Raw genomic sequence first — 69,771 nt, 5'->3', positions numbered from 1 at the left:
TACAGATAATTGGCCTTCAAATTTGATATAGTCCGTACTTGTTCTCTGGCTTGGGTGATATATATAGAGCGTAAATCGTCCGTGCATGATCAAAAGAAACATGACGGCAACATAACATTCCTGGCCGTTGGATTCAAATGAGATCTAATGGACAGGAAAAGGGGCATTTAATGTACCTTTTCGTACCCAGCTAGAACCCTAAGGGCGCAGTCCTCTCCCTCTCCATGTCCCTCTCTCTTCCACTCCCTCTCCTTCCCTACGCTAGAGCGAGAGATCGTTGCCGGCACCGCCTCTCCTTTCCTATGTCAGAGTTTTATCGTCATCGGCACCATCTCGCCGACCATCGCCGGAACTCTATCGTCATTAGCATCGTTTCACCGACCATCGCCAGAACTCTATCATCGTCGGCACCCCCCTCAAATAAGGTGTGTCATCTGCCTCTCTCTCTCTATCTGTCTCTGCAACCCTCAAATCAGGTGCTCCCTCTCTCTCGAGCATCAGGCGAGTAAGGCATTTATGTTTTCGACAGTCACAAACCGATTAGAACTTTCCATCCTTTGGTGTATCGCTTGAATGTCCTTAGGGTTACAAATCATTCATGGTTCTCTCGATGACATGCTTAATTGCTCTTTTTATGTTAAGCATTGTATCCTTCATATTTTTAAAAAAAATTGCAACTAGTTGTTATAAAATATACGCATCTTGATGTTGTACATGTCATTCAGTTATTCCTTACTTTAAGTCCTAGAGTCATTTTATTGTTTCTGTTGATTATTTTTTATCAGGCATTCTTTTTTTTACTAATTTCCTTCTCAGGGATGAAAGGGCCATTTTGCTTCAGTTTGTGGGTATTAGTCACTTTAGGACTTCACTAGTTAGGCATTTTTCTTCTTTTGTGTTGTATACACAAGTTATGCTACATTTCATGTTCAATGAGATTCTGTTCTTGTGCTTAGTGGAGTTTTGTTGTGAGTGCAAGGCATCTACATATATTGTAATGAAGTTTGATGTATAATGATGCCTTTGACCATGGGCATAGTTTCTTTCATGTGTCATTTCTTGGATTTAATCAGTAAATGTAGAACTGCTATTTGATTCAGCATTGGATATGATTTTCCTTTTGGAAGTGCCTAGGATATTTCTTTGGAGCTTAAAGCTTATTGGGAGTTGAGTTTTCATGTTTTATAAAACAATTATTGTGTGAATGCTGGTGTTCTTATCATATAAAAGTTGATGAGTCAGAGAAGTCACATTTCTTTAATATTGATTTTTTTATCAGTTTTGATCTATATTATCTATCAAGATAATCATGCGATAAATTGAAGTTTGGATAGCCCTTTATTTTCTGCACATGCTGTAAGTTTTGACTGTTCATTGAGTGACGCCCCTGTGAGGTTGTCTTTCTCTTTTGTTCATCTTTTGCTAAATTTTGTAGTTTATTTGTGTCCTTTGGCTATGTGAACATGGTGTCAATTTAGTTGTTTGCTTGTAGATTTTTTATTTGCCTATAGATTTTTTGTTGTTTGCTTAAAGATTTTTTTTTTGTTATAGATTTTTTGTTATTTGCTTGTTTATAAGGTTGAAGAAGGCTGAAGCTATGGACAAAAGTTGGTGTTTTATAAATCTTAATGTATCAAGGAAGCTGGACATGTTTGTTAACAATACAGAGAATGGTGACGATGTGGAGAATTGTGATAAAGTAGATATGTGTTTGGTTGTGGATGATGATGAAGAAGTTCTTACTGACTTAGATAAACATTATGATGTTGGTCTTACATCTATTGATGCCTATGTCACATGGGTGCGGGTGCGGGGATTCGGCACTTCCAAAAAACCCGGGTGCGGCAGGGGCAAAAATGTAAATATATATATATATATCATGTATAGTCTATATGTATGAATGTATGGTAGCTGTTAAGGTCCATGACATTTATTTCCAACTTACTTTTTACCATTTTTTTATCTTATATGGTTGTCCCCAAAGATGAAAGTGATGAGTTGTGGAGCCTGATTCATTGTTTTTGCCCTTGCAGGAAGGGGGTCTGGGGGCTCCCCCCGGCGCGGGCCACAATAAGAGCTTTCTCTCACCCACCACCCATTTTATCAATCTCAACAATTCTTTTTGTCTGGCATATACATTTTTCTTTCTGTTTTTTTCATTTCATTTAAAAATTTTATCTTATCAAAACTTCAAATTGGTAAAATTTTCTATTTTCTTTGAGAAATTTTCTTGCTTTCTGACGTGCCCTGAATTTCGTAAGATTTTGTCGTGCCCAAATTTTACCACGAACGACACTTTGTACGCCTTTGACATTGCGTGACACTCCATAGTTAATGGATTTGATAAAATGAAAACGCGCAGCGCACAACCGCGCACCATCCCATTCCCACCCACCGTTAGTCAAAAACCGGCCTTCTGCAAACAAAACCACGGGCCTGCCCGCACGCACCTCCCGTAGTTTCATTTATCCCCAACTATCCCGTACACCTCTCTTGTACTCCCATGGACACGACTTTGGACTTTGGGTATAAACTTGAATCGGTAACCCCATCCATTTAAAAGTTCCTGCATATGATATTTCAATAAAGATATCATTTAATCAAAGCTTTTGCATATCACACGCACGCTCTCTCAAATGCAAGAAGAGAGAGTAGAAAAGCATTTCCATGCGAGTGTTGGATCTATCCAAGTGATAAGCATATCCTGAATCCAGATCCAATCTCATGGAGTTCAAAAATAAATAAATGGTGACACCCCCACCACGTAATAGGTGCTGAACCACGTGGCTGGGTTTGGGGGAGTCATCCAAAAACGGGAATAACGCTAGTGGGGCGTGACTCGTGAGCTTGACGACGTGAAATGCAGGAAGTGGGGCCCACTGTGTCCTTTTCGGGAGCACAGGTGTCAACATTTTTTGAGTCCCAAGGTGAGTGTTGGGGGCATAGACCATCGTCACCGTCGGTTTCTACAATCCAATGGTCTGCGTCCCACTGTTTCTGCTGCGGTTTACATCCCGAGGGCGAAAGGGGTTCTGGAAGGCAGTGTCCGTTGGCTCCTTGTGCCTTTAAAAGGCGAGAGAGAGAGAGAGAGAGAGAGAGAGAGAGAGAGAGAGAGAGAGAGAGCTAGTCTTTTTAGAGAGAGAGAGAAGAGTCGATCGATCTGAGGGATGGTGAAGAGGAGCGTGAGCGATCTGAGGGGGGAGAGGGTGTTTGTGAGGGTCGATCTCAACGTCCCCCTCGATGAGAACCAAAAGATCACCGACGACACCAGGGTCAGGGCCTTCGTCCCCACCATCAAGTACCTCGTCGATCGTGGTGCCAAGGTCATCCTTGCCAGCCATCTGGTAACCAACTCTCTCTCTCTCGTGGTTTTTTATTGTAGCTCTGGTGTCGATTGGTTTGGTTGGTAGAGATTCTTGGTGTATTCCAAATGCCATTCCGAGGTGAGTAGCCTGATTCATTGTTTTAAACTCTGCAGCCTATTTCATAGGGCAAAATTTTAAAAAAAAAATCCAAAAAAATGGACAAAAATGACCCTGGGTGCGGTCAACGCACCCAGGGTCGGGTTGACCGCACCCGGTGCCGCACCTGCGTCGACGCGGGTGCGGCACCCTGCTAGCCGAATCCCTGTGACATAGATTGATGCAAATGAAGATAATGTTTTGAAAAATGAAATAAGTAAAGAATATGTGCCAAGTGTGCCATTGGAGTGTATACCTATCAAGGGTATAGAACTTGAGAGTGATGTGGATGCACATGATTTTTATCGTAGGTATGCTAGGATGAGTGGTTTTGATACTAAAATAAATACTTTGAAAAAAATAAGGAGAGTATTTGTTTGGAGACAATTTGCATGCACAAAGCAAGGCTATAAGAGACTAACATGAGAGTTAAAGAAGGAAAATGTTATCAAGAGATGTGGTTGTAAAACAATAATGATCATTCAATTATGTCCCAATAAAAAAAAATGGGTTCATAATATTTGATTGGGACACCGTCATGCATTGCATTCTCCATCCAAAAAAAATATGCACAAGTCAGCAAAAAGAATCAACACGCCTCAGAAAAATGTTATAAATACATGGTCCAAATCGGGTATGAAACCTTCTCAGATGGTGAATCTATTTAGCGTTGAAGCAGAAAGAATAAAAAATGTTTCTTTTACTGAGAAACAACTTATGGTGCATATTTGAAAAGAGAATAAAAAATATCATGGCAAAGATTGCCAAATTGCATTACAATATTTTATGAAAAGAAAGCAAGAAAATGCAGATTTTTACTATGCTATTCAGGTTGATGACAATGTAGATATCAGTAATTGTTTTGGGCTGATGCTAGATCACGTGAAGATTATTATTATTTTAGAGATGCAATTGTATTTGACACAACATATAAAACAAATAATTATCTGATGTGCATTACTGTAGACAAAAAATAGAAAGCTTTGTTTGGATTTTTCAAGAATGGTTGCACGCAATGGGTGGCCATCCTCCAATCTCGATTATCACTGATTCAGATTCAGCAATGTTTGCAACAATCATTGATTGTGCATGTGGCATATCATGCAAAAAGTTCCAGGATATGTGGAAAATTTGTATAAAAGTTATCTAGATTTTAAAATGCATTGGGATGCATGGTTTTACAATTCAAAAACAATTGAAGAATTTGATGCTAGATGGTATGAGATGATATCCTTGTATCCTGATATGCGAAATAGTAAGTAGATTATGGACCTTTGGGAAGACCGCACTGCATGGGCTTCAGCATATTGCAATGATACATTTACGGCATGAATGTCTACATCTCAACGCAGCGAGAGTATGAATAACTTGTTTAAGAAATGAGTTGATGTATATACTCCATTGCACCAGTTTGTAGAAAGGTATGATGTTGCACTGGACAAATGTCGTTATAAAGAAAAAAATTTGACTTTCGAATGATAGAAGAAAATTTACCTATTCAAACATGTAGCATAATGGAGTTTCAACTGCGAATAGTCTTCACTCCAATAATGTTTTCGAAATTAAAGGATGAATATTTAAAAGTTATCAATTGTTTTGCAAAGCTTGAAAGTGCAGTTGAACTTAAAACATATAAAGTAACACATGTGATAAAAGATGAGATAAAATTTCGTATTATTGAAAAAGAGTACATTGTTACATATGAGGAAAGCATGCAAGAATTAAGATGTCAATGTTGTTTATGGGAATCATCCGGCATTGTGTGTTGTCACATGTTTTCTGTTTTTTACATGGAACAAATTTGTAAACTACCTTTTAAGTACATCCTCAAAAGATGGACAAAGAATGCAAACATGGTGCCATACATCAATTTGGTTGTTCATCAGTATCGAACGAATCATCTATAATTATGAAAAAACATGTGCTTTTGTTGAAGGCAAACAAATATATTAGTGATGCAATGGAGTGTGAACAAGGTTATGACTACTTAGATATCTTGGACAATGCATCAAATGACTTGACACAAATTAAGATTCGGTCTCATGCTACTGATGAAAATGTTGGTGTTAATGATGACAATATTTGTAGCAAAGGTGAAAGCACGAAGGTGTTGCATTTCACTGAAGATTTAGTTGATAATGACATTGTTTTGAGAGATCGTGATCCAATGCGTTCTGAAGGATGTGGTAAAAGAATCCCATCAGGAATCCATCAAGGTAAGAATGCTAAGTTCGCCTGATCACAATTCACAAAGATGCAACTTCAGTATAAAATCAAGGTAATCATTTGTTAATTTAATTATTGTTATTTATTTGTTTATATGATGATTTGTTGCTATTATATGCGAATGCAAATTAATTTTGGTATATTTTTTATCTGTTATTATGATCATTGATATAGTTTGTACATTTTTTTGTAGAAACACTTCTACGGATGTCGTTGGCGGTAAACCACGACTATGTCATATTTGTAAGGATACAAGACATGATAAAAGGAATTGTCTATTATTTAAAAAATAAGTCATAGATTATATATTTTAAATAATTCTCAACTTTACTTACGAACTTAGGTTTTCTTTTTGTTTGAATGATTTTTTTTTATGTCAAATGCATCAGATGATGAAGGTGAACATGTATGAAGATGGGCATCCATATTGTACAATCGAAAAGTCATTACATGATAGTGAGGTGTGTGATAAACGCTAACATTTGTTATAATGATATGTTTATGCTTGAAGCATGTCCTTCATTGCATGATATATTTCTATAGAAGAGCAATCAGGTTCTTTTCTGTTGCAGTTGCAGGTAAGCTACTCTAAGCATGTAATGAGGTTTTTCTGAGGGTTGTAATGCAGGTTTATGTTCACAAAGTGAATTTGAATATTATATATTAAAAGTGTATATCATCTTTTCTTGTTTTATCTAAAGGGTTGTAATGCAGCTTGTTATTTTTCAACATTCTGCAAAATTCTATTGATGGGATAATGGATGTGATTTTGATGAGAAAGGAACAATTCAGCTGATGGGAAAAACGAATGCACATGAATAGTCTACTAAAAGAGTTCAGATTGCAGCAAAAAATCAGAAGCAAAATGCTGAAGCTCTTCATGAACAATCTACTTTGTTTCTTCTATAGTTAAAGAGGTTATCCTCCTGTCACTTTCAATATTATGGTATGTTGATTACGTTATGTGATTTTTGACGATCCTTGCTCTATTAGAAGAATAGGGGATCTTGTAGCAGTTTGGAGATGGAGTGAGCTCTTCTCTGGCTGAGGTATGTTGGAGATGGAGTGAGCATCTTTTGGTTGACCTGTAGCTGCCTGGGTGGCGACTTGTATAAGAACGTGGTCGGAGATGGAGTGAGCATCTTATGTACTATGATTCATGGTTTTATTTTGCTGGGGTTTGCTGAGTAAGGCTGCATTTGGTACTAGGGATAGAGTGGCATAGACCTTTTAGACTGGTCCGTTGTGGGCTTAGACTTTTTAGATTGGTCCACTGTGGGCATATTTTGCACTTATGTATTTATTTTATGTTATGTGACTGGTGCAACCTAGCTTATAGATTCTTTCTTTGAGTCTTGGTTAAATTTTCATATGTTCATACGGTTCTAATTTTCTTCCATTCTCTATCAAAACCCCAAAAACACACTAAATCATACAACTTCACCATGTGTTTAAAACAATACAAGAGATGATTTGCTTGAATTAAATACATAACATTATCATTACTCATTATTGTAATAAAAGTTAACATAATTGTTTATGTTTAAATTTTGTAATCTAGCAACTACTGCTTCATGAGATGTAGATGCACGATTGACCCCATGATGCTCCTTTATTTCATGCAGTTGTTGAAGTTCTTCATTTGCATGTACTAATTCTTTACGTGCCTCCTCTAATTTAGCCACCAAAAATTCCACCCTCCCTTCAAGGGCACATTGTTCGAATTACAACACCATTGAAAGAAGCCACAAAAGTGAGCAGTTCCCTGAAACATTTAAGAAGAAAGTTAAAATCATAATCTTGTTTAAATATTTAAAACTTATTATTTGTAATAAATACATACATATTTTGAACATCCCTAAAATAATTTTCTTGGGTTAGCCTTGCTTTTTGATACACAAATAGGCGCTAAAATTTCACAATGACAATAAGGACTTTGACGGGTTTTAATGCTTTCCATAAATGCTACATAAATAAAACACATGTTACAAAGCATTGAGCAAAGATACAAAAAATACATATACAGTGGAACAAAATGAGATCTAAAATACTTGAAAAGAAAAAGATTACAAGATATCACCTTCTTTTCCTTGACAACAGGAGCAGGGTCAGCACTACCATCACCAGTAGCAGCTTTGGTAGCAGGTGCGGTAAACAATTCAATAAAAAAGAACACAAATTAATAAAATTCCTACCAAGATTTTTTTTACCAAAACCTGTAACCATCATTTGACCAGGATAAGATCCCACAATTCTTAACTAATTTGACCAGCACAAATTCACCACCTCTTTTTTAGCAATTAAAAAATTGTAACCATCATTTCCCCATGGTACAAGGTTGTAATTTTTTTCATAGAGAGGATTGTGATTCATAATCTCTATGAACCACAAAATCCAGAAACACAAGCTTGTGGTTTTCACTCACTGATCTCTGTTGTATGAAAGACATTAAAAGATTCAATTTTCTTTCTCCATCATCAATAAAAGATCTGCAAGCTTCATCTTGTCATGTCTTTTGTACAACAAAAGCAGTTGGTTACATGGAAATGCAATCAAGGAGAATCTTTTGTCCCTCGTCGGATTAAACAAATGCTCTACCTTCTTGACATTGTGAATACCATAAACTTTTACATATAACCATCATATCCCTCATAAGTAGAAGCATGTCCAACATTTTTGTGAAGGCTCGAACTTCCAAAAGGAAAATCATATCCAATGCTGAATCAAATAATAGTTCTACATTTATTGATTAAATCCAAGAAATGACACATGAAATCAACTATGCCCAGGCATCATTATATAGCAAACTTCATTACAATATATGTAGATGCTTCACAGTCACAGCAAAACTCCACTAAGTGCAAGAACAAAATCCCATTCAACATGAACTGTAGCATAACTTGTGCATACAACAAGAAAGAAAAATGAGTCCTAAAGTGACTAATACCCACAAACTCAAGTAAAATGGCCCTTTCATCCCCCATAAGGAAATTGGTAAAAAAAGGAATGCCTGTAAACAATAGAATAGCTCTAAAACTTAAAGTAAGGAACAATTGAATGACATGTAAAACATCAAGATGCTTATAGTTTATAACAACTAGTTGATTTTTTTTTTAAATATGAAGGGTGCTGTCACGAGCCTACTTCTTCAATAGGCCAGTGCGGCGTGACGATCCTTCCTTACCACTGCAAGTCTTTCGATCGATCGCTTGCTGCTATAGACATTTTGATAACTGAGAGAGCAAGAGAATAGAGATGGAGAGAAATTACAATCACTTGAAAGTAATCACAACGAGGGTGAACAAAAGAAAGCTCTTCGCATTTGCATTCATTCACATTTTTGCCCGAGAGCTTATTACAGTTCAGATCTACGGGCCGACCCTTCAGGATAATTATCAACCTGAACCAAAGTACATGGGTGGCCCAGAGAAAGTTACAAGTGTCTCAACACTTTACATCAAGACTCAAAAAAAAAAAAAAACTCTAAACACAACTGTCCAAAGTAAGCCGCAGGAGAACAGATACAATGCTTAACATAAAAAGAGCAATTAAACATGTCATCAAGAGAAACAATGATTTTTAACCCTAAAGATATTCAAGCGATACACCAAATGATGAAAAGTTCTAATCAGTTTGTGACCTATGAAAAGTTGATAAACATCAACTGATTATCATGGTTGGGTACGAAAAGGGAGAGAGGGCTCAAGCACAGCCCTACTGAGCACCTGATTTGAGAGAGAGAGATGATGCACCTGATTGAGGGGGGTGCCAATGACGATAAAGCTCCAACATAGGGAAGGAGAGGCAGTGTCGACGATGATCTCCCGCTTTGGTGTAGGGAAGGAGAGGGAGTAAAAGAAAGAGGGACATGGAGAGGGAGAGGATTGTGCCCTTAGGGTTCTGGATGGGTACGAAAAGGAGCATTAAATGCTCCTTTTCCTGGATCTCATTTGGATCCAATGGCCAAGTACCGTCATGTTTTGTTTGATTGATCATGCGTAGATGACTTACTATATATATATATATATATATATATATATATATATATATATATATATATATATATATATATATATATATATATATATATATATATATATATATGGGTAGATGCAAAATGATACGTGCTAAATGATTTTTTCAAGGTTTCTTCATTTTATTTTTAACTTTAGACCTTACATATGCGATCTATGTACTTGATTTCATATGGACCAGCTCTTGAAGTGTTTGATTCCGACACATGGATGGTTTTTATAAGTTTCAAAAAATCATTGGAATTGACCGTTTAGTGCACACATGGATCTCTGGTTGTACAGGTTTTTAGCCGTTTAGCGCACCCTGTAGGACCTGTACAAGTAACGGTGAATTGACCGAATACAACCAGAGATCCAGGACATCTATTTTCATGGATACTCAGAATTCACGCATTGGAATGGCTCTGACGCTGAACCTATGCCACAGATTTTGACTCCTGTTCTGTATCCTTTTATATGTTGGTCATATTGGAAACTTCATAAAAATGGTTGTATCCCCAGCTGTATCCATGTGAGATAGTGCTGAACAGGCAAATACATGGTACTAGTAAACCAACTGAATGCAAGCAGCATCCCAGGGTAAAATTGTGCAATAGCTATGGGAAATCTGTACATGTAGCAATACGATGTTGAAGTTAAACCGAGACGATCGACGTAAGAGGGTAAAACATATGCATCTCTAGCTGTCGGGATCTTTAAGACATAAACATCTTCCACTGACACACTAATCCTGGTGGAAGGCAGATTACACTACTTTTTTATACACTAGTCAGAATATTAAGAAAAAAAGTGAATCCTTCAGGACTTACAGAATCTATTATCGTGAGAACCCCTCTTGGCTTCAGTCTGCGGCCTGCCCTTTTTCTCTTATCTACAAAAGCCGTGACTCTGCAATCCTTTGAGACTGAGAAGGTAAATAAACGAGGGGAAAAAAAAGGCGATGTGGGGTGTTCACTTGTGGACATGAACAGAAAGCAGCCCAGTGATGAAAGTGAAACCCATATATAATGCATGCTTGTGGCTTATAGCATGCACAGGTATATCCATGCTGGCGAAAATTTACAGGGCCAGATGTATGGATGTAAAAGAAAATTTACGAATCCATGCAGCCACCAAAGAGCAATAACGAGGTGTTAACACGGGGCCTCTCCGGCAAAAGCTTTTCTGATTTTGAGACTGGGTGTTCAGATCGCTCTTTCTCAGAAACCGGAACAGCAAGTGAGAGGGAAAGAGATGATGCAACACCATCTTCTGCATCGCCTATCCTTGGGTCTGAATGGCTGTCTTCACTGCTGCTTCTGTCAAGCACATGAACAAACAAAGGCAGTAGCCCTTTCTTTGATGATCGTGTTCCACCACCCAATGCAAGTTCAAGGTTTGGGATGTCTGGTCCAAGGGAATCATCATTATTACTTGTGAATCCTGACCAGGAGTTGGAGTTGCTTGCCTTACAATCTCGAGCGTGCCCAAAATCCACTGAAAAAAAGTTCCTTTCTGCAGTTTTGGATGACTCAGGCATCTCGTCATCACAAAAGCGATCTATTTTCATATCCTCATTTTCAGGAAAACTGGAGTTCAAATCATAAAGCTGGTAAGTGCCACGGGGAAACCGATCACTGGCATCCAGTATGTTGCCTGTTTTCAGTCGCTTGCTGTCCCGCTCATCATTTGCAGATGTGCAATCTGATCCCTCGTCCTTTGGTTCACTGACAGCTAGAAAGGTTTTGTCTGAAGAATGAGCATGTGGGCGTTTGCAGTGTGTCTTCAGATCCAAGGCACGGTCTTCTTTCTTAATAGGAATCATTCCAGGTATGACTTTGCCTAAATCAACCAAAATTGGATCTTCGTTTTTTCCTCTGTTGTCCTGCTCTTCACCGCATTCACCATATCTGCTTTTGGAAACAAGGCTTTGCTTTGCCTTTGTCAATTTCTCTTGATCCTGTCCATGGAAAATGACTTTGGCATCTTTTGAAGAATCAGAGGAAGCTTCTTGCCTGTCTGATACTGGAAAAGGCCTGCCACAATCGGTGGCATTCAGTGTCCCACTTGGTTGGGTGCAGGGTTGCTCCATAGCATTCCTGCTGCCAGATTCTCTGTGTGTTTCTTTCTACAAGTACAATGCCAAGAGATAAGCTACAACTGAAAGAAATCCAGAATAACACCTTCCTACTTGAAAAGTAATGCCAATAGCAGAAACATCTGCAGTCAAACATATGGTGATATCGTATACAAGCATGCATCTACCCAGTCACATGTACATCACTTGGAGGGAGAAGGCAACGTAACTTGCTTAAATATGTGCTGACCAGATGTACAAATTTCAAAGACATAAATGTGCATTGATATCTAATTGTAATTATATTGCTAAACAATTAGCTGCATTAAGGTAGCGGGTCAGGATAAATTACGAAAGGACAAACGACATGGGTAGTTTCCTACTCCTTGTACTATGTAGCCAACACTTTCGTATCCCATGGGCCTGCCTAACCCCAGGTTGCCAAGCAAAAAAAAGAAGGAAAAAAGAGCATACTTCAAGCCGGAAGTCTCAAGTCAAGTAAGCCCTAGGCTAGGGTTACTTCACGAGCCCTTTTTTTCAGGCTTGCTTCCTTGAAAAAGAAAAGAATGATCCTATTGCATTTTCAGACGTGTGTGTGTGAGTGCACGTTCCCATGTGACTCAGAATTTTTAAAGGCCTGAACAACTAAACTAAACAATTTGAAACAACATAGAATGGTGTGTGCATGAAACAGATGCAGGGAATCTTGCTATAAATTCTTTTGGGACCTTAGTGTGATTCTACTCCTGTATATCTCGAGTGTAACACAGACCAAAATACGTACATTTGTAAAGCTATTACCTTTTACATGACAACCATAAAAACAGATGCAATTAGTGTTTGTGGCTTTCATCCTATGGGTGCTTCAAGATATTTTGGGCAGATCGTGTATTTGATGACGAGGAGAAAACATATCAATGGATGGTGGCAACATCAGTGATGAGACTAGATATCCTAAGCAGATGCAAAATCAATTAATCAACATACCAAATAAGTAATGGCAATAACATACAGCAAAGGTGAATGTTTCACGTAAATCATGCAAAAAGTATGAATAACAGCCAATTGAAGTATCATATTGTGAAGAGTAAAATACATCATTTCTTGCATCAAATTGACAGTTATTTGCAAATTGTAGTTAAAATGGTTCCATAGGCAGAGGGATTACCAGAGAAATGCCAGTTTGTCTTTGGCTGCTGCTCTCGCGAGCCTTACATGATGAATTTGCAGATGTCTGGCAAGCCATCTGATGACTGCTTCTTAGAGGATGGATGTCAGGAACCATACTTGAAGACTGCTTGTCTGATGGAGGTTCATCCTCTGTGGCACACTGATTGGGTTTATAAGAGCTTGACAACCTATCCACTGATGATGGCAAGCTCGCAGAGGCACTAGGCTTAGTTGCTTCAGAATCTTCTAGTGTTCTGTCAGAGGAGGATAACTCCTTGTCCAAACGCACATGAGGCATTCTTGAGACAGCAGAAGTTTCAGCTATCACTGCTGAGGAAAAATCTTTGCATGAAGATTCTGTGTCTATGTCAACTTTAGAAAGCTTCCTTGTGAATCCTGTCACTGGGTCTGAGCAACCAATTTTCCATTCTCGGAATACACCCCAAAGAAAAAATAACCTGTTCCAGCCTGCAAAAATTCCCTATCGCCATTAACTGAGGAAAGCAAGCAACAATTTCAATAAACTTCACAAGGAACCCTAAAGCTAATTAAATTATATAAACAAAATATTACGCTGTGATTTGTCAGGCAGCTGATTGGATGTAAATATCAAAAGTTCAACTCCACCAAAATGAGCTTTTAGAGCCAAATCATTCCTCAGCATATTTTCCAACAACTTCTTGTAGTCCCTTTCATAACTGTGGCATGAAAAAGAGAAGGCAGATGTGTAAATAACAAAAAAGGGCAACAAAATTTACCCTATGGATGCCTCTTAGACCCCATATACCTATAAGCCAGTATGAAACATTTTGAACACATACAAACCTCTCAACATCCTTAGCGAAAAAGTAGAGAGCAATGTTGTCCTCTGTTGGATACTTGGCCTGAAACTGAACAGGCCATGAACTCAAACGAGATATTTCTTCCAGCTGCACTCTAGAAGGAAACCTCTTGGCCGCTTCAAGAACTTTTGGTGACGCACATGTCGACAAATGTGCTTGAATTCCATCACAATAGTCAGCAACCTTCCCACTTCTCAGCACCTCAAAACCACCTCTGCAGAAGAATACCCTCAGTTCAGTTGCACAACAATTCAAGAACCAGACAAAATCAACTAACGAACTACAAATTGGAACCTTCAAGGAAAAAGAAGGTATCATACTGCCATATATAAACATGTTCTGGAATTGCTGAGTTTGTTGCACCACTGGTAAAAGGCTGAAAAGACCTCTCTCTCAAGCATGGCTCTGGTTTGTTTTCATCTGAAGGATAGTGGATGTTGGTCAAATCACCATTGGAGGAGTCTGTCATATATAATGCATGCATAAAAATTTATTTTTTGCAAAACAGGAGAAGTTCTATTACCATCAACAGTGGATCGTGCTAGCAACTCTTGAACATCAACTGTCTTCTCCAATGATGAATCACTTCCAGAGCCCAGACTGATATGCACATTGATATCAGAAGCTACTCCTACAACTGTTGTTACTGAACTTTTAGGAGCCAGTTCACTATTCCAATCAGTCATAGGCAAGGCTACATCATTTGAATGAACAGTCAGCCTATCATTTTCACAGCTCCTAGTTTTCTGGGATAAAGCAGACTCCACAGCATGAATCCACTTGCTTCTTCCTGTCACTTCTCTAGAACCACTTACAGCTGATGTAGTGGCAGAAGAACGAGGACTAATGCCAGCATCATTACCTCTATTTGGGCAGACCTGTGCAATATGGCCAACTTCTTTACACTTGAAGCATCGGATCTTTCGACCATTAGCTGATAAATTCCTGGAGCGGGCAAAAGAGGAAGGTTCCTTGGACCTTGTTTCCAGGTTGCTAGATTCCCTCAGCTGCAGCAAGCCTCCTTGTAGTTTGTGAGCAGGATTTGAGTATAAATTTTCAGGCATAATAGTACTGACTGGATTATCTTCATTTGAGCCACCTTGGTTCAGATCCTGTTCCATCATTTTGTGTTCAGCAGAATCAACCGGAATGGAAGTGTCATCAAAAGATGACGAAGCTTGCATATGCACTTGATTACTCTCAATACCAGTTTCCAAATCTGTTCTTTTTCTATCACCGTTTCCGGCTGCAGAAGAGCAACAGAATAACTTTTGAGAGTGAAGGAATCAGCAACCACAGAACAAAAGTATGAAAAAAGAACAGAAAAATAATATTGCACTCTACCGGAATCCACTGCATTTTCCAATCCCATTGATGCATCAACAGCTATCACCTTCAAAAAATTTGATTTCTCATCAGGTTGCCCACTCTTTTTATCTGGCTGATTGCTTACTGGTGCCACATATTCGCCATGAAATGATAGTGGTCCCTTCCTACTAACATTTCCTGCAGTGCACAATACGACCAGAATTCAGCATAGACATTTAATTAATGTGGAAAAATAATATGTAAAACAGCAACAGCAACAAAAGGAGAACATAAAAAATTTACCAAAAGCCATTGCTTTTTCTGTATCTTTCTTAGGTGCTTCAATTGCATCAGTGGCAGCTTTTGTTTTGGCATCGGATTGCAAAGCCTTAGTGTCAGATTTTGGAAGAGAGAGACTCCCAGTACTGGCTGGCAGTGATGAACCACTTATGGGATGATCCAATTTAAAAGAATTCCTCCTTCCAATCAGATTGGATCCTTCATTGAATTGGCATCCAAAATCTGACACTAAGGCTTTCTTAGGTGCTTCAATTGCATCAGTGGCAGCTTTTGTTTTGGCATCGGATTGCAAAGCCTTAGTGTCAGATTTTGTAAGAGAGAGATTCCCAGTACTGGCTGGCAGTGATGAACCACTCATGGGATGATCCAATTTAAAAGAATTCCTCCTTCCAATCAGATTGGATCCTTCATTGAATTGCTTCAAATATTTTGAATCTTCAGCATGTGATAGATTCTGAGATTGCAATTTCGATCTCAAGTCATCCAGATGTAAGCTTGCTGTACTTGGGTTAGATTTGAATGATGCAGATTTGTTGATCATTCTGAGTGTTCCTTCTTTCTTACCATCACCAAAGGAAGAGTTTCTAGCCAACAGCTGCTTCTGGGGAACTTCATCCAGAACTTGTTTAACTTTTGGCTTTGGCTTTGTGCTCTGTGAATTAGTCATTTTAGATAAAGAAATCCCTGCATCTGATACCTTTGATAAGGTAGAGGCCTTAGAAGCCAAAGCAGAAGATGCACTGGGTGAACCATTTCCGCTGTCACTAACATGAGAAGATTTATGGAGTGAACTGTTAACTGGTGTAAACTTATTGTGAGGTGACTGCAATTTTGATTGCATCCTTGAGTTAGGGAAGGAACCAACCTCCTCAGATGAGGGGACTGTATGGATGGGCTTTACTTTGGCTGTGTCCAAGTTCTTAAAAGAAACCTCTCTTGAAAATAAAGGCTTCCTACCGGGGCTGGATAAACTTGATGATCCGATGCTTTTCGGAGAAGTTTGTTTTTTAACTGCAGAAATAACTTCTGAATCATCCAGCATCTTGAGATCCAACTTAGGTGAACCCTTGGAGATTGAACTGACTTTAGAGATTTTATTTTTCTCATTTAACCATGGCAGCTTTGAAACTGGCATTGCAGTTTCAAATTTATCAGATTTCTGGCTTTCAAGATTCTCTTTAGACTTGCATACTTCACAGAGCCATTCACCTTCTGGAACTTTATCCAGCATTACTTCCATGCAGTAACTGATTTAGAGAAAGAGGATTTAGTCAGTAAAACTAGAACAAACAAATATTGCAATAGACAAGAGCAACGATAAAACTCGAAAGGTCTTACGTATGCTCTGCACCATCATTACATCTGCTACAAACAGCAAGCATCTCTTCGCGACCAGCATCACCACAAATATCACAAACTTTTACCTGTTTTCATATCCAACTGAAAAGATCACTAGGTGGAGCCATCTTGAATGTCCTTTAATATATTTGCAAGAAAAATGATTGATATTCATGAGAGAAGCAAGCACTTCTGGGTCTATGGATTCTTCTAGGTCAAAATGACTGACAAATTTTGCGAGTAATGGAGGCACAAAGTGCATCAGTGGCATTGTAAAGGCTAGCCTATAAATTTGGGATGCACTTCTGCAACATGAAATGCTGCTATTCTTGTGCACAAATAAATAAATAATTAACACAAAAACCATGTCTCCATCCACCTAAATTAAAATAGGGCAAAGCAGGGTCAACACATGGAGCTTCACTCTGACCACCATATATTTAGCAAATGAATCTATCAACACACAACCAAGAGGGATATATCCAACAGTGCAAAGGTTTCGCTCAGGAAATGAAAAATACAACAGCATATTCAAATATTATGCAGCAGCTTATCATGTAGAAGACTTAGTGACAAGCTTACCACTGTATTGCATAATTTTATTTGTTACTGCATCTTAAGGTGTCAAACTTTGAACTTGTTCACTCTTAGAAAACCCTTGACAAGGATATTTCCTCATAAGCATAGATATACAATTTCAGTGAAGTATAAACTAGAAATGAAAAACTATGTGAAAATTGAATAAGAAAGGACCATAACAAAACCATAATTTTCACTGAAAACATCAGCTTGGAGAAAGGAGCATGACATCAGATATGGTTCAACCTTTTTTCAATGCAAACATGAAAACCTGAGCACCATTATGAACACAAGATCACGCTTGGATTGGTATCCTTTGCAAGCTCCATCTTCAGCAAACTTTTACAGATGTGGACAACAGATTGAAGCAGCAGCTGCTAAGGTTCATTTGGTCTGAGTGCTCCTATATTTCTTGCCTTCTTTTTGTTTAATTCGCAAGTCTCAATGTTACTAGTGTATGCATGCATGTATGAATGTGTGTGTGCTAACACTCAGAAAAGACAAGGTCAGTTGGTAGCATCTTCTGGGCTAACAAGCTTTGTTGTGTTTGATCAGTAACTGTTCACAAACAGTTTCAAAATGTTTGTAAGTGCTGAAATTTTTTATGACTCGTTTTGAACTTTAAATCAAAGAAGGGGTTGGCCAAGTGAAAATCATTCATATTTCAAAGATAAACACAAGCTGCCTTTTTGGATCTAATTTGCTTGAAATGTTACAGGCTAAAATGCTTCCTGTTTTGGTTTATCATCTCGAAAGGTTCATCACCTTTGTGAATTATAATAACCACCCCAAACCGTATTGACTACTCATTAATCAAAAGACAGCTTTTGTTAATAACAAAGAATAGTAAAAGTACATGCACGTTAAAATCCTATTGTAAGATGAGTTCAACTTTCAGTATGTGTGTTTCTTCTAAATATTCCTTTTATGGCACAAACTTTTACTAGGTGAAAGGTACCTCACATTCTCAACCTGCCTTTTTAATGAACTAAGACTTCTTCAATTCCACCACTGATTATCAAAGTTACACCTTAAGTACATTGCAACCTAACACCGCCCCTATATATGAAGGATATTCCTACTTCTCTGTACATAAGCTAGCTATACTTTTAGCACATCAGCGACATCTCACTTCTCCCTTTTTCATTTCCCTTCCTGGATACTTGTCACATTGCAAGCTCTTAAATTCTCAAGTCTGCTAATATGTACTGATTAAAATGCTTAGAAAATCTGCATATTCCACAAAGATCCGTATCGACTGAAAAAGGAACCTCTGCCATGAATTGAATATATTGTTGCTGGATTCAAAAGAGTAATCATGAATGCAATTTCAATGGTTTATCTTGATCTATTAACCATCAACCGGGTGTCGCCAGAATTCATCATCCCTAAACTGTTCTCAGAAGAATGGTACATATGTTTTCTATGACAAAGGTTATCTAGCAAGAGATTTTTGTGCAACAATGCCACATCAATCTTGATGCTAGATAGCCACCACCAAAGGAGAAAAATAGAAATACTACACCCACCTTATACATAGTGAGACTCAATTTTCCATAGTTCCAAATTTACCGTCCATAAGAGAAAGAGACGCATTATATTTCCTTCAATTTCAAAATTCTGCATTAAAATCTAGGAGGACTATATCTACAACTCAAAACCATGAAATATAAAAGAATATATAAAAAAACAAAATTAATAATTGAAAATCACTTGTTTTAGTCACTGTTGAATTAGTTTGTTATAATCATAAATTGGATACAGCAGAGTTTTCATTTTTTCCTCAAAAAGGGTGAAATAGGAATCAAGGTGAATTTCCCAATTGAGAGCTAGTTGTATTTTACTACTTGCAAATGGCAGATTAGTCTTAAGAGTTTAATGAATAGCTGCAGCATGTGAAAACCTCAAACAAGTTACTTATGTTATTGTACTGCTGCGCAAACACTTTGAGATGCCTATGAAGGATAATGCTAAATACACAGAAGTGGTAGGCTTCGATGATTACCAACTGAAATAAACATCCAAAGTTCCAAACAGCCTTACGTACCACACTGTGTGACACCCCTCAATGGCCTATGCTTTGCATTTTGACATGATTTAACACAAATGCAACACAAACAATGAGAAACTAGGAGGGAATCCATACAGCAAGAACAAACACTGAAGACACAACACAACCCAAACAAAATTATGAAGCAGAAAACACTGCAGAGAGACTTCACTTTAAATGAACAAAGAAATCCACATATCAAGCATCCATTTGATTGGTGACTTCATCTTCATAAATTTTCTTTTATCCCCCTTAAGTATCTAACAAACTAACTGGGATACATGCAGACAGAACATTCTTTAGCGTATACTTAAACACAATATGAATAATACCGTTATAACTTTGCTAGAATGAATATTGAAATTATGAGAAGATCATTCTGTCCCCAAACTAAAAATAACACTTGTGAAAGGGTGGATACTTACATCATCATCAGGTTCAGAATGTTCACTCTCAGATGAAGGTTGTGACGACTGCAGTTTTCCTTTCTTTTCAGATGCACTGGATGGGCTGGTGTGTTTTTCAAGCTGATCACAGACAGCTAAAGCTTTCTGTACAGGTTGGGATGATAAGGTAGCAATATCATTTCGATCAGAATCAGCAATAGAAATACCCATGGATTTTGGACCCTGTTCATGTTCAGCTTCAGCACATGGATAGATCCTTGCTGCTGCACCAAAGGATGGGTTCCTTCGAACAACACCAGCTGAAGGACTTCCGGGATGCAACAGGGTATTGGATGAATCCTTCATGGCTGGTTTTGCTGCATGAACACCATTGCTTATCACTGGCAATGTTAAATAAGATTCCACTTGTCCCATTGTGGAGTCAACAAGCTCCCCTTTGCAGTGAAATTTTGAGATTTCTTCCAATTCCATAAAGCCAGAAGAAATGGCTAAATTTGCATTCCTGGAGTAAGACGTAGAGTTTTTTCCAGCAGAAGTGTTTTCTGTACGTACTTCTTTTGAGGCAAGGGACTTTGAACCTACCTTTTCTACAGGGCACATACCCAAACTCTTATTTGGAAATGAATCAGACAAATTTCTATTTGCATCTTGCTTCCTGGGAACATCAATGACCTCGAGTGATTTAATGGATGGTACAACACCTGTGGAAATTATCAATGAATCGCCCCTTTTCTCCACAGATATGGGTTCCTCTTCGAAGTTGTTTATTCGACTGCATGTCTTTGAATCATCCTTATTATCACAAGAAGCGATCTTAGTCTCCTTAGTGGCAGAGGGGCGTGATATGTTATCGTGTCTATTTGGTACTTTCTCATGACATTCAGAAGAGGTAGTTCTAGTACATCTGTGAGATGTAACGTTAGACTGTGAAGAGTTGAACTCTGAAACAGTATTAGAAAGAGACCCATCTTTCCCAGTGGTTTCCCCACCTAGAACCTTTGAGAGTATTTTTGCATCCTTACTAGTATCAACAGAGTCAACACCTCCTAGCCTTTTCAAAGGCTTGTTAGTGCCTCGTGTATGAGAACTTCCACTGCAATCAAAGCTATTCCTTGTTTTCTCTATAGGATCTGGTTTAGTGGCAGAGTCAGTTTTTGGCGATAGCACATTAGACAATGAGTCAAGATTAAAACTGTTGTTGTCCAACCTACGTACACTAAGAACTCCATGAACTACCCCACTTTTTGAACAGACACCATCATGATTATCATCAACCTGTTCCTCAGCCATCAGGAGCTTATTTCCATCACAGAGATAAGAGCTTAAAGTATCACACACTCTTCCAGTTGCTTTACTATCTGCATTTTCAGACAAGGAGTCATGACTTGAACAAGCCAAGTTACTTGTCTCACTTGTTTGTGGTTGGTCATCACATGTGCTACTCTTAATAAACCGTGATTCAGCACTACCAAACGAACCTCGCTTGACCACTTTTCTCTGGCCACTTCCTTCCGACATCTCGTCCTCCACTTTTAACTCATCTGATGCAGTTTCACAAGGGCTATGTGTACGGGACAAACATGGAGCAACACGTGCTTCAGAAATTTCTGCTTCAGTTATCAAATGGCTGTCCCCATTTACAGAAACTTTAGACAATTTTTTGTCAACTGAAGATGCTTCCTGCAGATAATGAACCATCAAACACAACAAATACAAAATGACAGAACTTTAACACTGCTAAGCTTAAAACCACATGTCTATCAGTAGCAACTTTCAATGATGAAGTAGAAATGACTGCAATCCTGAGGAATCTTCAAGTGTCACTACTCACTACATGAAGAAAAGCTATTCAAGAAAGGTAAATGGAAAATGGTCCAGTACAAACAGAAAATCTAACTTATGTTTCTTTGTTGTGTAACGGTGTTGTTTCTTGATTTATTATTTGACAACGACAATTATGGTGTGTAAGCAGTATACAACATCAGCTAATTGGAGAAATAAAAATTACACCCACATATGCAAAGTGGTTGGGTGTTTGCCAAATCAGTTCCGAGGAAGACAAGCTATATCACAAAGAAGTATTTATGTCTGTGGTATGGAGTGCTCCTTCAATCTAAAGAATGAATTCTTTGTCATTATTTGGTGCAAGAAGCATGCCACATCAGTTAACCGAAGTTATAATAGCCATAACCTCAAACGAAGTGGTTGGGCATCTTCAATTTTCAAGGCAGTCTCCAAAAAACGAGAACTATACTGCAAATATGGTCTTTGATGTCCTGGGCTACCTTTTATCTGAGGCTTCCCAGCCATTCTCACACTCCAATTATAACTTTATATATGTCATCTTTGCTATTGTTTCTCCTACTTATTCCTAAGCCAGCCTCCTGTCAGTCTTTAATACAAAACTTTCCTTTTGATAACACTCAAGAACAAAGACAATTTTAAGTTTATGAATTTTGACATATAAAAAAATTCTAACTTGTCTAAAGCCTTTAAAACACCAAAGATAGCCTAACCAAGTGTAAAATTCTCATAACTGCCCGTCTAATGTAAAAATCTGTTAAAATTATATGTATACAAATACCCAACAAGGGTATTTTTGTCTTTTTGTATTTAGAACAGTCCACTAGGGACTGAAATGTAATCTTTTACTTTTCTTTTTATTTTTATGTTTTCCTTTATTTGCTGTCATTTTATGACTGTTGGGAGACAGTCCAACTAGATGTTGGGTTGCCTCCCAACAGTCATATATATGACCGTTGGAAGGCAGTCCAACCTCCCATTACCTGTGTGAGGCTCTATAAATAGAGCCTCACTCCTCCCTTGTAAGTATGCTTTTTGAGAAGCATTCTATGTGATAATATTAAGCTCTCTTTATTTCAATAGGCTTTTATGCCTTTTTGCCATTTTGTATTTCATCTCTTATGAGATTGTAATCGGTCCATTAGAGACCACGATTCGTGCGTTTGTATAAGTCTTTTTTGACATTCTATTTGTGCATCCTTGATTTATTTCATGGTATCAGAACTTCTCTCTTGAAGAAAAAAAAGAGAGGTGAATCACGTGACTAATTCACACGAAGAAGTCTTCGATCCATAGTCATCCTCTAACTCCTCTATTAAAAAATTCAAGTATTCATCATGTAAGAAAGAGAGCCCGCCACCGTCATCACTTACGGGCTCAATGAAAACAACTACTTGATGTAGGCAACGGCGATGGAAAATCACATCAAGGGTAAAAAATTGTGGGGTTTTATTAATAGTTCTACTAGTGAACCACAACTCAGAAGGAAAAGTCAAAGCCTTGTTCGAAGAAGAAAAGGAAAAAACCTTGCAAGAATATCAAAATAAAATGGAAGATTGGAAAGCAAGCAATGCGCAAATACTCTTATGGTTTATGAATATCATGGAGTTTAAAATTGCCACCAATATCATCAAGTTCAAGAAGGCATGTGATGCATGAAGCTTTCTAAAAAGTACATTTATCCAAAAGGATATGGGTAGACTTTATTATCTCCAAGACAAGGTAAGTAATTCAAAACAAGGAGATAAAAGTTTAAGAGATTTTTACGATATTTATCTCCTATTTAGGATTAATTAACCATGTTAGAACCAAAATGGGAAGGTTCATCCATTGAAATGAGAAGATCCCAAATTGAAAAAGAAAATATTTTCTCTTTCCTTTATAGTCTTCGACCGGAATTTGAGCAAGTAAGATCTTCTCTACTTCATAGGGCCACTACTCCTTTATAAGTGAGGCTCTTGCTTAAATTTGTCAAGAGAAAACGAGACTTAGAATGCACAAGTCTAATGATGAGGTTCTTGCCAATGGCAAGACCCAAAATTTTTGTAAAAACATATAAACCACCTCACTTCGAGAAGAAATTCAATGGGAAAAGACATAATGGAGGAGGATACAAAGGTAAAATTATTTGTCATCATTGTAAGAAACCGGGGCATATAAAACCGGATTATCCTAAATTTAAAAAGGTGGCTGCTTTAAGTGAAGAACCTCAAGAATCAAGAAAATGGAGCAACTTTAATGAATTAAACATTGCTTAAATAGCAGAAGCCGCCTCACAAATTCTTAAAGTTATTCCTTCTACATCCGGCGCCGCCATCTCCTCATCTTCTCATCCAGGTAAAACTTCTTGGATTTTAGATTCGGGTGCCTCTTTTCACATGACCTATAATGAGTCTCTCTTATCTGATTGCACTAAATCATATTTTTCGTGTCTATTAACTGCCGATGGTACCTCTTTAAAAGTCAAAAGCATAGGAAACCTTGACGATATTTCAATTTTTTTTTCTAAAAGTGAGAGTTATTCCCAAATTAGATTTGAATCTTTTTTCGATCTCTCAAATTTCTAACTACGGTTGTAAGTATTCTTTTCATCTAAAGCTTGTTGGGTGCAAGATCTACAGTCAGGAAGCTGATTGGACAAGGCCATAGAAAAGGAGACCTTTACTATATGGATTCCTATGTTTACTAAAAAACTCATTTTGTAATCATGTCAAAGACATTAATCTAGATCTTTGGCATAAAAGATTAGGACATCCAAGTATATCCAAATTATCTCTTTTTCATTTTTGAAATTTTTTTGTAAAGATAAAAATTTTGTATGTGAAGATTGTATACTTGGAAAAATGTAAATGATACCTTTTGGATCTAGAACCTCTTAGTCACATAAATTTTTTGAATTAGTGCATTCGGATGTATGGGATCCCACTCCCGTTATGTCAAAAGGTTGTTATTCGTATTATGTTACATTTATAGATGATTTTAGTAGACATACTTGGATTTATTTCCTAAAGCTCAAATCCGAACTTTTCTTATGTTTTAAAAACTTTCATAATCTTGTTAAAAATCAATTTAAAACAATCATTAAAGTCTTCCGCTCCGACTCTAGGAGAGAGTTTCTTTCAAATGAATTTCAACTATATCTAAAAAATCATGAAATTATTCATCAAAAATCATGTTCTAGGACCCCTCAACAAAATGGGATTTCTAAAAGAAAACATCATCACATCATTGAAACTACTAGAACTCTACTTATTTCAAAAAGAATTCCAAAACAATTTTGGGCCAAAGCCGCTCTAACCGCAGTATATCTAATAAATAGAATGCTTTCTCAAACATTAGAAAATAAATCTCCTATTGAAAAACTCTTTAAAATTTCTCCTAATTTGAAAATACCAAGGGTATTTGGTTGTAAATGCTCCATACTTCTTGAAAAATATAACAAACTCTCTCTCAAAGCCATAAAATGTGTCTTTCTTGGATATGCTGATAATAAAAAAGGATATTGATGTTATGATCAAACAAATAATAAACTTTACGTTTCTAGAAATGTTACCTTTTTGAAAAATGACAATGGATTTGATTTTGAAATTCCTAAGGAAGAATCTGAGTATGCTTTCTTATTTGATTTACTACCCAAATCTTATAATGAAATTGTTGAGATTGAAATTTTTTATTCTATTAATGACTCATGTAACGAGCCATCTCAAAATCTTCTTCAATACTCAAGACGAGATAATGGGGAGCGTCCATGTGCCCTTGAAAGATATAATCAACTAACGAATGCTGAAGAAACTAGTGTTAGAAGATCGGAACAAACTCATAGGCTTCCAAATAGGTTTGTCTCATACAAATCATTTTCCCCAAACTATAGGGCTTGTCTTATAGCCATTCATTTCTATCATCAACCATTTAACTACAACGAAGCTAAAAACATAAAAGAATGGGTTGAAGCGATGAATATATAATTATTATACAAGGCTCACACTTGGGCAATTCAACCCCTTCCCATAAGAAAGAATACAATAGGGTGTATATGGGTTTTTAAAATTAAAACAAAAAGTGATGGGTCTCTCAAAATATATAAAGCAAGGCTAGTTGCAAAAGGATACTCTAAAAAATATGAAGTAGATTACGAGGAGACCTTTGCTCCAGTTGCTCGTATGACTACACTTAGGGCTCTAGTTGTAGTAGCATCCATTAGAAAGTTACATATATATCAATTAGATGTTAAGAATGCATTCTTAAAAGGAAACTTAAATGAAGAAGTATACATGGATCCCCCCATGGTCTGAATATTGAAAATGGCATGGTTCTTCGTCTTCAAAAAGCTCTATATGGGCTTAAACAAGCCCCCAAAGCATGATATGATCGATTTAGTGGCACTATGTTAAAACTCGGATTTAAGTCTTGTTACACTGACACTGGTCTTTTTGTTAGATCTACAGATACCTCATTGATCATTGTTCTTTTGTACGTTGATGATATGATCATCACTGGGAATGATCAAAAGGAACTTGAACATATTAAAGTTTTGCTTAAAAAATCTTTTGATATGACTGACCTTGGTTTTTTGAGATATTTTTTAGGAATTGAAGTAGCCTATTCGCCAAGAAGATACATTTTATCTCAAATCAAGTTTGCACCTGATATTTTGGGCGTTCGGGAATCACTGACACAAAATATGTTGATACTCCTGAAGTGATAAATGCCAAAATGAGAGCTGAAGATGGAGTGTTATTAGATGATCTAATTCCTTATCGATAACTTATTGGATCATTAATGTACTTGTCCATTACAAGGCCAGATATTGTGCATGTCGTACACACTGTGAGTCAATTTCAACATGCGCCCACGACGATTCACATACGTGCAATATTAATAATAGTTCGATACATCAAGAAAACCATATCTAAAGGGTTATTCTTATCCTCTTCCTCATCCTTAAATATTATTGCTTATACTGATTCTGACTGGAGAGGAGATCCCAATAACCGTCACTCAACTACAGGTTTTTGTGTGTTTTTAGGTGATTCCCTCATCTCTTAGCGATGTAAAAAACAACAGAAAGTGTCTTTATCCTCTACGAAAGCTGAGTACAAGGCAATGGCTACAACAACCACTGAGGTCGTGTGGATGAGAGTGTTGCTTTTCGATATGGGTGTTGATGTTTCAGAATCTCCACAACTATGTTGCGATAACAAAAACGCCATATATATAGCCAGCAATCACACATTTCATGAGCGAACGAAACACATTATGTTTGCGAAGAATATTTGAAAGAGACTATTACGTTGCCATATGTTTAGTCCGAATTTTAGATTGTAGACTTCTTCACCAAAGCTCTTCCTTTGCCCAGAATTTTGTTTCTTCTTAGCAAACTTTCGGTGATTTCACCGTAAGTTTGAGAGGGAGTGTTAAAATTATATGTATACAAATACCTGACAAGGTATTTTTGTCTTTTTGTATTTAGAACAGTCCACTAGGGATTGAAATGTAATCTTTTATTGTTCTTTTTATTTTTATGTTTTCCTTTATTAGTTGTCATTTTATGACTGTTGTTGGACTGCCTCCCATTACCTGGGTGAGGCTCTATAAATACAGCCTCACTCCTCCCTTGTAAGTATGCTTTTTGAGAAGCATTTTATGTGATAATATTAAGCCCTCTTTATTTCAATAGGCTTTTATGCCTTTTTGCCATTTTGTATTTCATCTCTTATGAGATTGTAATCGGTCCATTAGAAACCACGATTTGTGCGTTTGTATAAGTCTTTTTTGGCATTCTATTTGTGCATCCTTGATTCATTTCAAAATCATCATCATAAGACTTATGCCCACCATTTTGGGGCCGAATTAATTTTGTGTCTCCATTCCTCCCATTTAGAGCTACAATCTCTAACACCTATAATCTGTCATATCACCTTTCTCTGCCTCCCTCCAAGTCTTTAATGATTTTCCTCTTCTCTAGTTCCTTCTACTTGTGTCGTGTCACCTTTTCTTATTGGTGATGTGATAAGTTCCCTTGTAATATGTCTAAACCATCTTAAACTACATTCGCTATTTTTTCTCTTTGATGATGGCCCTAGTGTTTTCTGATATATTCATTTCTAATCTCATCCATATTAAGCCCTTTCCTATTTGCTATAGTGATGGATGAGCTTACGAGATCAATTCAAGAAAATGTGCCATGGTGTATGTTGTTTGCTGATGATATTGTTTTGATTGATGAGTCTAGAGCTGGGGTTAATGCTAGGTTAGAATTATGGAGACAGACATTGGAAGCAAGAGGTTTTAAGTTGAGTAAAAGTAAGACAGAATATATGGAATGTTGGTTTAGTAAGCAACGAAGCAGTGATGAGAGTGTAGTGAAGCTTGGTGAGCAAGAAATACTGGTGGATGACTCAAATATTTGGGATCTATCATTCAAAAGTATAGAGAAATTGATGAAGATGTAAATCATAGGATAAAGGTTGGGTGGATGAAATGGAAAAGTGCAACTGGAGTATTGTGCGATCGTAGAATGTCATTACGATTGAAGGAAAAGTTTTATAGGACGACAATTAGGCCCGCTTTACTATATGATACAGAATGTTGGGCTGCCAAGAGACATCATATTCAAAACATGAGTGTAGCTGAGATGCGTATGCTTAGATGGATGTGTGGAAATACAATAAAAGATAAGATTCGAAACGAGGAGATACGTAAGAAGGTAGGCGTTGCATCCATTGAAAATAAGATGAGAGAGAATCATTTATGGTGGTTTGGACATATTCGGCGAAGGCCTAACGATGCTCCAATTAGAAGGATGGAGAAATGGGAAAATATATTAGTTAAAAGAGGTCGAGGTAGGCCTAAGAAGACTTGGATGGAGATGATAGGAAAGGATATGAATGCTTTGAACCTCATCAAGGACATGGCATTGGATAGAAATGATTGGAGGAGAAGGATTCATGTGGAAGACCCAGAATGATTTTTTTTTGTTCATATCGCCGACACCAATTGTTTTGGGATGAAGGCGTAGTTGTTGTTGTGGTACTCATAATCTTAACATACGCATCTCCATGACATGTATTCTCTCTTCCTATCAGTTTTAAGTTTGTCTAAGACTCAACACTACATAAGAGTGTCAATATTATGGCAATTTAAAGATATTTGTCTACTTTATAACATTTCTTTAGCTTGTCACCACTTCACTCATCCAGCATAAATCTTATTAGCAATATCTTCCTCAAATCCACCATCTTTTTGTATCATAGATCCTAGGAATTGGAACTTTTGACATTGTTAAATTGCAAGATCTTGTATATTGATTATGGTGATTTTTCTCACTAGCTTTTCCACTAAACTTGCACTTCATATGTTATTCTTGTTCTACTAGTGTTTAAACTATTTTCACTTGTTCTGCAGTTGTATTTTTCTGTGTGCATCACCTCTATCTTGATTAACAAGTATCATATCGTGTGCAAACAACATAAACCAAGGAACTCATCTTGGATAAAAAATGTCAGGGTTAAAGCAGATCATTGGTATAGTCTAATCTTAATTGGAAATATACACGTCTCCTTACAAGTAATCCTAACAATCATTATGGCTCCATCATACATATCTCGAATGATTTTACTATATCTATGTGAGATCCCCTTTTTTCAATACTGACCAAATCAACTACCTTAGAATGTTGTCATAAGCACTCTCTAAATCAATAAAGACCATGTGTAACACTCGTGTTTTTTCAACAAAAAAAAATTGGATCCAATCGGATCCAACCCAGATCCGGGTCCACACAGAACCCCCACCCCCCCACCGCCCATGTTTTTATTTAAACCCCTAGGGGGGTTTCTTTTTACAAATCGAAACCCTCTCCCCTGACTCCCATCCTCTCTCCTTATCGTCCAACCGCCGCCGCAGTCATCCTCGCCAGAAAGCTGGTTGGGGACCCTCCCGACGTCTCCCTTTTCTCTCTTCCCGACCCCGACTCTCTCCCCCTGCGCCCCCGATGCACCCTCGCCCCCTTTGTGCTCTCTCCCTCTTCTCTCTCCCGACCTTCTTGTCGGAGCCACCTTTGCCGAAGGTCCTGCTCGATGTCGGCAACACCTGAACTCTCAGGTACAAAGCCCCCCTCTTCCTACTTCTCTCCCTCTGTGGAGTCGTCGGAAACCACCTACGGTGGTTTCCCCAACCCTCCTCTCTGATTGGTGTCGGTCCTCCTGCCTCCCCCTCTATCTCTTCTCTCTAAGTGAGGTCGACGGGAGGGCGTCGACCCTCCGGCCCTTTCTCTCTGTCAACAGGCACAGGAGAGCAAAGCCCTCCTGCCCTCTCCCTCTTTTGAACTGATGTAGGAGGGCAGCGCCCTCCTACCCCCCTTCTCCTATTACGACAGTGGAGGGGCGTCGCTACCAAGCCTAGCTCAGCTGTGGCCTGCCCGTGGGCTAGCCATTTCCTGCGGCAGCAGCCCAACCAGGGCAGGAAGGCCCAACCAAGGTGGGCTCGGTCTTTATCGAGCCCAACTTGGTCCCTGCCTCCTGCCAGTCGGACTCAGCCGAGTCGAGCCGAGCCTGGCTAACATCGGGCCCCACCTTGGCTCACCCCGATTCTAGACCCGGCTGAGCCCGATCGACTCGAATTAGGGTCGGGTTCGACCCCTGCGACACAAGCATGGCATATTTTGTATAACTTAAAAAGAGTTTCCTCGTTTTTCTTTTGTAGTACGATAAATACTTTTAGCGCACCTCATCGGCACAACGGACACGACACACGCACCGAGGCATGAACCCTTGATAACCTATACTCGAAATCATCAACGAACCCGACAATCTCCGAGGTAGAAAAAAGTTGCATACAAGGACAATGGCAGAACACTTTAAATATATATATATATATATATATATATATATATATATATATATATGTTTTTAACTCAAGGACGCAGTTTTGTGTATTCGTGTCCATTTAGATTTATGTAATTTACTTTGTTGTCGCGCTATTACGTGCATAGGCTACTGCTTACATCATTTATTTAGCTGTTGTATGATTTCGTACATCGTGCATCACTTATGCAGTTTATTTAGCTTGATGTGTGGTTTCGCATATCGAGTCCTGCTTTATGTCATTTGTTTGTCGATGCGCTGTTACGTGCACAAGCTATTTCTTACGCCATTTATTTAGCTAATGTATGATTTCATACATCGTGCGTCGCTTACGCAGTTTATTTAGTTCGATGTGTGGTTTCGCTCATCGAGTCTTGCCTTATGTCATTTACTTGTCGTCGCGCTATTACGTGTACAAGCTACTGCTTACGCAATTTATTTGGCCGATGTACAGTTTCGTACATCGTGCACTGCTTACGCAATTTATTTGGTCGATGTACGGTTTCGTACATCATGCATCGCTTATGCAATTTATTTAGCTCAATGGATGGTTTCATACATCGAGTCTTAAATTATGTCGTTTATATTGCCGTCGTGTTATAATGTGGAGAGGCTTATGCTTTGACATATATGTATTATATATACATATATATATAACCTTATAAGGTACGCAGTTTTGCGTACTCCTGCCTACCTTGCATTACGCTTGCTTTTAAAGATGTAGATTTGCGCATGCTCGTCAAGTTTTTAAAGAAAAAGAGAATTTCATGCCAAATTTCAATGTTTGTAATATTTGTTATTTCGCAAAGCAAACACGAATATCTAGCGGTTGCTTATTTGCAACCAAGTCTTACCCTTAACCTTGTGTAGCCTTAAGAGGTATGTATGGTCATTTGTTTTGATATCCAAAATGACTCGGATATCCCCGGCCTAGTGCACACGTCATTGAGATTTTCTAAATAAAGTTGGGGTTTCTTTCTGAGAAACTGATACCCCTTTCATCGTAGCAGTACTATAAGACATGCACGGCATGTTAGTACTACGCTGATTGGATGAGAGGTTTATGGTAACCTCATAGCGTGCAAATACACAATGATAAAAAAGGAAATCACATAAATGGTGATAATGAAGACTTTGAGAATTCTAAATAAATGTTGAGGTTTCTTTCTGAGAAACCAATACCCTCTCATCGTAACAACACTATCAGATATGCACAACATGTTAGTACTATGATAATTGGATGAGAGGTTTATGCTAACCTCGTAGCGGGCAAATGCACAATAATGAAAAAAAAATTACATAATTGGTGATCATTGTCTTCACAAGTAAGATGTTTGATTTGGTTTGAAAGACCAGAGCATGTAGAATGGGTCGTCAGTTAAAATAGAACCTGACACACCCATTCGCCTCTTGGTTTCGTTAAGAGAGAGGATGGGATGATACAAAAACTTTGATGAACAGGTTGTTAACAACTACGCTCCTCGAGTAGCAATTGACTCGGCGTTCTCGGTCATCAAAGTTAGGGGACGAGACTACAAAAAATCATCCCAAGTGGTAGATCTCATGAACTTCTGCAGAAGTTGGACGCATCTCTTGCCACGAATGCCTCTGAAGAATTCTCTCAGTCACTGGCCGTCCCCTTTGGAATAGACTCAGTTAGTTGTCCGGGGTATCAAAATACATAGCATAATAAACCCTCGGGCAGTCTCAGCTATTTCTACGTTTCTCCTAAACAGCACATCACGAAACGGACAACATATATATTAGTTTTGTTCTTAATTTTGATATCTATACACCTATTAATTTTTTATCAATATAACACGTTTCATGGGTACAGATGATAATTAAGTTGGAACGACAAGTGATGGCACGATGACGTGATGATATCAAGATGAGACTCTTTCCCTAACGTTTCGCTCCTGAGGACCACTGTTATTAAAAACGCGCTTCAAGGCGCAAAAAGAGTATCTCGCTTCAAGGTGAAGACCTTCATGCCTTGAAGTGCATGTATAAAGTGCAAAAGCCCCAAGGCGTGCGCCTCACACGCCTTGAGGCGCATGCCTCGGGGCGAGGCGCATGCCTCGGGGTGAGGCGCGCCTCAAGGTGAGGCGTGCACACCTTGAAATTTTGGTCAAATGAGGGGTCAAAGCCCTCATTTGACCAAAAATAAGGGTTTAAAAAAAGAGCCCTTGACCCTCTCTCTCTGTCTCTCTCGACCACGCAAGCTTCTTCATTTAGGTAATGCTCCTTCCCCTCTTCATTTACAAAATTTCTTTTCTGTTATTTTTCTGTCATTTAGATATAAAAGAAATTTGTATATATTTTTCTTTTCTATTATTTTTCTGTGCAAAATAGCAGTCTGCAGTTCGGTTGAGTTCTACTCACCTTTAGAGTTAAATTTTGGGATGGTATACAATATGAAATAGATATAATTTATGTTGCACAACATGCATTGTATATACATTTATATGTATGTGTATGTGTGTCTATGTGTGTGTGCATGCGTGCATGTTTGTATTGGCAGCTACTGATTATGTTAAAAACTCGGCAATACATAATGATTATTTGTGAATGTTTGGGTTGCTAGTTTGGCTTTGTTGTTGGTCATAATGTTTATTCTTAAAACTGATAAAGAACAACATTAGTGGTTGATTTTTACTATATGTTGTTTCTAAATTATTTTTGTTGTTTTCTTATCTTGCTAAATATGCTTGACACCTTATTTTCTTATAATTTTAATTGTGGCTTTAATGTTACTCATCTTCAAGCCATGGTATTTATGCCTCTTTACTCAAAGACCACTGCTTGTATTTTGCATGTCACATAGTAGAAAACAGAATTAGATTGAGTTTCAAATCTGTGTATTGCATGTCACATAGTAGAAAACAGAATTGTTGCATTAATGTTACTTTTACATGTTAATCTCATATTTTTCAGTATTTATTTGAGATTTTTTATTTCTTGTTGGTTGTTGCTTCATCAATAAAGCATTTTTATTTATTTATAATTTTAGATATTTTTTATAGTTATTTTTAAGTTTTCAAAAAAAAAAATTGAGGCCTAAGCATTACGCCTCGCCTCAGATTTTGGTGGAGCGCCACGTTATGCCTCAACACTTTTCACAACACTACTGAGGACATTTTTGTAATTTAGTATAAGAGTCTCTTTGAAATTTCACTTTTCGTATAAACTTTAAAACCTCATTTTGAATCTATTTGGTTTCAATGAATGTACGGAGTTACAAATCTGTTGTGTAAAGGAAGGTTCGCCTGTAATGCGCCCAAGATCCGTTAACTTGTCATTTCAAATACCATTTTCCGCGTTGAACTTCTATTTTAAACTCTGAAAAAGGAAATGATTACAAAGCTTGCAAAATTTTCTTAAAAAGTTACAAGTCCAGGATTTTATGGGCGTTACACCATGTTTAGATCTTTACTCTTCTTTGTAAACTATTCAATAATTTGTCTAAGAACCAAACTACCTTTCCTCATTCATATAACATTTTTTTATAAACACAAAATGGATAAATTTGTGAACTGTTTTTTGTCCTTATCTTGCCCATTGTGATCCAAATTTGATGAGCATACCACCAAACCTAGTGCTTTGTTTTTCAACATCTTCTTTATCGCAATTTCTACTTCTCATACTAATTCAATTAATCATACTCTTGTTAGGTTCTCTCCCCCCATTGTACTTCATCTTTTCATTTTCATTTAACAAGTTACAAAATTATTTTGTTCCACCTATCCTTAATTTGGTCTTTAACTAAAATATTTCTATATTCATTTTTAACATGCTTCAACTGGTCTAAATAGTTACTTTTCCTCTCCCTATTCTTGGCTAAATTATATATCTTTTACACACTATTTTATGCTTAACTTAGTATAATTTTGTTATATGCATCGTATTTGGCCTTGCATTTTTTTTCTGTTTGCAGTTTTTCTGGCTACCTTATATTTGTCTAAAGCTATCATACTTTTTGTCTTGTCTTCTTTATAAAAGAAAACAAAAATTAATCATCCTCAAGGGCATATTTGAATGCCTCAGATCCGACCTGATGTGGGGCTCACTGATATGGTGTGGACCCCATGGCAAGATCCAAGCGCATTCAAACGTCAGATATCAAATCCCTTCATTTTAGGGATTTTAGATCCCTGAAATAAAGGGGGGGAGGGAGAGATACTTGGAACTATTGTCCAAGAAGAACTGAGGGATTCAGACGCCACCCAATTGATTTTGAACTTCTTCACTCTACCATCAAATTTCTCTATGCAAATGAGCCTTATTTTTTTATTCCCCAATACCTGTTTAGCAACTTGGTTTATCATGCATCATTTGCCTCACAAATTGACATGAATCTGCCATCTAATCTTACTCTCCTTGTTTTAATTTCATTTTGACTTTGTCTACGTTATCACCTTTGAGATCTCACCACCTAAATCATGGGTTTCTCTTGATACCTCTTCTTATCATCTAACTCTTTATGCACACAAACACTACCCTATCATGGCCTCACAACTCTTATGAAAAAGTAATCTATCTAGATAGTTAGATATGTTATCGTATGTCATAAAGGTGTTCATCTTTTGAAAGTATGATTTTTTTTTGCAAAATCAAATGCAATACAAAGTCAAGAATCATTTTCAATGTATTTATTGTCTAAATCTTTGACTTAGTCCAGCTTGAGGTACATAAAGTCACAAATGCTAATAACATTTAAATCTCCGTATCGAAGATAATTTCGATCTAGTAATCCTATCACTCATTCTATGTATCTCAATGACCTTATCATGTAAAACATTAAATAACTACAATCCCTACTTCATTTGTTGAATTATTCATTTCAAACCGTAAAAATGAACTAAAGAAAAATAAGAAGTGTCTAGGATAATTTTAATGATGCCTAAAATTTTAAATAAGCTGAATGACATGCTTTAGGAGTTAGGACCCATAATAAAACCATCAAGCCTGTTTATACTCTTTAATTCCTCATATTATTTTTTTGAACTATCTATTTTTGCTTGTGCTTTTACAAAGGTTACAGGTTTTTGCACATGCTAAGTTCCAGATGGAACATCGAATTACTAATCAATATCTAACAACAAAGACTGATGCTTGGTTGCAAAATCTCAATCTTAAGAGAAGATTGCTTGTGCCATTTACCAAGATCATAGTCACAATATATGTCATTAAAGATCATAAACTATATTGTACATGACAAGAGTATTTGAATAGTAAACATGGCTAAACTATTACGTTGACTATTTAGTAGTTATTTGACATCAATTGTTGTGGAAGGGAATCAGTCATTTTGGGTTTTAATAAGCAAACTCTTTGCTACACAAAGTGGTTAGGTCTATAAGTCTCTCAAGCATTTCAACAGGTAGAATGCTATCATAATCTAGTATCAATCTTATTAAGTGTAGGGTGCCCCTTGAATATGGAATTCAAAAGCATTTGTTTTCCTCAGGGGCAGATCTAGGTATGGGCCACGGTGGGCATGTGCCCACCCTGACCCTAAAATCCCCAACAAAGGGGTTTGGACCAGGGTGTCCAGTGCCCACCCTGACACTATACTGCGTATCAAAAAATACTTTTTGTCAATAGATCACAAATGTGTGAATGGGTGTGTGGTTACATTGGTCGGTCAGAGGTACTTTGTAATTTTATGTGTCAAGTTAACACCTTTTTAGTGGCAATTTTTTGAAATATGTCAAGGATCTGATATATCGTGTTTAAAAAACCGAACCTAAATCCGCATCCGATTGGATAAAACCGTAATCCACACCATTTCTCGAACGAATTTAAAACTTTTACCAAACCCAACTAAAGTCACTTAACGAGTTTTGGTCAGTCAGATATCCAACTTGAACCCGTACCATTTCACATCCCTAGCGTCTATTCCCACCCTAGTTTAGATTCCTGGCTCTGCCCCTAGTTTTCCCTCTTCTTATAACTTCTAACAACTATCAGTGAAGTGTGCAACCTATAGTGAGTATACCCACTTCCTACAAAAAAAAACTGGCCCTTTTCTTATAAAAAATTTTACCGTCACCTTCAAAAATTATTTTATAGCTGCTAAGGTTCTAAACAAAAAAAGAAGAAGCCTACACCCTCAAACATTTCTCTCGTAAATTTTGCATGCCCTTATGGGAGCTAGCGCCTTACTAAAAGAGAGTTCTATTATAAGCAATGAATACGAATGAAATGAATGAAGAATCACACAGTGTAAAACTATGAAGTTCTGCTGTCCAAAAAACAAGCTTGCGGGAAGCCAGTTTGCAGGTTTCTCCATTGGGAAGTAAGCTCTCAGTAATTATTGTACACTTGAAATATCATTGCATAATCCATGAGTCAATGAACTGATGAAAAAGAATAAACTGACAGGCCCAACCACAATGTTAGGTACAAAATCAAATAATAAAAAGGTTCACAAGAACAGAGGTTATACCATATGTATCCTTAAAATGGAAAATCACCTTTTGGCCTCCCTACTCTAGCTGGTTTCGAGAACAAGTTACCAATCCAACTTTTGCATGTGATACCATTTTATTATTAACTTAATCAGTTCATGGATCTGTTAGATCTATATTTTTGGTCATGATATACAAAGGCCCATGCTCTTTTTACCTATAATAGACAACTAAGAAAGGAAAGAAATGCATGAAACTGTAGACAAGCTATCATACATGTGAGGCCAATATGCAAGTCCAAGAACACATATCAGTTAGCTACAGTAAAAATAGCTCACCCAACACCATACAGGTTTTACAGCAGAGCCCTTATAAGTTATGACACAAGTACATAGCATACTAACATGCACTTCTCTATGAATCAGATTTTATGCTTAGGACAGCTTGCCAATGATGAAGTGGCAATACCCCAACAATGTTCTACAGTATCAGTAAGAAGCTTTACCTTACTTGTTTCAACGTCAAGGTCTAACTCATCTGCAGGTCCTTGTATGCGATAAATTCCCTCTAATACTGGAGTAAACTGAAAAAAAGATGAAACACCATGTAATTACCCTTTCATCACATAGAATGAACATAATTAAAGATTAACAGAATCATTCCATTATAACAAGTGCAGCTGTCAAACATATTCAGAATTAATACAACTAGAAAGAAAAGAGGGATAAAATAATTTAGTCATACAACAGCATAAATGCTCAATAATAGCGGGACATGAAAGAAGTCCCAAAATATCATAGCTAATAATTAGAAGCACAATCTAGAGGTTTTGATCTTTTCAAACAGCCTGTAGTACCGAATATGCAACATTAATGAACTATGGCATGCATAGATTTATCTAAAAACTGACACATGTAAACAAACTGTATACAGAAAAAAAAATATTATCCAAAGTTACAAAGGACTTTATAGATGCTCAAGTACTTAAATCCATAACATAATAGCCAAAAAAGTATCAGCCTATGTCACAGGGATTCGGCCAGCTAGGTGCCGCACCCGCATCGTGTCGACGCGGGTGCGGCACCGGGTGTGGTCAACCTGACCCTGGGTGAGGTCAACGCATCCAAGGTCATATATGTCCAAATTTTGGACTTTAAAAAAAAATTTGCCCGATGAAATGGGCTTGAGGATTAGAGCAAAACAGTTTTGCCCTCTCTCCTCTGTCTCCAGACCCCGACGCTGCGATCCCGAGCTGCGACACCCCGACGCCGGTGACGCCTGCCAACTGCTATCTGTCTGGCGAGAGCGATGCTTCCTCTCCATCTCCAAGGTACGCATTCTCTCCTTCAATCTCTCTCTCCACTCGTCTCTCAATCTCTCGGCTACCTCTCTCTCTCTATATTGTTCCCCTTTTGCATGTCTCTCTCTCAACTCAATCTCTTTCCCCCTTACTGTGTACCTCTCGCTCTCTCTCAATCTCGGCTAAACACCATTGTTGCCCATTTTTGAAAAAAATATTTTACATATAATTTTTTATATTTTTGCCCTCCCACACCCCTGCACCCCCGCACCCAAGTTTTTTTAAAGTGTCACATCGCCGCACCCGCACCCATGTGACATAGGTATCAGCCTCATTCATGACTTCCCCTTCTAAATGCTTATTATCAGCTATTGTTGATAAGAGATGACCACAAAGAAATAGCACATGCTTCAAGATAATACATGATAAGTTATAAGCCATAACCAACACCAATATGCTCGGAACACGGTTGTGATTGAGAAGAGGTCAATTGGTAATCAGTACAGGTGAGCAAGGCAGTCAAAGTTAATCTAAATGTCCACTTAAAGGCCCAATGAAATAAGATTTTACAATTTTGGAGTCAAACTTAACTCCCAAAATGATCACCTTTCCACTCATGTGCATCATCTAGAATTCAAGACACTACCATCTTCAAACAGGTAGCAAAAGCATGCAGCGGACAAGATCAGATATTCAAATAATGATGTGCATGCTGTAGATCCCAAAACACCATTCCAAAAAAGATCACACTGGTTGCATACAAGATACCACATGTAAACTTTTACATAAAAAAAAACAAAAAGCCAATCAAAATGAAAGGCATGTTCTTGACTTGAATGTCCTGTTTTATTTCCATGAAATTTTTTCTTCACGCTTCTCTGGGAAAGGGGTGGGGGGAAGGAAGACATCATCGTTCCATCATGATCGTCATCTTAAAATGGCACCTATTCACCACCACTCTTGCTACTAGACAACCAGTACAGAAATTTGCACTTTTCTAGGAAAGCACAAGCAAATGCATATAATAAGGCACTATAAGCATCTTTTTGAATGCATACGGAATGAGGTAATAACAAACTTCCAGACCCTTTTTTCACTTTCTTTTTTTAAACACAAGTAAAATAAGTCACACTGATAAAAGGAAACAGATACAGGATAAAGGTGAGATAAAAGGAAACAGATACAGGATAAAGGTGAGAAGTCACTCTCTTACTAAACAGACATAAAATTTATGACAAAAGCATTCAATTCCAAGCCTGATAAGAGAGGACCATTGCGAAACGGCATCCTCTTGGCACCAGGAGGCTGATGCTTCACACTCCTTAATATCTCTTTGGATATGAACATGAATGACACAATGGGACTGTGTTTTTCTGACTGGTTGCCACCATGTATATTTAGCTTATTATGGTCCTCACTTATCGTGTATGTTACACACGTGCAACACATCTAGGTCAACTATAGTCTTGACATACACCACAATTAAGTAAAATCTCAGATCAGTTCGCATTCATAGGGCATATCTTGTTCTATTCATGACCTACCTCATTTAGGGAAAATGAGGACCAAAATATGAGATTCAATGAACTCCTCGATACATATCAACTGCATGCACAAGTTATTTTCATTGAAAGAAAAAAAAAACTTTCACAATTATGGTTCCTGATCCGGATCATCTCCTAACATTTGGAATGACTTCATCGCACTTAAACCTCTAAAAAATGAATGACCAACATCCACTACTTGAGACACTAACTATGTAGTCAAAGTCAATGACTAGACACCTAGTCACCCTATGTGGATGCCCAATGCCTAGTCCAGGGTGTTTCAGCCCCCTGGACCTAAAAGGGCCAAAAAACGCCAATTAGGCCCCACATGGGCCAACTAAGCACCGACTAGTCCTCACTTAAGCAGGGACAGACTTGTCCCTTTTTTCAGCATCTATACATACATACATACATATATCTACTATCTTATTTTCAGACATATATATATATATATATATATATATATATATATATATCTGAAAAAGAAAATTTAAGTATATATATACACTTTGTTTATACATACATACAAACATACAAACATACATATATATTCTGTTGAATTTTATGCAATTATTATTACAAATGTAATTGCGTAATTAATGGTGGTATATACTTGATTTACATAGTTCTAAGCTCCAAATGCAAAATCTGACCTTTGGATTATATTTAACATGTTCTATTTACTATGTTCATGTGTTAGAGTTTACTGAAATATGATGTTTTATACCATTTCTAAAAACACCCTTATTTTCATGAATTGTGAGCCGTTTATTTTCACTGTCTTGAAAATAGGACCTTATGATGTCTTTATACATGATAAAACCTTCTAACATAGTAAATAAATCATGCTAAACACATGTACGATTAGACCTACCATTTGGTGGATAGATCCATGCAAACAAGAGTGTGTATGACGTATGGTATCACAGTACAGAACCACCTTATATTTTCCCATATATATAATTTGTTTTTCTAGATATATATCTACTGCACTAAAAGGGTTTGGCGTAGTGGGATGGGACCTAGGCCGCTAAGCAGGTGGTCTAGGTTCAAATCCCATGGGCATCACCCCCGCGCAAGCCGAAGCATGGCAACTCCCTGGGGCAAGGGGCAAGCCCACGGTGTTTTACGCTGTTAGGACAGCAACCGTAAGTACAGCAGGCAGAGCCAGCACAGCTAGGTCTCTGATCCTGGGGGCGGTTTCTCCGTGTAAATATAAAAAAAAGATATATATTTACTCTTTTATATATATATATATATATTCTATTGAATTTTTTGAATTTCATGCAATTATATATTATTATAAATTATGTGCTTTTCTTAACCTTTTTTTTGTCCTGACTAGGCCGGCTAGTCCTAGCCTAGGCCACGACTAGGACTTTTAGAGGTCAGCCGCCTAGGCACCAAATGCGTTTGATTATATAACATCCTAGTCACACAGAGGGAATGGTATCTTCTATCAACAGGTACACAAGGTTTTGGAACATTTTAACATTGTATTGTTAATGAAACGATCAACACCTATGACAAAATAAGGTGCTAAACTAGCTGAAGCAACTTAACAGCTGAATCTAATAAGCAAATGATCATAGTTACTAAAACTCATCAAGGGCTAGATAACTAACTATAGTTCACAATCAATCTTCAGTGTATAAACTATAAAGTCTGATCTATGTTCATAGATAGAGCCCACCCTGAGTGAAGGATCTTTCAAGAAACTTAGATCATACACCTTAGTTCCTAGTGTTCAACATCATGTCATATGGATCCAAGCAACTGTCTTTAATAGAATTAGACATGGAGACTATAGTTCATTTCCACCACTAATCAGCCCAATTAGAACTAATTTACCTATTATCAAAGTAAATCAAAATATACAAATACATTACTTTCCTCTTAAACGGAAAGGCTTCAAACTTTCTGAAAATTTTCCAAGCACATGCAATTTCAGCAGCCAAAAGACTAACACTTTGATGATCATACAAGTTCCTTATTTAGACAACTTGAATAAAAAACATGTTAGAGGTTAATGTACCTCAAGTCACAAGACAACCAATCTATGACTTTACCGTGCAGTGAATGATCAATCAATGAAATTTACAACCTCATGCACCAGAAGAAAAGTAAAAGAGAAAAAGAAGTCAAACACATAAGTGCATCCCCAAATTCAAAGAACCCCTGCCACAAACTATAATACAAAAAAGAAAAGGTCAATTTAAAATAAGATGGAAGTGAGATGACACTTATATGGATCCAAACAACGATCTTGCAGTTAGACATGGAAACTATAGTTCATTTCACTATAGAGTGATTCAAGGCTTCTCAATCATCAACACCAACAAATAAAATTGCACAATCCAACAAGTTGAACACTGTGCCTGCCCCAATAAGATAAGAATGCCCCGCGAGAAATAGAAAAAAAAATCATGAATTTAAATTGCATACTAATTCAAATATAAGATGCAAATCCCCAAAGCATGCCGAAATTAATTAACCAAAAGAAAAAACTTTGCTTATACAGGGAATTCATACCACCATAGAAACGTCATCCTTCTTTAGCTAGCTTAATTAATCTCTCAATCACCAAACCGTGCTAATCTTCCACTTCCACCGGACGGATCATTCTGAATTACACTTCTAACTAACTTAGTATCAATAACAGAAATAACCGAAATCATCAATAAAGAAGGAAAAGAAAAAACATAACAGCAGAATCAAACGTCCCCCTCAAACAAAATACCCGCTCAATAGGATCACTAGAAAAAGATCGAACATAAACAATCAGAACCACCACCACAAATCATGCCAAACACCAATTAAGCAACAGAAAAAAGAACGATCTTTATCGTAATCCTACACTCAATAGAGCAATGAATCGACTATGCGCAGCCAAAAAACTCAAAATTTGCAGCCGAAATCAATGAGAATGGTAAAAAGAAATAGACAAAAGCCGAATTTGAATCGCAGGGCAAGTATTTTCCGAGTTCACCTTCGATTTAGAGATCTTCGGGGCGAGCATGTACAACTCTTCGAAGGCCCGCTGCTTCCTCCCTGCCATCCGAGAACAACGAAAACCCAAAAAACAGATTATGGCACCACTTCTTACCAATATTCTTTGATCGCCATAGGCAACGAATCGCAGCGGCGAGGGAAAAAGGGCGATCGAGGATCGGGCGTGCGAATTAGGACACAGATGCAATGGCCGCAAAAATGGATTTGGGTTACGTAGGAGGGCGAGAATTCTAGGGTGTTGGAGCTGGAAACGGCGACGACAATGGGACAAAGGAGGAGGGGCACATCAGGAAGCGAAATTGCGGGAAGATCGGGATGAGATTTTTAGGGTTTCAGGATACCATCCGAGATGGGAAAATTTCGAAGGGGTGAATATTGGAAATGGAAAAAGGATAAAAGGGAAGACTCAAACGGGCGGGGTTCTATAAGAAACCTTCTCTCTCTCTCTCTCTCTCTCTCTCTCTCTCTCTCAACAGGCGTGTGATGTGCGACAAGCAATCTCTCTCTCTCTCTCTCTACCAAAGATTACTTTTGTTTATTAAAAACTAGTTTTGATATTTTCATATACAAAAGTATTTTTATTATAGAAAAATCGTTATTATTAATTAAAAACTGTCGCCGACTCGCCTTATCCTATTATTCAGAAAATGTAAATATGGGTGTCGGGTCCTAACCGTATCTTTGTGACATAGCCTAAATTTGGTGGTTTTTTGTAAATAGCTGACCGTTTAGACGGTTTTTCAACAAATTACTTGTAAACTTGTAATTCATCAGGAGAGAGAGAGAAAGAAATAAATAGATAAAACAAAAATTGAAATAAATAGATATAACAAAACTTTAATTACAATCTGGTCGTCTTTAAGCCTTCAGAGAGTAAAACCTAAACCCTTCAGCCAACAAGAGAGAGAAATTATGTATTAATGTCGTGTATCCATAGTGACAAATATAGCGAGATTTATGAAAAAACTTGGGATAATACCGTGAGAAATTGCCTAAAAGTTTAAAACGGTAATTTCTCGTGAGATTTTCAAAATATTGCGAGATTTATGAAAAAACATAAATAATGTAGTTTAAACATGATATTTATGTTTTAAATGGCTATTTATCGAAAAAAAATCAGGTATTTTTACAACAACAACTACGCCTTCATCCCAAAACAATTGGGGTCGACGATATGAATAAAAAAAGAAAATCATTCTGAGTCTTCCACATGAATCCTCCTCCAATCATTTCTATCCAATGTCATGTCCTCGATGAGGTTCAAAGCATTCATATCCTTTCCTATCGTCTTCATTCATGTCTTCCTAGGCTTATCCCGACCTCTTTTAACTAATATATTTTCTCATTTCTCCATCCTTCTAACTGAAGCACCATTAGGCCTTTGTCGAAAAAAAATCAAGTATTTTTTAATTTTAAATAGTTTTTATTAATATTTTCTCATAAATTTTTTTTATATTTTTAATTTATTTTTTATTGCTGAGATTTTGCCAAAAAATATGAGATTTATAAAAAAAAATTCAAATCACTACAAGAAAAATGTTATTTAGCGACAAAAAATTGTGACAGAAATAATCCGTCGCAACATTGTGACAGATTAGCGAGAGAAAACTATATGTCCCTAAAATTTGAATTAGTTGCGAAATTTGCGATAGACAAATTTCGTCTCACACTCCGTCGCAACTTCGCCATGGATGAGCGATATCATTTTTTTGTTGTTGCTCCGTCGAAAATTTGCGACGAAATTTTTCTGTCTCTAATTCGTCACTAAATAACTCGTAAAACCCTAATGCGAGCTCTTTTCTTTTCTCTTTCTATTTCATTCAATCGCTCGTCGCCCACCGCCCGTCGGCCGTAGCCAATCGCCCGTCACCCGTCGCTCGCCGCCCTCTCTTTCACCTCCTCCTTCCCTCACTCTATCTCTCACCGTTGTGTGTCGTCACCAACGACCCCCGAGCACCGGCACCGTCGTGTGCCGCCATCATCGACTCCCGAGCACTGACGTCGTCGTGTGTCGTGTGTTGACGACCCCCAGATAACCTGATTCATTGACAATGCCTTGTGGTGCGACAGGGTTTGGACACGACTGGGCTCTCACCCTCTTTGATGCCGTGTGATGACCCCCGATGCCACCATGTGCTGCTGCCAACGACCCCCGATGTCGTTGTGTGTCGTGTGCTGATGACCCCCAAACAACCCGATTCATTGACAACGCCTCGTGGTGCGACAGGGTTCGAACACGACTAGGCTCTCACCCTCTTCGGTGTCGTGTGCCACCGCCGATGATCCCCGAGCACCGACGATGTTGTGTGCCACCATCGTCGACCCCTGAGCACTGACGTCGTCGTGCGCCGATGACCCGACAACCCCCGAACAACCCAATTGGTTGACAGTGCCTCGTGGTGCGACAGAGTCCAGACACGACTGGGTTCTCACCCTCTCTGGCACCCCCTTCCAGGGGACTTAAGTCCAGTCCGTCGGTGAAGACGCTTCTACAGACTAGAATTCAGTAGGTGAAGCCTACCGATTCTCTAGTTGAGCTATTCCCGGTTCACTCGTAGTTACTAGGGGAATCCTTGTAAGTTTCTTTTCCTCCGCTTATTGATATGCTTAAACTCAGCGGGTGGCCTCACCTGACCTAGGGTCGCTAAGCTGAGATGAGTAATCACCTTTTAGAGTTTCAGCAAACTTCTGACGCTTCATGCGAGCTGCGGTAATCCACCGCACACAAAGTGCACGACTATGGTAATCCCCCGCTTGCCTCACTGCATCGTGCCATGAGCCAACATTTCAGTCGATGGCACACCGATAAAAAAGGCACCGCAGACCAATCCTTCGTTTGTACATTTGTGCTTTGCAGGTGCGTAGCTGAGCTAATTGTGTGATTCTTAGTGAGATGCTTAGTGCTAAGCATCACATGCAGCTAAAAATGTCATGCAAAAATAAACAAGAAAAATGCAAAGGCAAAAGCATGCAAATCAGGTAAATACCCGTGGTAAGTGATGCAGGTGCATCACAGGTTATTTAATTTATTGGATGCAACATTTTTCTGTTCACACACTCACTTAGTTGTGGATATTTAGGACTACTTTGATGGAGTTTGGAGATCATGCTGAGCATGATTTGAATGTATGAAAATAGAAGTGCTCTTATTTTTGGAGTTCAGATTTCATTCTAGTCATAGTAGTAGTTAGCAGGATATTAGAGTGTGTTTGCTGCGGGTACATATTTGACATTATTTTGATATAAATGATTTGAATATATTACAATGTTTGATGTGACTATATTCATGCTTGCATGAAGTTATTTTCAATTTGATTATGCCTTTCATGTGAAATTGTATCATGAAAACATGTTTCAAATGAATGTATCGTGTTGATGAATATGATTTCATCATTCTAAATATCCTTATGATGAGTGTAAATATGATGTGATGGTTTTGTACATGAAAATATTAAGTTATCAATGTTTGCATCATAGTTCTTGTGATTGAATGACATTATATATATATATGCTATATATATCAAATCATTACATCCACCATCAATGCATGATAAATTATATATTTTTTTCATCATAGCATTCTTATGATTCTCTTTTAACTGGTTAGGATAATATCTGTAACATTATAAGACAAAATGGCTGCAAACTGTGAATAAATGTATTGTAGGATAGTTGACAATGAGGTATCGCTTGAATATATGGATGGTGTTGACAGTTTTATTAAATTTGCAATGGCAAGTGTCGGTACAACGGATCCCACTGGTCGGATCAAGTGCCTATGCATGATGTGTAAAAACAATTGATTTGTAGAACCTCATGACACTAGACATCACCTATACATGAAGGGTTTTGTGAGTGATTATCATAATTGGACGCTTCATAGTGAAGAATTGTGTGATAATTTTGATGCACGGGTGGATATGGTGCATGATAATCTATATGTGGATTTGATATGTGATGTCGTAGGACCAGAACTGGGTTCTTCTATGGGTCCTAGTGATGTACAAACTTGGGTAGAGGAAGAAGGAGCAAACGATGCAGTTAGTAGATTTTATGACTTACTTAGAGATGCTCATTAACCATTTTGGAATGGTTGTGAGAATCACACTATCTTGTCTGCAGTTCTTCAACTACTGAATTTGAAGTTCGAGTATAATTTAAGTCAATCATGCTTTGATCGTTTGTGCTCTATTGTGAAGAGTATATTGCCCAAAGATGAGAAAATTGCCACAAAATTTCTATCGTGCGAAGGTTATGGTCAACGCTCTAGGTATGGGATATCAAAAGATAGATGTTTGTCCAAATCACTGCATGTTGTATTTCAAAGATCAAGAAAATAGCAAAATGTCTGTCATGTGGGCATCCTCGGTTCAAGCCAAAGACAAGAGGCAATGGTAGCATGAGGTCAAAAAAAGTGTCATACAAGTCGCTCCGCTACTTCCCTCTCACTTTTAGTTTGCAACGATTATATATGTTTTTGAGGACAGCTAGGGTTGGCAATCGGGTCGGGTTGGCAATCAGGTTTGGTCGGCGGGTTGGCGAGTCAGCATACCTCAACACAAACCTGACCTGTTTATTAAACGGGTCGGCTGTGGCAAACACGAACCTGACCCATTTATTAAATGGGTAACTCGACATGACACAGTTAACTCGTTTAATAAACGAGTCGGGTCGGGTAAACGGGTTGGCGGGTTAGCGGACGAGCCGTCTCCCATATTTCTCCATGAATCCCGTTTGTGATGAGGTAAACAACACAATCAACTAAAATCAACACCCAAAAAACCCTTTTTCACACAAACCAAAGATCTCCCAAGAACCCTAATTTTCCCACACTCGAATTGAACGCTAACAAATAACAATACAGAAACCCCAACACTCCGCCACCAAAGCACCCTAAAAAAAAAAACAAAAAACAAAACAACAACAAATAGAATTTGCCGTTCTCAGCTGGTGTGAAAGGCCAAGACCTCAGAAACACCAAAGAATCATGAAGAATAAAGAGGGAAAGAATCGTGAATCGACAACGAAGACTCACCGCTACTATCCGAAGGGCCGTAGTCCATTGTCGTCACCTTCGTCTAGCTCCTCTGAAACATGAAAACCCTAGAAATCAATCCAAACACCTTACGACGAGCTTCTCGGAGATCAAGAACGCCTCATACTCTCACTTTCTCCTTCCAATCAAAGGAATTTCACGGCTCGGACTAAAGAGAGAGGTCCTCGAAATGTGAAATGTCGTAGCGGAGGAGAATCGAATAACGGGATCTTGGACACGCTTTAGGGAAACGAAAGAGATTTGAGTGGTGGAATGGAGAAGCAAATTTGAGGAGAAAAAGACAAGGGGAGAAGGGTAAACAGGTTGGCAGGTCAGGTTCGAATAAACAGGTTGGCGGGTGGGTCGGGTAAACGGGTTGGTGGGCGGGTTGGCGGGTCAGGTTTGGGTAAACGGGTTGACCCACCCACCTAACCCATTTATTAAATGGGTCAACCGGGTTGGCATACCCCTAACACGAACTCGACCCATTTAATAAATGGGTTAGGCGAGTCGACCTATTTATGACACGAACCTGTTTAAGCCAAACCCAAACCCGGCTAAGACGCAGGTTGGTGGGTCGGGTTGGCGGGTCGTGTCAGATTTTGCCACCCCTAAGGACAACTAAACACAAAATTTTTATTTGTTAGAATATGGTTCATGGAGGTCACAGTGGTCGAGCACTCAGTGGTGGTCAGTCTCAACCTTCATCTTCATGGGCTGCTTCGATAGGTATATTATTTAATTAATTATATACTTGATTAGTTTAAATGTGCATTATATGAATTTCTAACTCATTTTTCTATATATGATGTTTCACTTGCACATGACTCACCTACACCAGCTATTCATACACGTCACGAGACAACGCCAGATGTAGGGTCTTCTTAGTCTGACACACGACGACTTATTCAAATAGTGTATATCGATAGTCGACCGTAAGTATTTCATTTTCACTTATCCAATACTTATCTTATGAATAATGTATATCAATAGTCGATTGTTAATGTGTATCAATTCATGTGTAGCACGAGGTTCGAGCCACAAGAAATAATACGAGAAATTAGGCAGTCACTAGTTTAACATCTTCTAGGACCGATCGCTCAATAGAAAGAGTACCCGAAGGAGGTGTTGGATAGATTGTGGTCCTCATTCATGGTATATAATCGTTTATCATAGCTTATGTGTTTCATATTTAATTTTTTGTTATAGTCATGTATACTAACTTTCTAAAATTATTTGTAGGCTTTGAATCGCTTTGCGATTGCGAATGAGAAGCATGACGCTAGGTGAGTGTGGCAGAAGGTGGATGCCAATTGATTTGCAAACATGCTACACAATATGAAGACTGCAGCAATAAAAGCATCTGGTGGGATAGATGATCTACTGCAGTGGAAGAGCCATGACCCTCCTACTATCAGGTCATATTACTGAGATACCATATGCGACAAGTGGGGAACATGAATTTCGAAACCGCTCAGCAAAGACTGCACAAAACTGAGCGAAGATGCCTATCTACACACAGGTGGATCTAGGACTTTTGAGAGCCACCTGAAGAAAATTGTAACTCATTAATATATATTGTCAAATTTATAAGTATTGTTGAATACATTTTAATTGATTTTTTTATCATTCAACTTTACAAGAAGCAAAAAAAAGAGGCGTTGTGCCTTACAAGGATGTGTTTGTTGAAACACATAAACGTAAGAGCACAGGAGAGTTCGTATCAGAGAAGGCGAGAGCGACAACAATATGTATTTATTGTATTAATAAACATTGTAATATACAAGTTACCATGAACATTATAATTCTTAATTATTAATCCATACTGTAATAATTACTTTATAGGAGTCATACGAGTAGCAGATGGTAGAACGATATGGTGATGACTCCACTCAGCATCACTATGAAATTGTTTGACTGCCTTATAACACATATATGCATGATTTAATCACCATGAAAGTTTTTTGACAACCTTAAAACACATATAAGCATAATTTCATCACTATGAAAGTTTTTTGACTACCTTATAACACATATATGCATGATTGAATCACTATGAACATTTTTTGATAATTTTAGAACGCATATATTGAATCACTATGAAAGTTTTTTGACAACCTTAGAACACATATATAAGCATGATTTCATCACTATAAAATTGTTTGACTGCCTTATAACACATATATGCATGATTTCATCACTATAAGAGTTTTTTGACAACATTAGAACACATATAAGCATGATTTTATCACTATAAAAGTTTTTTTACTGCCTTATAACACATATATGCATGATTAAATCACTATGAAAGTTTGTTGACAACCTTAGAACACATATATGCATGATTGAATCACTATGAGAGTTTTTTGACAATATTAGAACACATATAAGCATGATTTCATCACTATGAAAGTTTTTTTGACTACCTTATAGCACATATATGCATGATTGAATCACTATGAAAGTTTTTTGACAACATTAGAACATATATAAGCATGATTTCATCACTATGAAAGTTTTTTGACTGGCTTATAACACATATATGCATGATTGAATCACTATAAAAGTTTTTTGTCAACCTTATAACACATATATAAGCATGATTTCATCACTATGAAAGTTTTTTGACAACCTTAAAACACATATATAAGCATGATTTCATCACTATAAAAGTTTTTTGACAACCTTAAAACACATATATATGCATGATTTCATCACTATGAAATTGTTTGACTGCCTTATAACACATATATGCATGATTGAATCACTATGAAAGTTTTTTGACAACCTTAGAACACATATAAGCATGATTTCATCACTATGAAATTGTTTGACTGCCTTATAACACATATATGCATGATTGAATCACTATGAAAGTTTTTTGGCAACCTTAAAACACATATCTGCACGATTGAATCACTATAATTTTTTTTGACTGCCTTATAACACATATATGCATGATTGTGATACAGAACACATTTATTTGACAGCCTTATAAACCATATATGCATGCTTAAATCACTATGACATTTTTTTGACAACCTTATAAAACATATCTGCATGATTGAATCACTATGATTTTTTTTAGCCTTATAACACATATATGAATTCTGTTAATGTCCTTCACTTTATTGCTAGCTAGTCTATGTGTAATTCATTCATGTTACTTTGATTGCCTTAGATTAGGTGCATTGCGTATAATTTATTTTATTATATTTTGTTTATCAATACTAACCTTTCGGTTCTCTTGTAGAATATTGGAGATAATGAGCGTAGAGGAGTTGATGGAGGCATGAATGAAGAGGCAGATCGAGACAATGATGATGATGATGCTCAGAATCTTGGCGATGATTAAATTCATGTGTTGAATTTGTTGCACCTTCTTGTTGTTTCAAATGAAACTCTTTGTATATGTTCACTTGTAAATAATTAGAACTTGGCGAAGATTATAGTGGATCGATAAATGTTTTCACCTTGTATCTTGTGTTAAATTTGTTTCACCTGCTTTGTATATGCATTTTTTATGTGTATTTTATTTTTTTATACACATGATATATAAATTGTATAACGAGAATTTTTTCTCGATATTCATATTTCAAACAAATTTTTTTATTTTTTGCGATGGATATTATCTGTCTCTAATTAGTATCGGCCTCCAATTTAGCGACAGATTAAGGACGAATATTTATCCATCGCAAAACTGAATCAGTCGATGTTTTGCGACAGATTATAGTCTGTTGCAACAATAGTGACAGAATTAGCGACAGATGCACATCTGTTGCAAAACCAAATCTCTGGGGATTAACGATGGCCTCATGACAAATCATGGTATTTGCTAATCTGTCGCAAATTAGCGACGAAAGTAGCGACAAATATGTTCTGTTACTAATTAGTGACTAGAAAATTGCGATGAAAGTTATCCATCGCTAAACTGTTCAACGACGGATTAGCAATGAATTATGACCGTCGATAATCCACAGATTTCTTGTAGTGATTTCTCATGAGTTTTTGAAAACAAGAAATTGCCGATTAAAAACGTTTGTCACTATGTTGTATCCATATTGAGTTTGTGTCCATATGTGCAAAATATCTTTTTATTGGATGCTAAAGAAGAGATTGGAGCAGTAGAGCCAGAAGGTTTTGTTAAAATATTGTTAAAAATAAAAAATTATTGAAAATTCAGCCACTTTCCCTTATTGCAGTAACTTTTTTTTTCATAGGCAAGCTAGGGTTAGGATCCGGGTATGGTTTATTTTATAGTAGATCTGATTGAACCCAAGTCTGAACCTGGTACCAACATTTCAAATCAGGTTTGGGTCTGGTTCCATTGATGCCCCTAATCACTGCTATTGCTGGGGGAGTTCGAAACTGCCAAAAGCTTCATAAATACCTGTACCAAATAATTTTCATAAAATTTCTGAAACATAAATTTCTGATGTCATGGATGATGTAAGATATGTGTATATTTTCCATAGTCGATTTGCAAAACCACTAATATGCATACATGTACGCGTTCCAATTAGTGGGGACGAGCTTTTGAATCGTCTGAACTTGACATGCAGGATAATTTTTTCAAGGACTGGTGGTCCACAATTTTTTACATTTCAAACATTAACTATAAAATCGCGAGTCAGTTCCTGAGTAAATGGACACATTCGTACCATCGAATCGTAGAAAAACAGTCTATCGCTGGTACACGCCTCCGGTCAGGCTGAGGCCAGGTTAGACGGTTTTGGTGTTGCTAAGAGCTCTCCAACTGTTTGTGAAATCTTTTTTCGATTCATGCTTCATCGAGGTCCAACCAATGTTATCAGTATCGGTGTCTATCGGCGGATACGCATCGTATCAGAAGAAATTTGATACGCTTCACCCGAATCAGCTATTTTTTAAATAAATGCAAAAAAATATTAAAAATTATTATTTTTTGTAATATTATTTTAATGGTTTTAATACATGTCACGGTACATTGACACATATATTTTTTATTATTTTCTGACCGATACAGAACGATTCACTTGCCCCAATCCTTCCTTTTTTAGGGAAGCATATTGATTCCTTAATCATGTATTTATTTTGATCCTGCTGAACCCAAGGGATTACAAGGTTGGGACACATTCCTCCAACCTAATTTAGCCATGCATGCCTTATTGACTACCTCTCTAGCTCTCCGATGCCCAGACCTCCTTGTGTGATGGCTTGCCAACCGGTTGCCATGACAGCAGATGAACATGTTTCTCCTTGTCCGAGTCGAGCCACCCAATTATCATCTCCAGCTCCTTAGTGACAGCTTTGGGGGTGTTGTATGTTGATCTCATGGTTTGTCAGGCAGCCCAATTATCGAACAAGCATGCACAATCACACTTGATTTTGCTAAAAAAAAAACTATTTAGTGGTTGTTGTTGTTGACCGCCACTAAAGGGTGGGTCTTTAGCGATTGCAACCACTGCTAAGGACAAAAAAAGAACACCGCTAATCGTAAATGTGATATGTCAAAAGATAGATCTGATATTCTTGTAGGTTTACAATATTTATATTTATACAAACCCAAGAGCTTTCCTATGCACGACCTTTATTTTTACAACAAACAAAAAAAAAATGTTATTTCCTATGAGGATGACCACCTTATCTACAACAAATGAAAAGATTACAAAATAAAGATGCCCCTTTTTTTAATGAATTCTTGACAAAATCCGGCACCTTCATGCATAGAAGGTCATGCATATTGCCTTCATTCATGGGATAAGATCACCCTTCATGCATGGGCTAAGATTAAGTATCTTTTATTACTTCCCCTCAAGTTGGTACTTGGGGATTTACCCAGTCCAACTTGTCAATGAGGTATAAGAACTGCTCACGTCGAAGGACAAACCTTTGTAAACACGTATGCGCATGTTGTTGTTTACTCGAAACATATTCAGTATGTATTATGTTTTGTTGGATCTTCTCTCGAATGAAATGATAATCAAGCTCTATATGTTTAGTTCTCTCATGTAGGACTAAATTGGCAACAATCTGAATGGATGACATGTTGTCACAATGATGACATGGGAATAATGTTCTATCCTAAAATCATGAAGTAATGATTTTAATTATACAATTTCACAGATAACCAGTGCTATGGATTCGTATTCTGCTTCTGCTGAAGATCTGGACACTGTAGGTCGTTTCTTGGTCTTTCATGATATGGGACTATGTCCAAGAAATGTACAATAATCACTAGTGGATGGACAACTTGCCCAATCTGAGTATGCATAACAAGACAACTCAACTGTACTATTTGCTCTCAATAAAATCTCTTCCCTTGGGGTGTCCTTCAAATATCTAAGTAATTTCATTGTTGTTGTTCAATACGGTTCACGTGGTTCATGCATGAACTGACTGAGCATGTGATATCTGGGCGAGTAATAGTAAGATATATGAATCTCCCTACAAGCCTTTGATATTTTGTTGGATCTTTCAGAACTTCTCCCACATGATCTAACTTGAGATGTTCTATAAGAATGTCACTAGGTTTTGATCCTACATACCCAACTTCTTTTAAGAGATCCAAAATATATTTTCTTTGGTTTAAATTTTTTTTATTTGGATCTGACAACTTCAATGCCTAAGAAATATTTTAATTTTCCAAGATCTTTAATATGGATTTTTTTTATGAATAAAGTCCTTAAGTCTGGTGATGATGGATTCATCATTACATCATCAACATAAATAAGGACAAAAACCTTCATTTCTCTTGAGATGAATGCAAATAAAGAGTAATTGTACATGAATTGTTTAAAACCTGCCTGATTGAGATCATCCTAGAACTTTGCAAACCATTGTCTTGATGCTTGTTTAAACCCATATATGGACTTATTTAAACGACATACAAGTGCCTCTTTCTTTTGTTCCTATCTCGGTGGTATTTTCATATATATTTTCTCTTCTAAATCCTCATGTAAAAATGTGTTGTTAACGTCTAATTGATATAATGACCGACATTTTGTGATTGATATGGACAACAAGCATTGCATGGTGACCAATTTTGCTACTAGTGCAAAATTATCATGATAATCTATCCCTTTCTACTGCGTGTATCCTTTCGCGACCAATCACACTTTGAGAAAGAGGAAACTTTATGCCCTTTGTCTTAGAGTCGAGTGTATGTGCGAAGAGTGCAACGTACGCACATTGGTACTCATCAAGATAGACAGGTCTAGTCTTGGCAAGACTGGATGTCCTGATGTTGGTGGTTTCATTTTTGCTTTCTGGAATGGATTCTGGAACAACATTTACTCCAATTTTAGATGTAGGTCAAATGACTCGATCCATACTAGGTTCAGATGCTTCCCTTTGTTCTAAGATGGGTAAAATCAATTTTGGATCCGAATTGGTACTCATCAAGATAGACAGGTCTAGTCTTGGCAAGACTGGATCTTCTGATGTTGGTGGTTACATTTTTGTTTTCTGGAATGAATTCTAGAACAACATCTACTCCAGTTTTAGATGTAAGTCAAATGACTCGATCCGTACTAGGTTCAGGTGCTTCCCTTTGTTCTAAGATGGGTAAAATCAATTTTGGATCCAGATCTTTAGAAATAGAAATGGACAAAACAAGTTTATGGTGGTCTTTTCCTTCATTAGTTTGAAAGGAAAAAAATTGTTCATGAAAACCACATCTCGACTAACAATTTTTTTTTGAGTCTCTAAATCAAAGACCATGTATCCTTTTTTATCATATGGGTACCCAACGAATACACATTTATGGACACGATTATCAAATTTTGGCAAGAAATAAATATTATGAGCAAAACAAAGGCAACCAAAAACCTTTAGATGGGCATACTTGGGTTCAGAACCATATAACATGTTATGAGATGTCTCACATAGATTTTCATTTATCCTATATGTGAGAAGTCTATTAATTAATTAAGTAGTTGTGAAAACACACTCTCTCCAAAATTTGGACATATTTAGTTGAAAACACAAAAGCTCTCACAACTTCAAGCAAACATCTATGTTTGCATTCAACTATCCCATTTTGTTGGGGCATTGCGACACAATTATGTTGGTGTAAAATGTCATTTTCATGAAGATATTGTTGCATGTCATTAGAAAAAAAATTGGTTCCATTATCAAACCTTACACTTTTGATTTGAGAATCAAATTGAGTTTTGATCATAATAATGAAAGCCTACAATTTTTTTTTGGTTTGTGATTTGAACCTCATTAAATAAGCTCAAGTGTGAAAAATCATCAACAATGGTAAAAAAGTAGTGTGCCCCTGTCAAGGATGGTGTGGGATACCCACCCCAAATATCAACATGAATAAGATCAAACACCTTGATGACCGAGTTTCACTATTGAAAAAAAGTAGGTGAGTTTGTTTTGCCAAAGGGCAAGTGTCACAATGACACCTTTTAAAAGAAATGAAATCATTGTTTTGAGATAAAACTCTCAAACGCTGGAAAGATGGATGACCAAGACAACAATGCCATAAATCAAAAGTAGAGTTATGATCAATGATGGTGTTGACAAGTGTATTGGAATCTAGATCAAGAAAATACAGTCATGCTCGCACTCTACCCACTCCAATCATCTTCTTCAATCAAAGGTCTTAGATTTCACAATGAGTGAAAAAGAAAACAACATTACGATTCTAGGATTTGGTAACTCTGTTAATAGAAATCAAATTGAATTTAAAAGAAGGAACATAAAGAACATGATCAAGCTAATGATTGATCATGATTCTAGTCGTTCGTACATGTGTCACTGGTGAGAGTCTACCATTAAGAAGTTTGTTTGGTTTACAACAACAAATTTGAACAGAAGATAACGCAGGAAATATGCAACATATATGATCGATTGCACCTGAATCTAAAATCCAAAGGTTTGCTGAAATATAAATCATGTTGGCTAAGGAATTACTTGTCATGTTGAATATCAAATCTTGTTTACCTGCTGGAAATAGAAAAAGAAGGTGAGCAAGTTATTCTTTGGTGAGCTGAGGTTTGACACTAGAATTGGACAGAGGCAAGACATTGTTGTTTTTGTTTGGTTCAATTTGAATATTGTAGGATGTTTGAGACCTTGCAATCTCAATTTGTGCAACACCAACAGTCTTTTGTGGGAACCCATAAAGGTGGCAACATTTATCTTTGTTATGGCATAATCTCCCACAATAATCACACTTAGGCCTTTCGCAGAAGTTCTTTCCTTTGTTACAAAAATCCCTTTGAGAATGACCAGGTCGTTTCCCTTGATCAACAAATGCTGCCACATTATTCTTTGATACGAGAATGATACAAAGTTCTCTTTTGTCTTTCTTCTTGCATCAAAAGTCCATGTGCCTTATTCACATTAGGCAGAAGATCCATAATCAAAACTTGGCTTTGCACGCATGTGTATGAATCATTAAATCCCATGAGAAACTCGATAAGACGTTCTTGCTGATGTAGATCGGCAAGAGCCTTTACAACACCACAAGTGCAGGTGGGAAGAGAAACACAAGTTGAAAGCTCATCCCACAACGTTTTCAATTTTGTGTAGTAGGTTGTAACTAACATGTTTGCTTATTGGGATGTCACAATGAATCTACAAATCTGAAAAATCCGTGGTCCATTAGTTTGTGAAAACCCTTTGCTAAGATCACACCATACCTCGTTCGCGGTTTTAGCGTATATAACACTTTCTGACAACTCTCGAGACATGGAGTTAAAAATTCATGAAAGGATCATATTATTGCATCTGATCCAAGCAGGTAGACTCGGTGATGATGGATCTGGTCTCTTCACAAATCCATCGACAAAACCAAGTATATTCTTAGCATAAAGTGCCACTATCATAGCACTTTTTCATGACTGGTAATTGTCTCCAATGAGAAAATTTGAGACTAACATTGATTATGAGAGTAGTGCAAAAAGAAAGGATTATCAATTAACTTACTTGAATTTCAATTGTGTTCAATTGACTGTCACCTTTCTTCTCAGCCATGGTAGAATAGGGTAAGACTCAAGGGAGGTGAAAACTTCATCGGTGCTCTTATACCATGTGAAGAGATAAATCTGATATTTTTCTCATTATATGGTGGGTTTATAGTATTGATATTTATACAAACCAAAGAGTTTTCCTATGCACGAACAAACAAGAAAGAAAATGTTCTTTCCTAAGGATGACATCCTTATCTACAAATAAAAAGATTACAAAATAAAGATGTCCTTTTCTTTTGAATAATAATCATCCTTAATTTTTGCTAAAATCTGGTACCTTCATGCATAGAAGGTGATGCATGCGCCTTCATTCATGGGATAAGATCACATATCTATGATTATGAGTGTTCGATTATTCAACTATGAACTTTTTGATTTTTTGACATACACCCATATCTCTCCATATATATATATATGATTTAAGCAAAAGAATGAAAATATAGGGCCCAAAGATGTTTATATTTCAAATTGGAATTTTGTGAAGCATAATAAAGTACAGAAACCCTACTGGTATCCTGGTGTGTCGGTAGCTTTATCGTGAATGGGCACATAAGGCAAGGTGGTCGTCTCCTCATTTGGAGTTTTACCATGCAGGAGGGAGGGCTCATTAAGGGACCGGGTCCTCAGTGAGGGGCACTTCCTTGCATTATGTATAAGACTTAATTCATTCGATCCGTAGAAGCAAATTGATAAAATAGAGCCATCTGATTTAAGTCATTCTCAAGATGATCATTTTTTGTCGATGAAAAAAAGAGAGTGCAGAAATATGCCGTTATGATAGGTCAAATTCCATGATGTCTTCGATGGGCAAACCATGATGCCTGGATCCTGTTTGGCCGTCTCACTATGAGCGCCCATTGCATTTGTTTCTCTCTACTTTTGAGCAACCCACGTGTACTTTTATGGTTTTGTTGTGTGGATGTACCCCACTTGGACCATATAATCTCTTACGTCATTGTTTATATCATAGATTCATCAATATATGGGTAAAGATACGTGTCCCTCCACTCACCAAAGGAAACTGATCTTACTCATTTTCGTAAGAAAACGTGCTTCCCTCCAGGTGATATTGAAAACCACCACCAGTGATAATTTTTCCAATATTCACCCTGTATGGTGCACCACCATGAAAAGTCTTTTAAGCTCTCCTCAAGGGCATTTTCATATCACCAGGGCATTTTGGTGATACGTGCATGCCCTGTAGAAGATGTGTGGTGGATATTGAAAATCACGTCGAGTCACGATAAGGTGCCATATGATGGCACAATTTTTTGTGCCTTATGCACCTGATCGCCCTCCATCTTGGGGAGACCTGAGGGCGATCAGGTGCCTAAGGCACAAAAAATTGTGTCATCATATGGCACCTGATCCGTACTCAGACCTTTCACCATGAATTGGATCCCATCTCGTTTTTCGATCTTCATCTCCATTTCTGAAAATATTTTGCATCTACAAATCATGAATTGCACACATGCATTTAGGGTGCATTTGAATGCCTTCGGAGAATGGATCGAGGTATCATTTCATAAACAAGGCCTAAGAATTGCGAATCTCAGATCGGGTATAGATGGCCTATACCGAATCAAGATTTCCAGTAGCAAATGAGGATCTTAAATCCAATTCTAGATTTGGTGTGGACTCAATGCCAGATTAGACCTTGAACCGTGTGTTCAAGGTATTCAAACATGCCCCTAATGAACTTGATAAATTTTTTTTCTTTTTCCCCGAAATAAGAGATGGTTCTACCAAAAAAAAGTACTCGAACCCGATCACTAGATCTGCTCCAATGAATACACTATCCATCATCCATGGGGTATAGCAATCACACCAATAGCTTAAGACAAACAGGAGAGAACTACAATTCTAAGATTTTTAAGATTGAGACTTTTTTGAGTTCACATTTAGCATCTCTACTTCTATCCTTCATCTTGACAGGAGGTAACGAGATAGAAAGATCAAAACGTTTCTGTTTGGGAGACTTGGGATAATATTCTAATTAAAGGTCATGTACCATCTTCCTTTGCACTGGAACTAGGGATGTAAACTGTTCGGATTCGGAATCATATGTATAGCCAATACCATATCCAGCTAATTGGATGTTGGCTAAACGGATTCGATTCACCTTCGGATGATAAAAAAAAACTCATGCACCAGATGTACTTTTTTTACATGTAAACATATTTGGATATATGAAGGATTCGGTTGCAAACCACATCCTAATACAATTATAATCGTGTATGGTTTTGGCTAGGGGTGGCAATTTCTGACACGACCCGCCAACCTGAAAACCCTTTACCCGACCCAACCCATTTATTAAATGGGTTGGCGGGTCGTGTCGGGTTACCCGTTTATTAAACGGGTCGGGTTCGTGTTTGCCACAGCCGACCCATTTAATAAACGGGTCGGGTTCGGGTTGAGGTATGCTGACACGCCAACCCGCCAACCCGACCCGTTTGCCACCCCTAGTTTTGGCAACTAAATGGAATCAAATTTGGCCGGATATGGGATTTCGGAAGGATATGGAATAAAATCCGATTCATTAACATCCCTAATAACCGAAACAATATCACAATTTTTTTTCCATGAAGAACGGAAAAACCACCCTCGGAATCAGAAACCTAGTCCCACTCGAGTCTTACCCTTGCTCTAATAAATGTGAGGGGCTGATGCTCATGAGAATGGAACCCTGACCACCTGCCTACTGGCCAAGGCTTCCTCCACTGCACAAAACTCCTTGGGGGATGAACAATATCACAATTTGTGTCCTCACAGCAATCCCTTTTAATGTCGTCTTAGCAGCCATATCTCTAAGGAGGACTGTTAAAGTCAGACAAGATAATAGGGTTGATTAAAGAAAGAATGCTATAGAAAGACTCCCCCAATTCAATCAACTCTTATATGAAAGAAGATGGTGGTAAAGTGAAGGACAGTGATCAGGCCAAGTACCTTGCAACATAATTGATCTAATCACTAACAGCCACGCCTTCCTTCCCCTTTGGAAGGAGGAGGCTATTTGGGGTTTGGCCGATCATTGAATCTGCTCTAAGATAGAGAGTTTATAAGGCTCACTCCAAGATGGAGTGTCATTAAAACAAATAGAACTTAAGATAATCAGAGGGAGGATCAGGTAGCTGTGGGCATAGCTAGTGACAAACGTTTTTATTGGCAATTTCTCGTTTTTCAAAAACTCGCAAGAAATTGAAAAAAATCCATAAATCTCGCATTTTTTGGCAAAATCTCGGCAATAAAACAAATAATTAAAAAATATAAAAATATTTTTTTATAAGAAAATATTAATAAAAATTATTTAAAAATAAAAATACACACTTTTTTTTTGCGATAAATAGCCGTTTAAAACATAAATATCGTGTTTAAATCGCGGTATTTATGGTTTTTTATAAATCTCGCGAGATCTCGCGAGAAATTGCCATTTTAAACTTTCAGGCAATTTCTCGTGATATTATCGCAAGATTTTCATAAAATCTCGAGATATTTGTCACACTGGCTGTGGGGCTCATCAGCAGATGGTGGGTGATCAGGTGCAATAACACACTTTTTTTTTCATGTGAACGGAAAAACCACCTCAGAAGGGTGTAAACCTTCACGCACCGGTCGATCCCAAGGAGCCACCAGCTTCTGCTTCAGCAGATGAAGTTATGTCTCATGTCAGCGGATCTATATGTTGATCCTAGCTGTCTAACCGATAATTGATGCGCATGTATAGCTATGATTAGTATATATTTAGGTGAGAATGTGAACCGATTCTAGCCGTTTGTTGAACAGCTAAGAAAAAATGTAGGAACAGATTGCATCATACGTCAGAAAATGGAACTTGCTCTCTTCGTCTCTGTGCAATGTGGGTTGGCCGTGTTTGACTGAGCATGGATCCCAACATAGGGTGGGTTTCAACTTTCATCCTACATTTACATTCAATTATAACAATCCAATCAACGGTTAGATTAGTATGTCAAAGGATGGGAACCTTTTTTTAATTGATGGGATTTATTGCATGCATTCGATACTCTCTTTTTTTAGGACTTCAACTTGGGCTCACCCAAATGCTCGTATGAAGGTCTACCCATTAGAAAAATGGCCAATCTGTGGAACCAGGCATCGAAACTCATTGGAGACTGTATAGGGATGCAAAAGGCTTGGATCTGAAACAGCTAAATGCATTCAGATCCAGATCGGATCTGGAACAGCTAAAAATTGCAAAACCTCCATTTCTCATTTGCATCCCTTCATGCTGGCACTACCTTCCCACGATCAACGAAACAAACACCCAAAAGGTCCTTCCGAAAAAGTCCTTGATGGCCCAAGTGGTCCTCTTGCTCGTTCATTTCCACTGAAGATCCCTTGACACCTTCCCCTTATGTGAAAGGATTTCCAAGTAAAATCTGAGCAAACAGTTTTTTTTAGAAGGACGTGTCCTTTTCCATGAAAAGACATTTCATTTCATGGGAACAAAACAAACGAGTCCTTAAAGAAAGTTGGCCATATCACCGATAGGGATGGCAGTGGATTGGGGGAAAACTGGCCCCGCCTCGCCCCGTTTGGACCAGGGATGGATGACATAAAACGGGGATGGAGGTGGGGATGAAGGTCAAAATCAAAACCCGTGTGGGGATGGACTTACGCTTTTCCCTGCTCTTCCCCATCCCCGTCCCAATCCCTGCCTTGCCCCATCCCGCCTCGTCCCCAATCCTTCTTTAGGAATGACAATGGACTGAGGAGAAATGGGCCCCGCCCTGCCTTGCTTCGTTTGCACTAGGGATGGAGGATATGAAACGGTGATGGAGGCAAGGATGGCGGTTAAAAGCAAAACCCGTGCAGAGATGAAGGCAGGGATAGAGGGCAAGACTTTGAGTCAGGGCGGGGGTCGAGACCTTGTCCCCCACCCCTGCCCTGGTCCACTGCCAACCCTAATCACCGTATTTATCTCCTTCGGGTCTGGCTGGCATGGACCAGACCCGCTGAGTAGTTGTTGGCAATGCACCCAATGAACAGTGCTGCACCACTCTGGCAGGCTCGATGAGCCTTGTCATGACGTGGAGATGTCGGTCTCGAGGTGAGCCCAATATCAGTATCAGCATTTTCTGAGCAAAGGAAAATCTCACAATAAATTATAGCAATTTTTGTGCGAAAATCTTGAAAAAAAACATCAGCATATACATTTTTTTTTTAAAATATAAGGAAATATAAAATATAAAGATATTGTAAATTAAAAAATGTTGACAAAACCGTGATATTGTGGAAAGATAGCGATTCTATTATGATTTATCAAATTTTGAATTTCAAAATATCACTGGTATTGTTTTCGAACAAAATGTGTCTGATATTTGTGATCAAAATAACCATCTTTTAATTGGTGCAACTATCTCACACATTTCTGAATACAATTGGGTTGTTCCAACCTATATCACAGGGACACGCCATTTTGTCCGCATCTCCCTGGTAAGCACGACCACTCACACCATGACACGCTGATTGCTACAAGGATTCGTACAGTTATTAGTTTAATATTTTTAGTATTTTAAATATTTTTATTCTCTTAATAATATTTCAATAAAAATGCAATTTTCTTGATTAAAAATTAAAAGAATCCATGTCCTTGTGTCCGATTTTGAGAAAAAATTTCGAACTTGTGAGTCCTCATATAGTCTCCCGTCTCTGCGACATGGGTGTCGACCTGTACAATGGGTTATTGTAGGAGCCCAAAGTTGTTCTTTTGAATGGGACTGGTGAAAATTTAGGGCCTATAAGGTTGGGCCCAGATATGTCCGTGTCTAGATGTCATTAGTGTCCTTTTTAGCAAAAAATGTATCCATATATGGATCATGTAAATGTCTGGGTTCACATTGGACCCGGCACGTCCCCAAGTTGAAGCCGACAGGGCAATTTCCAGTTTCCTTTTTTTGAAACAACTACGTGAACGGGTTGAAATATTGTACCCAATCTGGACCATGTCGTTACGGTCATAACAGGGACCACCACCAAGTAGGTCGCAGATCCAATCGGCCCATTCCTAGAATAGGATTTCATAGGCCTAGTGGACCCAGTGGATGGGATCGGGTCTAGTCTGATCATGTCAAGCAATTACCAGGATCCAGTGCATGGCTGCATATGGGTCCATTATTGGGCGTGTTAGTTCCATATCCGATAATGCCAACACTTGATGTATGTTTTCCATAAGATATATATGAACCGACAAAGAACAATGAAATATGGCCTAGACGAATAGGTCTGTCAATTGGTTGGGTACCGACCCATCAACGCCCGTTTGATTGCGTGGAGAAAACTGTGCAGAAGAGGTCTGTTTGTCTGGACACTGCTGGACGAGCACGGATGTGTCCTGAATAAATCAATTTTTTGTCCTAGGTGTTCCACTTCTTTTTTTTTTGTTTTTGTCCCAGGTGTCCTGTATACCACTGCTCCAGAGGAGAGGGGTGGAACACTGAAGGATGCCAAAAAGGTGTCTCGCTAGATGCGTGGGACACTGTGTTTCAGGTGTCCCACGTGTCTAGGTGCACCCTAACACACACCCAAATGACAAGTAACCGGGTGTGGGTTATGTCGGGTCAAGAAAACAGAAGCCAAGAACCAACCTGTATAATCTAAAGAAATAAGTAGCGTCCGGACCATTTATGTCCTAGACCAGGGGCGTAGCTAGGATTCATGTGAGAGGGGGGGGGGGGGGGGGGGGGGGGGGAGGGGGCAAACAAGGGTGTAGCAAAAAAAAAAAAATTTGGTGTGATAGTCGGGGGCAGTGTCCTAATTTTTTTTTTTGAGATAAAATAAAAAACGACTACAATTATTAATAAAAATCTATTTCATATGGACAAATCAAACTATCTGTTGTAGTCTTTCTCAACCTCAACGGAAAGTTCTTAAACATTATCTAATGACAATATATAAATCTGTGCGATAATTTGAAGTTCATAACAATGCATAAATTTTATTTATGACAAAATAAATCAAAATACAAAAGTACCAACTAAAATGAACCCTGACGGTTACCCGCAACATAAAATTCATCTATAAGAGAATCTATAACTAAAGTTATAGTATATTCTCGTTTGATGTACAATGTCATACAGTCAGCAAGAAAACCATTGTCTATTTTGTTACGAACTTCCGTCTTCATATGCTTCATCACTGAAAATGCTTGTTTTGTAGTGGCCGTAGAAACTGGTAATGTCAATAAAAGATGAAATAATCTAGTTAGCATGACATAACTTTCTGACCTTCCACTTGCAACCAACTTTTGATACAAATCAAGTAGAGTAGGTACTTGAAATCGAGGATCAGAAACCACATCAATCTGATAATGTAGTAACTCTGCTTTTAAATAAAATATATCTTGTGGTGTAAAATCTTGAGGATAAAACTTCTCTACAAGCTTGCAAATATCAGTCATATTAAAGGATTCAAATGAGTTTCTAGGATCCAATGTCGCACTGAGAGAAAGAAGTTCGACTGATGTGTCATTAAATCTAGTATTTAACTCCAACAATAGGAAATCTATAGCTTTATTGAAAACATCAAAATGATAGTGATACTCAACTGAGGGATACTCACGACCACGAGATCGACCCACCATATATAAACCACTGAAGTCAGGTAAACAAATATCATTTGTTGAACAAAATGATGTTACCTCTTGAAGGAATTCTTCCCAACCATCTTCTCTTAAAGCTTGAAGCACAGTCTTTGTAGTATAGAAAATTCTCATAGCAGTCAAGGTATCTTGATTTTTCTTCTGAAAGGTCTGACATAGAATATCAATAACTGCAAATATTTGATTCATCAAATGTAAGACAAATACAAATTTGAAACTTATAATGCAAGGGTATGCACCATCAACTTCAGCCTGAGATCTAACACTTGGAGAATTTTCAATCAGGCACTAAAATACTTTACATGTTGCAACATACATATCTGTCATGCTCTTTACATATTCATAATAAGAACTCCAACGAGTAGCTCCAGCTCTATGCAAGTTCCCAATCTGATTAGCTCCACTTTCCGTCGACCATTTTCCAGTTTCTAACAAATGCTCAATTTCTTTTCTATGTGCAGCTTTCAACTCACCAACACGCTTAGGCGAAGAAGTAATAATGTTAACAACATTATCCAAATGTGAAAAGAATTGCCAAATGTCACAAACATCCTTAGCTGCAGAAACCAATGTTAATTGTAAACGATACACAAAATAATGGACATAATATGCATAAGGATAATCCTTCAGAAATAAAGCTTGGAGCCCATTCCAAGCACCCCGCATATTACTAGCACCATCGTATCCTTGTCCTAGCATATTCTGAATTTGAAGGTTGTGACTACTAAGAATATCAGAGATTTGATTTTTTAGATTCAACGAGGTAGTATCCCTAATAATTTTAATTACAAAAAATCATTCTCTTAAAATTCCCTTTTCATTGACAAACCTCAATATAATGCACATTTGTTCTCGTTTAGATGCATCTCGTGCTTCATCAACCAGGATACAATACGATGCATCTCCAACTTCATTACAAATCATACATTGTACTCGGTTTGCCATAATGTGCAAAATCTCATTTTGGATATCTGGAGAAGTGTATGTGGCATTTCTTGGAGCATTAACCAAAACAACTTTACCAACTTCTGCATTCATTTTTCCAGAATAATTAACCAGTTCAATAAATTTTCCATGATTCAATGAAGATAAAGATTCATCATGGCCCCTAAATGCGCAACCTTGGAGTGTTAACCACTGAAGAGCTAACATTGAGGTTCTTACTCTCAAACGAGCTTTCTGACGTTCCTCTTGGGATACAACATTCATCACTTTGTCAATGTGATGAACCGGTCTCATCAAAATCTATGCATTTCTTATACATACATTATGATATGAAGACAGTGAAGAACCGACATGGGTAAGAAAAATATATTTTTCTCTTGACTAACCCTCTTCCAATTATTAAACTCAACCGTTGCCAATGCTGAGAGTTTCGAAGAAGAGCTATTATCAAGAAAAAGAAAACAATATTGTTATGCTTTATCTTTTGTCGGAGAATACTCTAGCCAACAAAACTTATCATACCAATGTTCTTGACATCGATGCACTTATTTACCACATTGTCTACTTGGGTATTGTGCAAGTTTTGGTTGAAAAGGTTCTGCCCTCATATAAGCCCGTCTAATTTGATCTATTTCATTAACAGGGTGATCACACATACACTTTCTTTTACCTGGATCTCTTTCAATATAAAAATCAGATTCTAAAGTTGGATTTGAAGATGGAATATGCTCAGGTGATGAAGGAATGGTTGGAGTAAGACTTGGAGTTTCCTCGACTTGTCCATCTGAAGAGTTGTCTAACTTAAAAAAAAAATGATAACAAGTTTTTTCTTTTCTTAGTGCTCAAAAATTGTTTTCTTTCCATTTCAAATTATACAAATAAATAAGATACTACATGAGCATAACTTTGACTGTTTCAACTTACAAAAGTATTACTTTAACTGTTCAACATAACAATTATACATAAGTACACCGAATCAGATATAATTAATGGTTGGTGATAAATAATAAAAAAATAATTGAATAACATCATGTTAAGGTAGTAAAAAAAATTAGAGAAAAACAAGTATAAAATTTTCACCGAATCAGATACAATTACTGATTGGTGATAAAATTATTAATAAAACACGTAAACTATCAATAATTTACACAATTAATCATTATAATTCTACACAAGTACACCAAATCAGATACAATTACTGATTGGTGATAAAATTATTAAACAAACACATAAACTATCAATAATCTACACAATTAATCATTACAATTCTACATAAGTACACCGAATCAGATACAATTACTGATTGATGATAAAATTATTAATCAAACACGTAAACTATCAATAATCTACACAATGAATCATTACAATTCTACACAAGTACACCAAATCAGATACAATTACTGATTGATGATAAATGACAAAAAAATACCAATATAACACTACAAGTCTATGCCAATTAATAAATTAACACTATAACAATTAACACTTAATAATTATAACAAACTAATAATCATAAATAGGGTATGGATCAGGACACATAACAACAATAAATTTGTAAATTGCAACTAGAGAAGAGTTAAGTATATACTCACAAGTCACTAGGAGAGTAATTAGATAAGAGTTAGCACCGCTTAAACGATATTTACTAATTCACAACCATCAAATATATCTTCTTGTCCTTCAAATAAATTCACTGATTCACAACCTTCTCCTACTGTCCAAAGATAATTAATTTGGATATCAGAACATTAAAACACAAGTTAGAAGTCATAACTTTTCTATTATTCTATATAATTTAAGTAGATAACGTAGATAATTGATTCTATAATTCATAAATCAGGACTTATTCTAAAGTTCAAAAGTCACTAATTCACAACCTTCTCCTAGCTTTGTTTCAACTAAAATGAGTAGATAAAGTAGAATTATTGCACAAAAAAACATAAATTACCATCAACAGTCAACATTCATCTTCCATTTTAATTTTATTTGTGAGTCAAACAATTAACATGAGATAAAAGACTGAGAGACATCTGCATATATGTATATATGTATATAATATATACATAGGAATATATGCATATGAGCTTATTCAGGAACAAAAAATAGGATTTATCCCCAAAATGGGTAAATTGTTTTTTTATTTTAAATAAAATTTGATAAAAAATAAATGCAGTGAATTGTTTCAGGTCAGGATCAACCCTACTTCAGAGTTGATTTGATTAAATCCACTCCAATCCACTCTAATCCACCTATAATTTGATTAAATCAAACTAGCACATATTTGATTAGTCAAATTACCCAAAAGATCGGTGTCTCGTCGTTGTGCTCGGTCGGTGTCTCGTCATCTCGCTCACTCAGGAGCACAGGACCAACGTGGGAGGCTTGGAGGAGAAGCGTGGGCGGTCGACATTGGAGAAGAAGCTGAGCGACGTTGGATCGATCATCGTGAGTCGGGGGATTTGGGGAAGACGAGGGCAAGGGCTAGGTCACTCAAAATCAAGATCGAAGAAGAAGAGGGTCTGAGGGGTAATAAGTTAAACGGGTCAGATCCAGCACGGGCAGGTGCCCGCCCTCACCAGGTGCTGGATCCGACCCGAGAATCAGGGTTGGGCTAGGACTGGGCTTTCAATTTTTTTTTTAACTGGGCCGGGAGGCAGGATTGAGCCACAGTGCACGTCACCTTGTCTGGTAGGAGCAGACAGTGCACGTCACCTTGTGTTAGGACGATGCAAGTTCAAATCCCAACGGTATAGTTGCATAATTGGTAGGGGTCTGTCTAACCCTAGCTTTCCTTTAAAAAAAGAAAAAATCGATAAGTGGATAAAAAATAATAAACACATCTATAGTTTCAGTTTAAGCAAAAAATACATCGGGACCCTGGAACAATATGAGTAGGGGTGCACAACGAGCTGAGCGAACCCGAAACTCGGCTCGGGCTCAAGCTTGTTTGTGAAGATAAATGAGCCAAGTTTGAACATCAGATCAGGCTCAACCTAGATTAACCAGCTGAGCTTGATCAAGGCACTAAGCTCAAAAAAACTCGATTAGGCTTGATCGGTCTGGTATTGTTTGCCACGTGTAGGCTCGGTCCATTTGCTTTTTTTTTTGGTCTTTTGTATCAGAAAAAAGATTCTACCATTTATACTTTTTTCTGTCATTTGCAGTAGAAAAGGACGGCCTACCCTGGGGAAGGCTTTGCACCTGCTAATATGAGGTGGCGGGTTCAAATCTTGCTCTTTCAAAACTTTAAAATATTTTTTTTTGTGGAATACGGTCAAGCTCAGCTCGGCTCAAGCGCGGATCCGAGCTGAGCTTGGACAGTGTTGTTCAAGCTCGACTCTGAGCTCGTGCATATGTATTTCTGGCCGAGCCGAGCTTGAACAGCCCAAGCTCAGCTTGTGTGCACCCCTAGGTACGAGGGCAGTGTCATAACTCAAACCCGACCCACATATTGTTCGTGCCTGGTGTGGGCTGACCCAAACAACATTCAGACCA

The 69,771-nt window shown here is 37.6% G+C and overlaps 2 protein-coding genes across 8 annotated transcripts; one reads left to right on the top strand and one right to left on the bottom strand.

Annotated features, from left to right (window-relative positions):
* The first annotated feature begins 5,338 nt into the window (after positions 1 to 5,338).
* LOC149819238 (uncharacterized) lies at positions 5,339 to 7,051 on the top strand. Of its 4 annotated transcripts, none has more exons than XM_089984688.1 (5): positions 5,339 to 5,677; positions 5,881 to 5,930; positions 6,077 to 6,148; positions 6,469 to 6,604; positions 6,681 to 7,051. In XM_089984688.1, the coding sequence occupies exons 1-4, from the start codon at positions 5,371 to 5,373 to the stop codon at positions 6,481 to 6,483; spliced, it is 444 nt and encodes a 147-aa protein (XP_089840814.1). In that variant the 5' UTR covers positions 5,339 to 5,370; the 3' UTR covers positions 6,484 to 6,604; positions 6,681 to 7,051. The 4 variants fall into 4 exon arrangements, with proteins under 4 accessions (XP_089840814.1, XP_089840813.1, XP_089840812.1 ...); XM_089984687.1 differs by having other exon boundaries at positions 6,260 to 6,604; positions 6,689 to 7,051; XM_089984686.1 differs by having other exon boundaries at positions 6,260 to 6,604; positions 6,684 to 7,051.
* A 3,196-nt stretch (positions 7,052 to 10,247) lies between these two features.
* LOC149819237 (uncharacterized) lies at positions 10,248 to 43,122 on the bottom strand. 4 transcript variants are annotated; one of them, XM_089984682.1, is made up of 13 exons: positions 42,688 to 43,122; positions 42,231 to 42,322; positions 37,357 to 37,434; positions 19,790 to 21,451; positions 16,736 to 16,821; positions 15,401 to 16,644; positions 15,134 to 15,295; positions 14,313 to 15,035; positions 14,110 to 14,209; positions 13,773 to 14,003; positions 13,521 to 13,645; positions 12,946 to 13,415; positions 10,248 to 11,828 (listed from the first exon to the last, which is right to left on the bottom strand). In XM_089984682.1, the coding sequence occupies exons 2-13, from the start codon at positions 42,234 to 42,236 to the stop codon at positions 10,815 to 10,817; spliced, it is 5,901 nt and encodes a 1,966-aa protein (XP_089840808.1). In that variant the 5' UTR covers positions 42,237 to 42,322; positions 42,688 to 43,122; the 3' UTR covers positions 10,248 to 10,814. The 4 variants fall into 4 exon arrangements, with proteins under 4 accessions (XP_089840808.1, XP_089840809.1, XP_089840807.1 ...); XM_089984683.1 differs by having other exon boundaries at positions 42,231 to 42,339; positions 42,688 to 42,761; XM_089984681.1 differs by lacking the exon at positions 42,231 to 42,322.
* Positions 43,123 to 69,771: the final 26,649 nt, after the last annotated feature.

Source organism: Nuphar pumila, chromosome 13 (assembly GCF_984573655.1).
Source record: "Nuphar pumila chromosome 13, dmNupPumi1.hap1.1, whole genome shotgun sequence".
NCBI classification, from domain to species: domain Eukaryota; kingdom Viridiplantae; phylum Streptophyta; class Magnoliopsida; order Nymphaeales; family Nymphaeaceae; genus Nuphar; species Nuphar pumila.
This window is presented reverse-complemented; position numbering and strand designations above follow the sequence as displayed.

Bases quoted from the DNA above. Each gene is read 5' to 3' on its own strand.
- LOC149819238 (XM_089984687.1), top strand. From the start codon at position 5,371: ATGAAAAAACATGTGCTTTTGTTGAAGGCAAACAAATATATTAGTGAT. The intron at 5,678-5,880 runs GTAAGAATGCTA...ATTTTTTTGTAG, and splicing joins CCCATCAGGAATCCATCAAG to AAACACTTCTACGGATGTCG. The intron at 6,149-6,259 runs GTGTGTGATAAA...TTTCTGTTGCAG, and splicing joins AGTCATTACATGATAGTGAG to TTGCAGGTAAGCTACTCTAA.
- LOC149819237 (XM_089984681.1), bottom strand. From the start codon at position 42,756: ATGGCAGGGAGGAAGCAGCGGGCCTTCGAAGAGTTGTACATGCTCGCC. The intron at 15,036-15,133 runs GTAGAGTGCAAT...GCTCTTCTGCAG, and splicing joins GGAAAATGCAGTGGATTCCG to CCGGAAACGGTGATAGAAAA. The intron at 14,004-14,109 runs GTATGATACCTT...ATTCTTCTGCAG, and splicing joins GAACATGTTTATATATGGCA to AGGTGGTTTTGAGGTGCTGA.